This window comes from Panthera pardus, unplaced genomic scaffold, assembly GCF_024362965.1.
Source record: "Panthera pardus isolate Hobbes unplaced genomic scaffold, ASM2436296v1 HiC_scaffold_18, whole genome shotgun sequence".
Classification (NCBI taxonomy): domain Eukaryota; kingdom Metazoa; phylum Chordata; class Mammalia; order Carnivora; family Felidae; genus Panthera; species Panthera pardus.
In genome coordinates, this window is record NW_026526743.1 from 2,534,874 (window position 1) to 2,603,363 (window position 68,490).

The window sequence follows — 68,490 nt, forward strand, 5'->3', positions numbered from 1 at the left end:
AAACACGGGGGTGCATGTGTCCCTTGGAAACGGCACCCCTGTATCCCTTGGATAAATGCCTAGTCGTGCAATGGCTGGGTCGTAGGGTCGTTCTATTTTTAGTTTTTTGAGGAGCCTCCGTACTGTTTTCCAGAGTGGCTGCACCAGCTTGCATTCCCAGAGAAGATTTTTGTATTTTTTTTTTAATTTTGTTTTTAATGTTTACTTATTTTTGAGAGAGAGAGAGAGAAAGCCAGAGCACGAGCAGGGAGGGGCAGAGAGAGAGGGAGGCCCAGAATCCGAAGCAGCTTCCAGGCTCTGAGCTGTCAGCACAGGGCCTGACGCGGGGCTCAAACCCACAAACCGCGCAGGATCATGACCTGAGCCGAAGTCGGACGCTTAACCGACTGAGCCACCCAGGCGCCCCCATATTTTTAACCAATCTTTACACCCAACGTGGGGCTTGAACCCACGACCCCGAGATCAAGAGGTGCAGGCTCCATCAACTGAGCCAGCCAGGCGCCTCCGGTCCCGGGTTTTACACATCACCCTAGCTCTTGGAGCGCCTTCCACATCAGAGCGTAAACTCCTCATTCTTTGGGAGAGTGGCCCAGATGTGTTCTGTGGGCCGGGATGCGCCATCATTAACCCAGCCCCTTCCCTCTTGCTGGACCCTCTGGTGACTTCCCATCTTTGTAGGGGTGCTGCAGGGGCAAAGCTTTTCCCAGCCACTGGTCCTGGCAGGGTCCTGGAAGCCACAGGGTGTTCGAATCAGCACTTTCTTTTTTTTTTTCCCCCTGGCCTTATGAAATCAGCAAAAGGAAAAGGGCCCCCGGTGAGCTCACGTCTGTCATGGCCATCCGGAAGGCACTTTGTCAGCTGAGGAGCAGGGAGTGGGGGCGTGTAGGGACGCTCCCTTTTCGGAGTCTGAGTCACTGTGTAGCCAAGGAGGCCTGGGAGCTGTGGAACCAGAAGCACAAAAGCTACTAGCTTTGAATGCTGCATCCAAAGGGAACACTCACAACGAGTTTAACCACCTGCTAAAGGTGCCCTACAGCCTCCTGCTGGGCCTGGCATTAACCCTTTAGTTAAACTGGAGCTTGGGGATAGGGGTGGGGGAGTGGAGGGAGGAGGGGGCTGGGTGGGTCCCAGAAGGAAATGGGAAGAAGGGGTGTGGGAGGGGGGGATGGTAAGGGGAAGGCTCCCGCAGGGGCTATTTACCAATAGAAATATTGCAACAAGTTGAGCTTTCTATTTTGAAATGTTTTCACCCTTATGGAAAAACGGTAAGAGCGATACAAAGAACTCCCATAATGCTCTTCACCCAGATTCTCCGGATTTGCTTTATCAGTCAATCATCTGTCTATCATCTGTCTATCTGTCATCTTTTCCCCCCTGAACATTTGAGAGTAAGTTGTAGGCATCACACCCTTTGGCTCTTAAATACCTCGGTGTTTATTTCTTCTTCTTCTTTTTATTATTATTATTATTATTTTCTTAATGTTTTTATTTATATTTGAGAGAGAGACAGAGCGCGGCAAGCACGGGAGGGGCAGAGAGAGAGGGAGACACAGAATCCGAAACAGGCTCCAGGCTCCGAGCTGTCAGCACAGAGCCCCACGCGGGGCTCGAGCACACAGACAGTGAGATCATGACCTGAGCCCAAGTCGGATGCTCAACTGACCCAGCCACCCAGGCGCCCCTCCCCCTCGGTTTTTAAAAACATAAACACAATACCACATCAGCCTCAATAAAATTAGCACCGATTCCTTACTATGGTCAAACACTCCATTTTTACATTTCCCACATTATCTCAAAAATGTCTGATTTTCCTCTTGATTATTCCACTCCAAATCCAAACAATGTCTCCATATTACCTTTGCTTGAGATGCCTCTAAATCTCCTTTAATCCATGACATTTCTTCGTCTTCTCTCTCTGTCTTTTTTTTCTTTTTTACAGTGTCATTTATTTGTGGGAGGAAGCAGACCGTACCATTTGTCCTGTAGAGTTTTCTGCGGTCTGCTTGGGCTGATCTTGTCCCTGTGGCGTTATCATGTTCCTCCGTCCCCTGCTTTTCCTGTGGACTGGTTGTTCTTGATCTAGAACCTTGATTGGAGCCCCATTCATTTATTGGGCCAGAATCACTTCACAGGCGGTGCTGTGTCCTTTCTAATGCGTCACATCAGATAGAACAGGGTGTCCAATTGTCTGTCTTCTCTGGATGAGCCACCCAGGCGCCCCTCTTAGATTTTTTTTCCTAAAGGAAGACTTTGCTACATCAACTCTTTATTTCCCTGAAATATATATACCCTGTGCAGAAATGGCAGGATAAGTGCTTGATTTGTTTCTTTTCCAGAATAAAAAGGTGACCAATGGGTTTGCTTGGGTTTTGTTTTTTTTAATGTTTATTTATTTATTTTGAGAGAGAGAGAGAGAGACAGAGAGAGAGTGGGGGAGGGGCAGAGAAAGGGAGAGAGACCATCCCAAGCAGGCTTTGCGTCATCAGCACAGAGCTCAGTGGGAGGGTTGATCCTTCCAACTACAAGATCATGACCTGAACCGAAACCAAGAGTCGGACACTTAACTGACTGAGCCACCCAGGTGCCCCTGGGTTTGCTTGTTTTTACTGTCATTTCGAGCTCACAGATCTTTACATATGAATGTGTTTCATTCCATAGCAATTATTATTAGATACTCAAATTGGCTCATCTTTGTTTTTAATGTTTAGTCATTTTTGAGAGAGAGAGAGAGGGAGAGAGTGCATGAGCAGGGGAGGGACAGAGAGAGAGAGGAGGACAGAGGATTTGCCGTGGGCTCTTCGCCGACAGCAGAGAGGCCGATGTGGGGCTTGAACTCACAAACCTTGAGCTCATGACCTGAGTGGAAGTTGGACGCTTAACTGACTGAGCCCCCCGGGCGCCCCAAGCCTGGGCCCTTTGAATGGCAGAGGGTCATTAGAGACCATAATCTGGGTGCTAAGGCGCTCTTTGTTCTTGGACACCTATATCTTTCTCTATATCCTTCTGTCCTTCCTCTTGCGAGGCAAAAATCTGTATCTTATTCCTATTTTTTATGCTTCATCTTGCCACCCCCCCCCCCAATATTTTCTCTCTGTTCTGACCCTGAGGTTTTGAAACGACTTAAGCTAATGGTGATAGAAGAGTACGGGTCAACCAGGAAAGAAACCGAGGCACGGAGCAGTAAGGGAACTTCCAAGGGCCCAGGCAGGCTTCAAGCAGGACAGTCGGGATCTGGCCCCTAAGTGCCGTGCTGAGCTAGCCGGGAACCCGGAGCGAAAGGACACATGTGTGCCCCTCTACCCTTCGCAAAATACCCTCCGGTAGTTTGAACCGAGTAGGACAAATAAATAAAGCTCTGCTCAAATCCCCCCGCCCCCGCCCCACAACAGAAACAACCTCATAAGCCCCAGCAGCGTGACTGTCCCTAAAACCCCGGAATTGCCCGATACGTTTACACACCAGTGTCCATTTGCAGATACCCACCTGTCTGGGAAAGCAAACTGTGGTCTGATTGGACGGTTCCCAAGGCACAATCGTGCAAGGGCAGGAAACAAACAAAGACGGCAGCCTGTCTTTATTTACAGTTTGGATGTTTTGCCCCCCCCACCCCCCATGGATTTGAGGGGGAGGGGCGGGCATTGATTTTGATTCTTTAAAACATCGCATCAACATATTTACCTGGATGACTGAGCGTTGTTTTTTGTTTTGTTTTGTTTTGGGTTTTTTTTTTTTTTTTTGATTCCCCCTTTCTCCTTGCTTAAATACCAGGCCAAATCCCTGCCTTCTGGGGGGGGGGGGGGAGCCACTCGGAGACAGAGCACGGAGCTGTCTTAGTGGGTGAGAGGCAGCAAAAGGGGGTGATGGGCGGCAGTGGGGTAGCCACCTGGGGATATCATCTCAGTTTGTTGACTGCGTTAAAAAAGAGCTAAGGAGCCGCGGGGCGCCCGCGGGGGGGGCTCGGTGGGTTGAGCTTCCGACTTCGGCTCAGGTCACGATCTCGTGGTCCGTGAGTTCGAGCCCAGCGTGGGCTCTGTGCCGAAGGCTCGGAGCCCGGAGCCCGCTTCGGATTCTGTGCCTCCCTCTCTCTGACCCTCCCCCGTTCATGCTCTGTCTCTCTCTGTCTCAAAAATAAATAAACATTAAAAAAAATCAATAAAAAAAAATTCAAAAAAGAGCGAACCAGCTGTGTGTCATGGGGTACAGTCCCGTCAGAACGGACAGTGAGCACAACGTTGGCAGCAGGACTAGGTTTTGCCTGCTCGGTTGCCGGATCCTGGGGATGTCCAGGGATTTTAGCAGGAGGCGGCAGGGCGGCAGGTGTAACCCTGTCGCTGGGTCTAGGCCCTCCACATCCCCGTTTCCCTGGGGAGAAACCTGGGGCTCCAAGAAGAGGTGTGATGGGCTCCTGGCCGCCTAGCTCTCATGGGCCCTTCTTGCCTCTCTCATCCCACCCAGGACTCCCTGAATTACAGCACCCCTGAGTATCCTGATTATGGCTGGACCGTGGACCCGTACATGCCAGTGGACAAGTCTTCTAGAACCCCCACCCTGTCTGCTCCGAATGTGATTGCCCTGGTAATCTTCGCGGTGGTCTTCCTGGTGGGCGTCCCGGGCAACAGCCTGGTGGTGTGGGTGACAGGCTTCGAGGTCCGGCGAAACATCAACGCCATCTGGTTTCTCAACCTGGCGGTGGCCGACCTCCTCTCCTGCCTGGCGCTGCCCATCTTGTTCACATCCATCGTCCAGCACAGCCACTGGCCCTATGGCGACGTGGCCTGCCGCGTCCTGCCCTCCCTCATCCTGCTCAACATGTACGCTAGCATCTTGCTCCTGGCCACCATCAGCGCCGACCGCTTCCTGCTGGTGTTTAACCCCATCTGGTGCCAGAACTACCGAGGGGCCCACTTGGCCTGGGCGGCCTGCGGCGTGGCCTGGGGCTTGGCCCTGTTGCTGACCATCCCGTCCTTCATGTATCGCGTGGTGCAGGTGGAGGCCTTTCCGTTCAAGATGCAGTGCGGCGTGGATTACGGGAGAGACGGTTTCGTCACCGAGAGGGTCGTGGCCATCCTGCGGCTGGTGGTGGGCTTCCTGTGGCCGCTGGTCACGCTCGGAATCTGTTACACGTTCCTCCTGATTCGGACGTGGAGCCGCAGCGCCACGCGCTCCGCCAAGACGGTCAAGGTGGTGGCGGCGGTGGTGACCAGCTTCTTTGTGTTCTGGCTGCCCTACCAGGTGACGGGGATAATGCTGGCCCTGTTCCACCCGCACTCGAGAACCTTCAAGAACGTGTCGGCTTTGGACGCCCTGTGCATCGCCTTCGCTTACATCAACTGCTGCATAAATCCCGTCATCTACGTGGCGGCGGCTCGGGGCTTCCACGCCCGCTTCCTCAAGTCCCTCCCGGCCAGGCTCCGGAACGTGTTGACCGAGGAGTCCGTGTCCCGGGACAGCAAGTCCTACACCCTCTCCACGGCGGACACCCCAGCCCAGAAGAGCCAGGCGGTGTGAGGGGCGCGCTCCCGGCCGCCCTCTGCTCGGCGCCCCCCCGCCTTCCCACCCGTGCGGTGTCTCTGGGCTCACGGTAACCGTGACCTTGGTGAAACCGTGTTCCCGGGAGCAACCCTGCCCCCTCCCGCCAAACAGCTCTCTGTCTGCGCGTGCGCGTGGAGCTTGTGACTAGGACACATTCGATACACAGAAGACAGATGGGAACGTCTCAGCCTTTGCAGAAGAGTGAAGGGCGCCTGCGCGGCTCAGTCGCTTGAGCGTCCGACTTCGGCTCAGGTTCACGAGCTCCCGGTTCGTGAGTTCGAGCCCCGAGTCGGGCTCTGGGCGGACAGCTCGGAGCCTGGAGCCTGTTTCGGATTCGGTGTCTCCCTCTCTCCCTGCCCCTCCCCTGCTCACGTTCTTTCCCTCTTTCCCCCCCAAATAAAATAAACATAAAAAAAAAGCCCAACTAAGTGTGTCGGTTTAAAGTACAGTAGGTTAAAATGTTACTTAATTGGGTTTTGTTTTTTGTTTTTTTTTTGTAAATGCCTTAAGTAAAAAAGAGGTTAGATGGTCCCGGTCAGAAGCAAGTGTGTGGGAAGCTTGCCGTAAGGGGAGGTTAAGAAACATGGGTTGGGCACCTCCAGGGGGGAAGGAGGTCACGCGGGAATTTGACGTTTTACTTTGTAAACTGCTGTTTGGATTGCATTTCTCAAAATAAATAAAAGAAAAAGAAAAAAGAAAAAAAAAACTCAAGAAACTTTAAATTTTGGTTATCACTGCGGACTCACGTGTAGCTGGCTGTGAGTGATAATATAGAGGGATCTTCTGTGCCCTTGACCTATTTCGCTATGGGAACACCTTGCAAAACATTACAAGATCACGACCAGGATGTCGACACCGATATACTCGAGGTGCAGGATATTTTCATCACCACCGGATCCCCCATGATGCCCTTTTCCAGCCCCCACCCCCCACCGACTGCCCTCCACCCTCCCAGCGGGGTCTCCGGCCCCTGGCCACCACGGTTTTTCACTCTCATCTTCAATTCGGTCCTTTCCAGGAACGTTATATCAATGGACTCATTCAGCGTGTAACCTTTTGACTTTTGAAAAAACTAGTCTGCTGCGCTTGAATGATGAACATAGGGGCGCCTGGGTGGCTCCGTGGGTTAAGCGTCTGACTTCCGCTCAGGTCATGATCTCCTAGTTTGTGAGTTCAAGCCCCGCGTCGGGCTCTGTGCTGACAGCTGGGAGCCTGGAACCTGCTTCGGATTCTGTGCCTCCCTCTCTCTGTGCCCCTCCCCCGCTCACGCTCTGTCTTTCTCTCTCTAAAAAATAAATAAACATTAAAAAAATTTTTCTTTGAATAATGAAAATAAAAAACAATAAATGTTGAAACGCTGTGCTACTTATAATTGACTGCAAAACAGTTCTGTTTAGTGTTTTGTGTGCGTGCGTGCGTGTGTGCAGATGGGCTAGAAATATCGTATAGACCAGCGCCATTCAACAGAAACATGCTGTGAATCTCACAGGTAGTTTCCAGTTTTCTGGTTGCCACACTAAAAAATTGAGAAGAAACGGGGGCACCTGGCTGGCTCAGCTGGGAGGGTGTGTGGCTCTTGATCTCAGAGTCGTGAATTTGCACCCCATGTTGGGGGTAGAACTTACATAAATAAATACATACACTTAAAAAATAAAAAAGAAATGGATGAAATAATAGTAATATATTTAAATTTTTTTTAACGTTTATTTATTTTTGAGACAGAGAGAGACAGAGCATGAACGGGGGAGGGTCAGAGAGAGGGAGACACAGAATCCGAATCAGGCTCCAGGCCCTGAGCTGTCAGTACAGAGCCCGACGCGGGGCTCGAACTCACGGACCGTGAGCCGAAGCCGGCCGCTCAACCGACTGAGCCACCCAGGCGCCCCTATATTTTATAATTATATTAACAACAATGACATGAGTAGCATAGTAATGTTGAATATAATATATTCATGAACATTATACAATTATGTATTATATGAATATCAATATGTTATATAGTAATTGTGTGTATATATATATTTCAAAGATTTTATTTTAGTTATTTATTTTTTAAAATGTTTATTTATTTATTTTTGAGGGGAGGGGCAGAGAGAAGGAGAGAGAAAGAGAGTTTCCCAAGCAGACTCTGTGCTGTCAGCTCGAACTCATGAACCAATGAGATCATGACCGTAGCGGAAATCAAGAGCCCAATGCTAACCAACTGAGCCACCCAGACGCCCCAAAGATTTTATTTATTTTTTATTTAATTTTTATTTAATTTTTTTAACGTTTATTTATTTTTTTGAGACAGAGAGAGACAGAGCATGAACCGGGGAGGAGCAGAGAGAGAGGGAGACACAGAATCTGAAACAGGCTCCAGGCTCTGAGCCGTCAGCACAGAGCCCGACGCGGGGCTCGAACTCACGGACCGTGAGATCACGACCTGAGCCGAAGTCAGACGCTTAACCGACCGAGCCACCCAGGCGCCCCAGCAAAGATTTTATTTTTAAGCAATCTCTACACCCAGCGTGGGGCTTGAGCTCACAACTCTGAGAGCCTGACTGAGACAGCCAGGTGCCCCTATTAATAATTACATTTATAATCAGATAAAATCAAAATGTATAACTATGTTACATAATGTAGAACATATATAACACATATTAACATTATATGAATGTATATAATTGACATCAATGTAGTATAGTGATAGTAATACTATCAATATATTTATTACATTGTAATATACAATGATATTTCATATATAAAATATATTCATGCAGCCAATACTATATTTCGCCTAACAATATATCCAAGATATTTCTTTTATAATTTTTTTTCCCATTTCCCTCCTGTAACTGTGTGTTTAATTTGAGAGACAGAACAAGCAAGAGTAGAGGAGGGGCGGAGAGAGAGAGAGAGAGAGAGAGAGAGAGAGAGAGAGAGAGAGAGAATCTTAAGCAGGTTGCATGCTCAGTGTGGAGCCTCACGTGGGGCTTAATCCCACGACTCTGGGATCACGACCTGAGTCCAAATCAAGAGTCGGACACTCAACTCACCGAGCCACCCAGGCGCTCCCAGCATATTTCTTTTTATTAATTTTTTAAAAATGTTTATTTATCCTTGAGACAATGCGAGAGGCAGAGTGCAAGCCTCGGAGGGGCAGACAGAGGGGAGACACAGAATCTGAAGCAGGTTCCAGGCTCTGAGCTGTCGGCACAGAGCCCGATGTGGGGCTCCAGCCCGTGAACTGTGGCATCATGACCTGAGCCAAAGTCAGATGCTTAACCCGCGGAGCCACCCAGGCGCCCCAACCGGCCTGTTTTTAAAAGATCGTCCCGTTTGGCACCTGGGTGGTTCGGTCGATTAGGCACCGGACTCTGGATTTGGGCTCGGATCATGAGCACGGCCAGCTTTCCCCCCGGGGGTGGGGAGTGGGCTGCAGACGGCGAGGTCTTTCCCTCACTCCGATCTGGGAGGGAGACGTTGTCCCAAGAGCTGGCGCCCCGCAATGGTCTTCTGGAAACACTCGGAGGTCACCGCGTGGGATCCAGGTGGCTTCTCCGAGGTGGTGAGCCGCCCCGCCCGGGGGAGAGGGAAGTGGGCTGAAGAAGGGCCCGGCCGTTGCCACATCTGGGGTTTGGGGGCATCTGCTGGCTCAACAAGTTCTGAGGAGGAAGTGGGGGAGAAAGAAAGTGGATGATTGGGTTTGGCTGAGCCGGCTGTGTCCGTCCCCCGCCCCCTGCCTACCACCGCCACCAAGTGCCCCGACACCCACCCACCTATTCCTCAGACCTGGCTCCCCCAGGCCCCCGGGGCAAAGCCTCGTCCCTGCACCTGTGCCGTGTGACCTCCCCGAACACCACACCTCTAACCCCCGGGTAGGTACCGTTCCGGATCAGCACGGTCTCATAGGAGGCACAATGCAAGCCACGCATGAGTAAGAGGCAAGCAAAGCGAAGCAGAGAGAATCAGACACAATTAATTTGGGTGTTAGTTATACTTTTAAACGTTTGTTTATGTGTTTTGAGAGAGAGAGAGAGACAGAGAGAGAGAGAGCGCGCGCGCTTGTGTGTGAGCGGGGGAGGGGCGGAGAGAGAGAGGGAGAGAGAGAATTCCGAGCAGGCTCTGTGCTGACAGCAAACTCGGGGCTCGATCCGGTGAACCGTGGGGTCGTGACCTGAGCCGAAATCAAGAGTCAGACACTTACCCGACTGAGCCACCCAGGCTCTGTACTTCTGGAGCTCTATGTGTCTAACGCGCCCGGGTTCTAGGGTGACATTCTACAATCCTGTGATTCAAATAGTCTGTGACTAACACTGTAAGATCCCTTGGGTCAAATAGCCATTCACCCTTTCAGGCTTCGAGAGTTTTGTTAGGGTGGGGGCACCTGGCCGGCTCAGTCGGTAGGGCGTGCGACTCTTGACCTCGGGGTTGCGGGTTCGAGCCCCAGGTTGGGGATAGAAATTACTTAAAAAATAGAATCTTTAGGGGCGCCTGGATGGCGCAGTCGGTTAAGCGTCCGACTTCAGCCAGGTCACGATCTCGCGCGGTCCGTGAGTTCGAGCCCCGCGTCAGGCTCTGGGCTGATGGCTCGGAGCCTGGAGCCTGTTTCCGATTCTGTGTCTCCCTCTCTCTCTGCCCCTCCCCCGTTCATGCTCTGTCTCTCTCTGTCCCAAAAATAAATAAAAAACGTTGAAAAAAAAATTTAAAAAATAGAATCTTTAAAGAAAATAAGTGAATCTACAAAATTACGATCGGGTGAACCCTGTGAAATTGCCAAACTTCATCCCATTGTGGGGTGAGGAGGTGTAATGGCTTATTGTTTATTATTTAAAAAAATTGTAAAATACAAGTCACGAAAAAAGTCACCATTAATGGCATTTAGTACATTCCCAGTGGGGTGCAGCTGTCACCACGGTCTGGTTCCGGAACATTCCCGTCACCCCAAAAGACACCCCTCCCTGCCCCCCAGCTCCTGGCAACCACTTACCTGCTTTCTCGTCAGATATTTGTCGGAATACGACCTATTTGCACCCACAACATGGCAATTTCCTATGTCAACTTAACCTTTTTTTTTTTTAAGTTTATTTATTTTGAGAGAGAGAGAGGCAGAAAGAGTGGGAGAGAGAGAGAGAATCCCAAGCAGGATCCATGCTCCAGGATCCACGGCAGAGCTCGACGTGGGGCTCGGACTCACAAACCGTGAGATCATGACCTGAGCTGAAATCAAGAGTCTGACGCTTAACCAACGGAGCCACCCAGGCGCCCCTGTCAACTGAACCTTCTAAAGTGTTCTCCTTCGGGGCGCCTGGGTGGCTCGGTCGGTTGAGCATCCGACTTCGGCTCAGGTCATGATCTCTCGGTCTGTGAGTTCGAGCCCCGCGTCGGGTTCTGTGCTGATGGCTCGGAGCCTGGAGCCCGCTTCGGATTCTGTGTCTCCCTCTCTCTCTCTGCTCCCCCCTCCCCCCCCCCCACTCGTGCTCTGTCTCTCTCTCTGTCAAAAATAAATAAAAACATTAAAAAAACTTTAAAGTGTTCTCCTTCTAGGTTCCCTGTGTTGAGGGGCTGGGACTTGGCATCTCGTGGGATGGCTGTAAAGGAATCCCACCCCCTGATTGGCCCCTCACTTTTTATAAATCTGTGGTCCCCACCCCCTCATCCCTCGCCCCTGGCCTCTGCAGCCCGTAGAGACACCGTCCTCAACCCACAGCATCCCCCAGGCCCCCAGCGCCAGGGACACCGGAAAACCTCGGCCTCCCAGAATCCGAGAAACGTGCACCCCGAGACTCAGGGGCTGAGTTTTATGAAGATTTAACGATTTGAGCAGTTTTAGCCCAATCTGTAAACTCCGGATGAGACTGAGGACGGACAGTCCCCGGGTCTTTTCGGACCAGGACGGGTTCCCATAGGGTGTGGGAGATGAAGGGGTCTCCCGGAGCAAGGCAGGGACGGAGGGGACAATTGTCTCCTCGGGGAGGTCTGGGGCCATGACAAGGTTCAGCCAAGACGCGGTCACCCAGGGAGGGGCCGGGAGACGCCCCAAGTCGCGCAGTGAGTTCCATCCAGTTTGTTGACTCAGAACAACTTCCTCTAACAACATGATTTTACTCTGTACACAACAACAAAAGAAACATTGTAAATACGTCCCCTCAGCCCCTGAAGCACACACAGAGAGAAGTACAAACACAGAAAACTGCTGAATAGGGGCTCTGGGATCGGAGAGTCACTTCCTCTTGCTAAGCCTGCGTTCTTTTTTTTTTTTTTTTTTTTTGGTCATGTTTACTTATTTTCGAGAAAGAGAGAGACAGAGCGTGAGAGGGGGAGGAATAGAGAGAGAAGGAGACACAGAATCCGAAGCAGGCTCCAGGCTCCGAGCTGTCAGCCCAGAGCCCGACGCGGGGCTTGAACCCACGAACCGTGAGATCATGACCTGGGCCCAAGTCAGACGCTTAACTGACGGAGCCCCCCGGGGCGCCCCAAAGCCTGCGTTCTTAAAATGTAAATTTTAAGAGTTTCTGTTAGTCTTTCTGCTGTGGATTTAGCACAGGGGAAGCCACCTCCGACGTGCCGGGCACTGTCGTATTCGTATGTGTGTTTTCAATCTCTTTACCGTTTTTTTTTTTTTTTTTCCTGCTGCTGCAGAAAGTCCACTGCACAGGAGAGGAAACTGAGGCTCAGAGAGGCGGAGACTCTCCCCTCCCCCCCACCCAAACTCCTCAGCGGGGGACCTGAAATATGAGTCCTTCTGGTTCTCACGCCCACGTTCTCAGCCTCTGCGGCTGTGCTGGGAGGGAGGTTAAGGACCTCGAAGGTCAACATCTTCCCATTCTAAAGATGGGAAACTGAGGCTCACAGGAGGGATAGGATTTGTTTGCGTTTTGTCGGCTCTGAGGCCTCAGGCCCTGTGTTTGGTGGCCTTGGGCTTTTTGTGGGGATCGTGACCCTGAGCCGTCTCCCTCAGTGCATGGAAGGCGGGAGGCGTGTTTATCTGCCCTTGGGGCTCTGCGGAGGGAAGAGAGAGAGGGGCTGGGCACGCGGTTGGAGGCTGGGAGGCAGGGAGAGGGCAGCGAGCGCTTGGTGAGGGTGACCTCAGAGGGTCCCATGGGAGAGTGAGTCTAAGCCCAGATTTCCGCCCCCCCAGGTCTTGAAGGTCAAACAGCACGCAGGTGTGGCTTCCAAGAATCGGTGACTGGTGACATTGATCCTGGGGTTGGTGACACAGGGTCAGCCCTCCACCCACCCGAGCCGTCTCTGGCTTCATGTGCTGCCCAGTAATTTTGGGATATGTGAGTCATGGGAAGAGTACAAGACAAACACACCCCGGGGCGTAGGACAAGGCCACTCCTGTTTTTCCTGGCTGTGGAGATCTGCTGGGGCCCGTGAGTCGGCGGTGCCCAGCGGCGTCCCGTGGGAGCCCTCGGCCAAGGGGACGGGCTTCCAGGAATCCCCCCCGGCTGCCAGACGCCCGGAGAGACCTCAGACCTCCTGGGTCCCGGCTGTGAGCCCGGCTCGTGCTTCAGGTGGCATTGGGTCAAGATGAGGATCCTCTTACAAGACACAGTAAGGATGGAGGGAAGGGCGGGAGGGAGGCGTCGCACCAGCTTGGCCTTTCAGACGAATGATTGTCAGAAGCTGGGACTCAGTCCTGGGACTTGAGAGATGGAACCCTCTCACCATTCCGCTGGGATTCCAGACCCGTGGAATTTACTCGGGCAGCCCGGCAGAAAAGCTTGGGGCAAAGGACCCACGTAGCCCTCCCACCCAGGTGGAGAGGAAACGGTCAGTCTTCAACCTCCAGGATCTCGGGCAGTTTCTGGAGACCCCAGCAAATGGCAACGCGTCCCGTGACCTAGCCCTTCGACTCAGTCATCCCGCTCCTTAAGACTTTGACTTTATTTTCATGTGTAACATACACACAGAAAAGTGGGCACGTCAGAACCAGGAAACTCCGCGTATCTCCACGAGCCGAGCTTGCACAGGCAGTGAGCACCCCGGCCAAGAAATAGCACAATCCGGGGGCGCCTGGGTGGCTCAGTCGGTTGAGCGTCAGACTCTCAATCTCGGCTCAGGCGGTGATCTCCCCGTTTGTGAGATCGGGCCCCGCGTTGGGCTCCTCGCCGAGCGTGAAGCCTGCTTAAGATTCTCTCTCTCCCTCTCTCTCTCTCTCTCTGCCTCTCCCCGCTCTCAAAATTAAAAAAAAAAATTTTTTTAAGGTTTATTTATTTATTTGGAGAGAGACAGAGACAACGTGAGCGGGGGAGCGGCAGAGGGAGAAGGAGACAGAGTATCCCAAGCAGGTTCCGCGCGGTCAGCACAGAGCCCGATACGGGGCTCGAACTCATGAAAATACAAGATCGTGACCTGAGCCGACACCAAGAGTCGGACGCTTCACCGACTGAGCTACCCAGATGCCCCTCAACATACATAAATATTAAAAATAAAAAAAGGAATAGCACAACCCTGGTCCCAAAGTGCCTCCCGTTCCCCCAGTTACTAACCCCCCCCCAGATAATTCTTCTCGTTTTTTTTTTCTTTTTAAATTTTTTTAACGTTTATTTACTTTTGAGACAGAGAGAGACAGAGTATGAACGGGGGAGGGTCAGAGAGAGAGAGGGAGAGACAGAATCTGAAACAGGCTCCAGGCTCTGAGCGGTCAGTACAGAGCCCGACGCGGGGCTCGAACTCATGAACTGCGAGACCATGACCTGAGTCGAAGTCGGACGCTTAACTGACTGAGCCACCCAGGCGCCCCTCTTCTGCTCGTTTTTGAACTTGATGAGAATGATACTACTCAGTCAACTCTCCCGCGTGTCTGTCTGGATCTCTCCCCTCAGCAGTGTATATGTGAGATCTATCCACCTTCGCGTGTGTGGTTTGTTTATTCTCATTGTTGTAGAACATTCCACCGCAGGAATATACCCTGCTCTGTTTATTCGTTCCCCTGTGGGTGACTATTTGGGTGGTTTCCCAACATGGGCTGCTGTGAACGTGACTCTTCTGGCAAAGGTCTTTTGATGAGCATATGTATGCTTCTCTGGGAGGTCGCGGTGAGGTATCCCATGTTGGGTTCAAGTCCATTCTGCTCCACGGTTCCCCCGGGCCCCAGGGGCTCCAACACGACAGGCTGATTTACAGACACACGTGTGCCAAGAGCACTCACACGGGTGCTTGGGATCTCAAGGAACCGAAAGAAGCCGAAGTCACCCGTTTGTTTCTCGGTGCCTCAGTTTCCCTCTTCATTCGTTTACTCGCCAAACATCCCCTAAGCACCCGCTGCGGGCCAGGTGCCCTTCTAGATGCCGGGGACACAGTGGAGCCAGAAGTAGCCAACAGTTTGGGAAATGGGGCATAACAATGGCACGTACCTCATAGCGTTGTCATAAGGGTTATGCCTGGTACATAGTAGGTGCTCAATAAATGTCACCTGCTCTCTTCGTTGTTATAAAGTAATAATAATAGTTATTTTGGTAATTATGTTTTACATGTAGATATAGTTATATGAATATAGTTTATTGCATAAAAGGTGATAACATAATTAAGCTGCTCGTGACCATTATTAAAACTGTCCTTTATTGGGGCGCCCGGGTGGCTCCGTCGGTGAAGCGTCCGACTCTTGGTTTCAGCTCAGGTCATGATCTCGCGGCTTTGCTGGTAGCGCAGAGCCCGCTTTTGATTCTCTCTCTTTCTCTCTGCCCCTCCCCTGCTCACGCTGTCTCTCTCTCAAATAAATAACCTTAAAAAAAATTTTTTTTTTCAACGTCCTTTATTTAGTCTAAGGCTGGTTAATGAGCATGACCCGTCCAGCCAGGGGGCCGATTCTGAACCGTAAGAAAAGGGTGGATGTGTGTGCAGATAGGGAAACAGATCGAAAACACATTGCGTGGAAAAGGCTAAGAGATGACCCAGGGGGTGCTGGAATGTTCCATCCCTGTCTGACATCTGAAAAGGGAAATTCCACAGACTGGTTGAGCTGCCAACACGCGGAATGCTTTCCAGACTTTAGCCAGTAAAAGCTGGGCAGGGCGGGGGTCTTAGGGTGGGAGAGAGGGTACGTGTAGCAGCACGTGACACATGTCACGTGCTCACTGTGGACCAGGCACTGGGTTCGGCTTGTCGCCCCGATTCACTTACTGAATGCTCGCGACACCTCTAAGGGAGGAATATCATTATCCTCGTATCACAGACGGGGAAGCTGAGGAACAGAGAGGTTCAGTGACCCGCCCAAGGCCACACGGCTGGTGAGTGTTTGAATTTAAAATTTTTTTTTAATTTTTTTTTTTTTTATTTTTGAGACAGAGAGAGACAGAGCATGAACAGGGGAGGGGCAGAGAGAGAGGGAGACACAGAATCGGAAGCAGGCTCCAGGCTCTGAGCCATCAGCACAGAGCCCGACGCGGGGCTCGAATCCACGGACAGCGTGATCTTAACCTGGGCCGAGGTCGGATGCTTCCCCGACTGAGCCACCCAGGCGCCCCTGAATTTTTAAAGCCTGCACACACACACACACACACACACACACACACACACAGTGGCCGGGCCTCTTAGCAGCTGGTTGGCAGCTAGTTGGCAGGGTGGAGGGGGCAGAAGGTGTCCCAACTTCCCCTCTGCTCTTCCTCTTGTGTCAATGCCAGACAGGGCTCTGGGTAGGGCCAGCCAGCCCATGAAGAGTCAGCAGACAGCCACAGGGTCAGGTCACTCTGACATTGTGGGGGATCGTCTACGGTCTACCTGAGCCCTTGGTCTGTGCCACGTGATTTACACACACCAACTCCTCAAGGCCTCCTTCCCCTCCGCCCCAAACCGATGAGGTAGGTCCACCTCCGTGACTCATTTCTCAGATGAGGAAACCGAGAGAGAGCCAACTGAAACTCAGTTACAGAGCCCGGGTCTGCTCCGGGCCACGGGCTGTCCTGCCTTCTGAATCTAAGATTTCGGGGTGAATATATTCCAGGGCCCGGAGGTCCGGGGCGGGGCCAACCCAGTTCAAAACTCGGCTCTGTTACTTGCTTAGCTGGATGGTCGTAGGGAGGTTATTTCTCTGTGCCTGTTTTCTCGTCTGCAGAATGGGTGCAATAGCAGTGTTAGAATCAGAGGGTTGTTATAGGGATCGAATGATTCACCGTTCCTTGAACGTGACTGGCCATGTTCTCACCTCAGGACCTTTGCACTGGCTGTTCCCTCTGCCTGGAACTCTCTTCTCTCAGATCCCCACACGGCTCATCCCTCTCACCTCCTTTATGGCTTTGTTCAAATGTCACCTTCTCAGAGAGGCCGTCTTTGACCACTTATTTAAAATTCCCTGTGTGATTTTTCTTTTTTTTTTTTTTTTTTTGCCATAGCATTTATCACCTTCTAAGATACTGTATTTTGCTTCTTTATTCCTTGTGTGACTTATTCCTTCCTCATCTGCCTCCATCCACCTAGAATGTCACCCCGTTGTGAATTCAGTGCCTGGAACAGACAGGGTACTCAGGTGCTAACTTGAATGAATGAATGAATGAATGAATCTCCTAATGGAGAATTCGAGATTTTATTTTTCCTGTTTTCCTGACACTATCACGACTTTACAAAATTGCTCTTAGTAGAGGGCGCCTGGGTGGCTCAGTCGGTTGAGCGTCTGACTTCGGCTCAGGTCACAGTCTCGCTGTTCGTGAGTTCGAGCCCCGCGTCGGGCTCACTGCTGTTAGCGCGGAGCCCGCTTCGGATCCTCTGTCCCCCTCTGTCTCTGCCCCTCCCCTGCTTCCTCTCTCCCTCAAAAAATAAATAAGACACATTTTTTTTAAAAATTTTATTTATTTTTGAGACAGAGAGAGACAGAGCATGAGTGGGGGAAGGGCAGAGAGAGAGAGGGTGACACCGAATCCGAAGCAGGCTCCAGGCTCTGAGCCATCAGCACAGAGCCTGATGCGGGGCTCGAACCCACCAACCGTGAGATCATGACCTGAGCTGATGTGGGACACTCAACCGACTGAGCCCCCCCAGGCGCCCCCATAGAGGACATTTCCATGAACACACAGCGCTGCTCTGGAAATTCCAAATAATAGTTGGCTAGGGTCCTAATATAATATTTGGGGATTCCAAAAATTTTTTTATCACGATCATTTTTTTATATAAAAATATTTTTTAAATGTTTATTTATTTTTGAGACACAGAGGCAGAGCACGAGCGGGGGAGGGGCGGAGAGAGAGAGAAAGAGAGGGAGACACAGAATCCGAAGCAGGCTCCAGGCTCCGAGCTGTCGGCACGCAGCCCCACGCTGGGCTCGAACTCACGAACCATGAGATCACGACCTGAGCGGAGACCAAGAGTCTGTCGCTTCACCCCCTAGGCCACCCAGGCGCCCCGATGGTGATCATGTCGTGACGCTGTAGCGTTCCGGAATTCCCAGATGCTAAGAAGCCTGGGTTGTAACACTGGGACATTCTAGAATTCCTGCATGCTCTGGAGCTAGTTCTGGAATTCCAGGATTCCAACGGGGGGGGGGGGGGAGGGTGGGTGGGAGGCGGGTGTGCTGACGTGGCATCGTCCTCGAAGTCCAAGTCGCTCCCCAGCTAGTCGCAAGACCGGAACGCGCTGCGGTTCGGAGCCCGTCACAGCGTCTAGTCTCCAAGCCGCTAATGGGGCTCCCACCCCCTAGGATTCCGGGGACCCGGTGGGGGGGGGTTTCCTCCTCACTTTCCACGCCTTTCTCCCCGGTTCAGGTGTCTGGGGCCTGGATGGAGAACACGTCGGTCAGCTACGAGTATGGGGATTACGACGGGATTCCGGACCTCCCCGTGGACTGCATAGACGGCACCTGTGTCTCCAGCGACCCGCTGGGCGCCGCCCCGTTCCTGCTCTACGGGGCGGTCTTCCTGCTGGGCGTGCCGGGCAATGCCGTGGTGGCCTGGGTGTCCGGGAAAGAGGCCCGCCACCGGGTCGGTGCCAGCTGGTTCCTCCACCTGGCCGTGGCGGATCTGCTCTGCTGTTTGTCGCTCCCCATGCTGGCGGTGCCCCTCGCCCTCGGGGGCCACTGGCCGTACGGGGCGGTGGGCTGTCGGGCCCTGTCCTCGGCCATCCTGCTGTCCATGTACGCCAGCGTGCTTCTCCTGGCCGCTCTCAGCGCGGACCTCTGCCTGCTGGCCCTCAGGCCCGGCTGGGGGGCCGCCGCCGGGCGGGCTCGTAGGGTGCAGGCAGCCCGCGCGGTCGCCTGGACGGTGGCCCTGCTGCTCACCGTGCCTTCGGCCATCTATCGCCGGCTGCACCAGGAGCATTTCCCTCGACGCCTGGAATGCGTAGTGGACTATGGTGGGTCCGCGGCCGCCGAGAACACCGTGACCGCCACCCGCTTCGTCTTCGGCTTCCTGGGCCCCCTGGCGGTCGTGGCCGGCTGCCACGGTGCCCTTCTGTGCCGCGCGGCCCGACGCCGCTGGCCACTGGGCACGGCTGTGGTGGTGGGCTTCTTTGTGTGCTGGGCCCCCTACCACGTGCTGGGGCTGGTGCTCACCGTGGCCGCCCCGCACTCCGCGCTCCTGGCCCGGGCCCTGCGGGCGGAACCCCTGGTCAGCGGCCTGGCTCTGGCTCACAGCTGCCTCAACCCCATGCTCTTCCTGTATTTTGGGAGGACGCAACTGCGCAGGTCACTGCCGGCCGCGTGTCACTGGGCCTTGAAGGAGTCGCAGAGCAAGGATGAAAGTGTGGGCAGCAAGAAATCCACCAGCCACGACCTCGTGTCGGAGATGGAGGTGTAGGCTAGAAGGAGGCTGGTTTGTGTTCTTCTGTCTGATTTCGCAAAGCTGGCTTCAGGCACGGCTGGATCCAGGGGCTCAATGATATCATCACTGATTTCTCTATCCGTTCAACATCCACTCGTTATGCACCTGCTATGTGTAAGGCCCTATTATAGGCACTGAGGAAGTGGCAGTGACCAAAACAGACACAAACCCCTGCCCTCGGGGAGCTGGCATTCTAGTGGACGAAGACAGACAATATTCTCGTGGACGAAGACTGACAGAAAGCAAAGGAAAAGTGAATATGGAATACATCAAGTGGTGATAAGTGTTAAGAAATCTAAACGGGACGAAAAGGGCTGAGTGAGGCAGGGATATCGATCAGTCAGGCAAGGCTCATCGGGTAAGGTGATATTTCAGCCAAGACCCGAGGAAGGGAGGGAGAGGTCATGCTTAAAGTATGTTAAACACGGGGCTCAGCAAGTACAAAGGCCCTGAGGCACAATGAGCTTGGCATATTCCAGGAAGAGTGAAAAGGCCAGTGTGGAGGGAGCAAGAGGGAAAGTGGGGTGAGAAAGGGAGATAGATAGTGGGGGGCCAGATTCGAAAGCCTCTCAGGCCATAGCAAGTGTCTGGAGATCCATGGGAGTGTTCTGAGCTACTCTTATCAGTTAAAATACACAAGACCCAGTAAATTTGAGTTTCAGGTAAATAGCAAGGAAAAGGTTTAAACATTTTTTTTAATTTTAATATTTTATTTATTCTTGAGAGAGAGAGAAAGAGAGAGAGAGAGAGAGAATGAGTGAAGGAGGGGCAGAGCAAGAGAGGGACGCAGAATCCAAAGCAGGCTCCAAGCTCTGAGCTGTCAGCACAGAGCCCGACATGGGGCTCGAACTCACAAGCCATGAGATCATGACCTGAGCCGAAACCAAGAGCCAGATCCTCGACCGACTGGGCCACCCAGGCATCCCTGTAATTTTTTTTTTTCTTTTTCTAATCTACATCAGGCGACCCTTTTCTGAGCAGAAAGAGGTCTTGATCTGACTTAGATTTTAATAGGGTCCTTCTAGTTGCTGGTGGAGACGAGTCTATGGGGGTGGGGGGAAGGGACACGAGGAGCCATTGCAACAGCGAAGGGACTACTGCAATAGTCTGAACAAAAAGTGATGGTGACTCGAGTCAGGGTAAGAGCAGAGGTAGTGAGAAGGTGACAGATTACGAGTGTATTTTGAAGGAAAGCCTACGTCCTAGCTCCTTAGCTTGGTATTTGAGGCTTCTCTCCACTACTGGACACGTTTATATTCTAGTATATTCTTGTGGCAGGCAGAATAATGGCCCCTAATGAGGTCCACATCCTAATCCCCTGAGCCTGTGACTATGTGACCTACCGTGGCAAAGGGAACTTTGCAGATGTGATTAAGGATCTTGGGGGTGGGGAGAGTATCTTAGATGATCTGCATGGGCCCAAGGGAATCACAAGGGTCCTTATCAGTCAGAGTCAGTAGCAGATGTAACAACAGAAGCAGATGTCAGCGACTGGAGACAGAATGCGGCCCCAGAAGGGGCTTACCGACACCTTGCTTTGAGACTTCCGACCCCCAAAACTTACAGAATAAATTTGCATTGTTTTAAGTCACTACATTTGTGGTTACTTCTTAATTGGCAGCCCCAGGAAACTCACACGGACCCTCTGAGCTGGATTAGTTCATGCTTCTGGGCTGTTTCCCCAAGCTGGTGCCGTTGCCCAGAATGCCCTTTGGATCTGTGCTGCCCAATCTTACTCAAATTCAAATGAATTCAAATGCAACATTTAGTTTATCAGTTGCACCAGCTTCGATAGATAGCCACGTGTCGCTGGTGGCTACCATATCGGGTCGTGCAGATATAGAACCTTTCCACCACTGCAGAAAGTTCTATTGGGAAGGGCCCCTGGAGAATCTCACCTGCTCACATCTTTTATTTTTTTATATTTATTTATTTATTTATTTTTTTTAACGTTTTATTTATTTTTGAGACGGAGAGAGACAGAGCATGAACGGGGGAGGGGCAGAGAGAGAGGGAGACACAGAATCGGAAGCAGGCTCCAGGCTCTGAGCCAACAGCCCAGAGCCCGACGCGGGGCTCGAACTCACGGACCGCGAGATCGTGACCTGAGCTGAAGTCGGACGCCTAACCGACTGAGCCACCCAGGCGCCCCGCAGAGTGTACCTTTAAAAAGTAAAACATAAAGAGGGGTGCCTGGATATAGAGTCTTTACAGGGCAGCATCTTACACATAGTTTCTCCTTTAGGGTAATTCCATCAACAACACAGGGAAGGAACGAGAGATGCTTCATTTTATAAGATGAGGCTCAGGGAGCGGAGGTCGTTTGCCCAACGTCACACGGCAAGGAAATTACAGAGCTGAGATTTGACCCCACGTTCCCTTGACTCCAGTGCCCATGCTCAGAAATTTTCCTTCCAATGACACTCTCTCTGGGGAACCCTCTCTGATCCATTCCCCTCCAACGGAGGGCATAGTGTTCTCTTCTCTGACTTGAGTTTCTAGAACCCAAGTTCTCAGGTAAACCGTCAATTCCCCACGGGCAACCAGTGCGCTATTTTTATTCCTGTCTCTCCTCCCCCCACCCCAGGTCTTAGAAACATCAAAACGATCTTTGTCTACACCCTGTTTTCCATCTAGACCCTGAGCTCCTCAATGCGATGAGGTTCTCTTTCTTGCTATCTTTTTTCTCTATCTGCTACAGGGATACATAGTAGGTCCTCAACAATACATATTTTATTCCTGGCGTTTCATTCAGAATTGACATGCATGAGTTATTAAGACCAATATTCCCTCGTAGAATGAATTATGTCCTGAGACAATTTATAGAGCGTCATGAAAAGTCAGGGGAAACCCTGCTGTCAGTCCACTGGGACCAGGTGCCATTTAGGAGAGCTTTTCTTTGGTATGTTTATCAAAAGACTTTTGTGGCTTTTGAAATTTATTGTCTTTTATTACTGCATCAGCCTTACTTTTTTTTGAAAGAAGAATAAACTTCATGTAAGCCTTCTTACATGTTAAGAAGGCGGGTCGTTAAAAGTAATCTCGCTTTTTGTTTGTTGTAACTTCCCCTTTTCTGTTCTTAATTTTGTTTGTTCTTGGAACGTGTTGATTTCCTTGTTTCTGATGAGCCGGATCCTAACAGAACTCGTTTCAAGTTTTCTACTCATTCCTAATGTTGGTAGTTTGTGACTTACATCTTGACTTTGTATTTTTACTCCCTCCCATTTTTCTTTAAAAATAAATTGTTCTCTTTTGCAAATTTCAAGAAGTGCTTAGTCAGTTTCTTCCCCTTCTTTTGATAATGACAGATGAATGGGCCTCTCTGTGTTCACATTGTTTTCGGAAGGTTTGTATTTGTAATGACATCCAACTTCCCTCTTGACGTACCACCTTGGCGTCCAACCCGTAACTGACTAATTCATTCACAGTGAAACTCTGGGGTTTTCTCTCTGAGCCCTCCCCTCCTATTTTCCTGATCTCAGTTGATGGCAACTCCATATTTGCAGGCACTCAAGCCAAAAACGTTGGAGTCATCCTTGACGCCTTGTTCTACTTTAAGATATCCACAGAATGCGATTACTTCTTGCCATCTTCTCTGCCATCATCCTGGTCCACAATCTCTCCCTTGATTGTATCAGTGGCCTGTCCGGTCCTCTTTCCTCATCTGGGTACCCTGTAGTCTGTTTCTCACACACTGAGCCAGAGGATTCAATTAAAACCTAAGTCAGATCATGCCTCAGGTCCCTCCTCTGCTCAAACTCCTCCCATGGCTCCCATCTCACTCAGATGAGAAGCCAAAATCCTCACCGTAGTGTATCTGATCTATCTGCCTTCTTTCCTCACCTCCTTCCCTGCTATTTCCCCCTCCACACAGGCCTGCTTGCTGACCTTGGAACCACCCTTTTCGTTGCCATGGAAGTCTCTGCGGTTTCTATTTCCTTTACCTCCAGGGGGCTCCGTGGCTTGCTGCATCATGTATTTCGACTCTGCTCAAATGCTCCTTCCTTGGAGCTGTCCTCTTTGATCATGCTACTTAAAATGAGAGCACTCCTTGCTCCTTTTCTGCTTTGTTTTTCTCCAAAGAGCGTGACAGTACCTCTTGGCAATTCTTTTTACTTATGTGTCTGTTTCCCCTACTAAAACCAGAGTTCCGGGGGAGGAGGGACTTTATCTGTCTCGTTCGCTGCTGTATGCTCAGTGCCTAGAACTGGGTCTAGAACTGAAGGCCGTAGCTTCTCAATGGCAATATCATCTTAAGGAAAAAGGGGAATGAGGAGAATACAATAAAAATGAAAGCTCTAACATTTATTGAATGCCTACTATGTACAGTAGGAAAAAAAAACCCAATGTATTACCTTATGTATACACTTTCGCTTACTTTCCCCAACGGTCTTGAAAAAGAGATATTATTATCCTCATGTTATAAATAGGGAAACTGAGGCTCAGACCCGCAATTACTGGGGCACCTAGGACTAGTCAACAAACATTTACCGACTCTCTGATCCTTGTGGTGGACGCTGGAGGACATGGGACCTCCACGGCTGGAACGGCCCCTGCCTTCAAGAGGCTGGGGAGTGGAGCTGAATTATTTATTAGTGAATTGCTAGGGTGAATTTTGCGTTAACAGAATCTTGCATTAATAATTATGAATCGTAGTGACTAAATCACGGGAGCGGTTTCATAGCGTCTGGGCTCCTGCTAGCATTCTCCCCGGGCGTCGGAGCGGCCCGGGCGCAAGTGACAGTCAGGGGGAGGGTAGCGTACGCCCGAGAAAAGGCGCTTCCGAGTTTCCGCCGCAGTGCTGCCCCCCCGTCCCTAGAGGGCGCAGCGTCACTCCCGGCTCCGCTTGCAGAGAGGCGGAGCCCGCGCGTGCTGTGCGCAGGCGCAGAGTGGGTTTTCGGACGCCCCCAGTGGCGCGCTGGCTCCTCGGCCCGCGGCGGGGTGGGGCCGGGCCGCGAGGCGTGGCGTGCGCAGGCGCAGAGCCGGCTTTGGGCGCGCGTGGGGCGCTGGCGACCGGAAGTTGGAGCGGCTGCGGCGGTTGTGAGGTGAGGGGGGTGGGGCGGCGGCGGTGGCGCGGGTCCGAACGGGTTGGGGAGCTGGGGAGCGAGCCGAGGGGTCGGGAGGGAAATCCCAAGGTGAGGAAGTGTGTTGGAGGAGCCAGAGAGGCCGGGAGAAGCGGACGGAGATGGAGCCTGCGCGCCCCGGCAGTGCCTGGGCCCCGGAGAGGCGCGAGACTGGAAGAAATGGGAGTCGCGAAAAGAAGCTTGGAGAAGCTGAGGGACCGAGAGACGGGGAGGTTGAGAGAGGACGGAAGCCGGAAACTGGAGAAATGGCGGCGGGGGGGGGGGCGCGAGGAGCTGATGGGGGCCCCCAGAGCGCCTCGCGGAGACTGCAGAGAAAATGTGGCACCGTGAACTTGGGGGTGGGGTGGGGGAAGAGTAGGAAGATGGGCGTGGAAATTGGCGAACAGAGGCTCGGGAGGCGGGCAGTTCCCACGGAGGAGCAAGACACTTGTTGGCCTTCAAAATAAAAGTTATCTTAGCAGCCAAGGTGGGTTTTACTTGGGGATAATGGACAGTTGCAATTTGGGACAGGCCGGCTGTAGCAAAAACCATGGAGAAGAGGGGCGAAGTGGGGAGGGGTGGTTTTGAATGAAAGTCCTTTGCTTTGGAGAAAGCAAGAATTCAGGGCGATGATGATTTCTCGTTGAGTTGCTGTGGTGGTGGATTTCTTTTTAAAAACGTTTTAAAGCATTAAGAAAATTCGAGAGAGCGAGAGCGGAAGCGGGGAGGGGACAGAGGGAGAGAGAGAGACTCATGGGGCTCTATCCCTTGACCCTGCGATCATGACCTGAGTGGAAATCAAGAGTCGGTGACTCAACCCTCTGAGCCACCCGGGTGCCGGTGCGGCGGTGGATTTCTTGAAGGAGACGCCACTGACCCTGAACCTGCTCCCCCGTGGCGGCCGGTATTTGATGATTCTTTGCTATCAACAGTTCTCTCGGAGCCCATACTTGACAATTCTTCCAAGTGATGGAGCCTATACTTGACAATTCTTCCAAGTGATTGACCTCGCGTGGTACCACCGGAGAGCTCCCCCCTTCTTGGGGCCTCCCAGCTCCATCGTAGTGAGATGTCTCTTCATTAATTCACAAGACTGCGTCATGGGGAGAGACTGATACAGAGATGGAGGCAGTGGAAATAGAAACTGGCAAGAGCTGGCAGAGGGACTGAGAGAGGGGAAGAGCCAGCTGACGGAAAGAGCCGGAGGTGGGAAGTGAGTGAGACGGCCGCCCTAATGAGGGCAGACCCTCAAAGGGAGCCATCTGGGGGGGTGGAGAAATGGGACGCGATGGAGAACTGGTTCCGCTGGAAGACTAGAGTGCGAACAGAACTGGAACGACCGCGTCATGTTTGAAAATGGAGACATAAAGCCAGATGATGGAGAATCACACCGAGGAGACGAAGAGGAGTAAATGGGAGCCTGACTCCCTAGATTGGAATTCCTCGTCGCACCACGTACTTAACCATCTTTGGTTCAGCACAACAGGGAGTGGCGATAGCACCTTCTTAACGTTGTGAGGGAAGTGTAGGTGCGCAGATGCTTGTCGTTGCACGTGTACGTATACACAGGTGATTTCGAATGGAACCTGATACGGGAGCGAGTGCTAACTTGTCAAAGCGCCAGACAACTGGGAGGCAAAATATTAGGTGGAGAAATGGAGATGAAGAGGGAGTCGTGATGGAGGGAGAGACAGTGGTGGGAACTGGAGAGAGACAAAAACGGAGCATCAGAGCTGACGACAAGGAGCAAACGAGAAAGGCAGATGGAGGTAAATGGAGAGGCTCAAATGGAGAAAGACGGTTGGGGAGAATGTCAGACCAGAAAATCAGAGAAACGAGAGACGGGACCAGACTTTGAAACAGAGGAAGAGGGTGCCTGGGTGGCTCAGTCGGTTAAGCGTCAGACTTCGGGTCACGTCATGATCTCACAGTTCGCGAGTTCAAGCCCCACATCGGGCTCTGTGCTGACAGCTTGGAGCCTGGAATCTGCTTTGGATTCTATGTCTCCCTCTCTCTGCCCCTCCCCCACTCGCACTCTGTCTCTCTCAAAAATAAAACTTTAAAAAATTTTTTTAATTATTTTTTTTTACGTTTATTTTTGAGACAGAGACAGGGCATGAACGGGGGAGGGTCAGAGAGAGAGAGGGAGACACAGAATCTGAAACAGGCTCCAGGCTCTGAGCCGTCAGCACAGAGCCCGACGTGGGGCTTGAACTCATGAACCGTGAGATCATGACCTGAGCCGAAGTTGGACGCTTAACCGACTGAGCCACCCAGGCGCCCCTAAAAAATTATTTAAAAAAAAAAAGAAACGGAGGAAGAGGGCTGAGCATGGTGAGCTGGAAGAGACAGGCTGAGACATGAGGATGGACAGCCAGAGAGGGGAGAACGAGGGAAGCAGAGAAGGCCCCTGAAAGCCATTGTCAAGAGGCCCAGAGATGGTCAGAGACACAGTTAAGAGCAGCCAGAGGATCCGAGAAATCTACAAGCTAGCCTAAGATTCCTTTGTTTTTTTTAAGATACTATTTTTAAGCAATCTCTCCACCCAATGTGGGGCTTGAACTCACAACCCCGAAATCAAGAGTCACCTGCTCCATCAGCTGAGAAGAGACTGGGGCGGTGGATTTCTTGAGAAGAGACTGCTTGAGAGCCATGGTTTGCGCTCTGTTGGGCCCATGTGCACACAGGCGGTTTGCAGCCTCGGGGGAATGCGCTCCATTTCATTCCCTGTCCTTTTCTGAGGATCATGGGCTCAGTGTCAGCAGCCTTCCAAGGCCTTTTCCTCTGACTACCTCCCCTACAACTTGCATTCCCACTCTAGCACCACCCAGCCCAGGTGTTTACCAGAAAACAGGGTGCACAGGCTCCTGTTCCCGCGGGAAACCACTCTGCCAGCTCACAAGTGCTTCCTCAGTGGAAACCCCTTTCTGGCTCTAATAACTCCCATGGATGACCTAAGTGCCCCACGAGACTGCAGAGGTGGAATCTATTCTATGATGGCCCCAAGAGACTGAAGAGTAGGTGAAGGCATTGCTAATTCCATACGAAGGTGGGATGTGGCCTTGAGTGTAGTTTTCCAGGTTATAGGCCCCTGGTTGTTGCCGTTTTACCCTTGTTAGTCATCACGGGGAGAAAGACTGGACTCGAATTCTAGTTACTGTTTTGCTCCTCCGTGCCTGGCTTGGCAATCAGTGCTACGATGTTGGGAAGACGGCATTATCCTCATTTCATAGACGAAGAAAACAGCCTCACAAGTTAATTTACCAGTGGTCACACATCTAATGATGCAGCAGAGATTCAAACCCGGGTCTGCCTGACTCCAAAGCCTGTACCTAGGAGGCTTCAGAGCCTCTGAATCCATTGAAGGTCATAAACGATAAGAATCTGAGGGATGGACTTCAGAATATTGTACATACGAGGATATGCTGTGTATTATTAGGACTTAGGCAGCTGAGAGTCAGAAAACCAACTTGGAGCGAAGACATTTTCTTGTGTAGCTGGGAACTAGGTCTCCAGCACTAAATGATGCTGCCAACCTTCTCCCCTCTCCCTCTTCCACCTCTGTTTTGGTAGCTGCTCAGTGGCCATCCTGGTGCGTGCTTTGCCCACGTGCAGGCTTTTCTCTAGGATGGATTTCTGGGAAAGCAGATAGATAACATGAGGGCTTTTCTCTCCTGGCAGCCTAGTGTAAATTCCAGAGAAAGGCCGTGATTGGCTCTCCCCGGGCGACATGTCCACACCTCGCACCAATCAACGGGCAAAGGATGAGTAGGGGCCCATGATTGGCCAGACCTTTGTTGCTTGCGCAGTCAGTAGGGGTTCTCAGAGCTCTTGCCTAGGGGCGCCTGGGTGGCTCAGTCAGTTGAGCTTCCGACTTCAGCTCAGGTTATGATCTCATGGTTGGTGAGTTCGAGCCCCACATCAGGCTGGCTGCTGTCAGCACAGAGCCTCCTTCAGATCCTCTCTGTCCCCCTCTTTCTCTGCCCCTCCCCCCTCAGGCTCACACTCTCTCCTTCTCGCCCCCCACAAGATAAATACTAAGAAAAGAAGTCTTGTCATACTGTTTCCATTATACCCCAGCTTTCTTGTGTTACTGCCTCTCGTGACGGTCCCATGGCCTACAGTCCTTCAGATTTCAGGTCAGACGTCTCTGGGGACCCTTCCCTGACTCCCAGGCGTGGTCAGGTAGCTCCTTTGGGCTCCCACAGCCCAGTCACTGGATTGTCTGGTGAAATGCCTGCCGTATGTGACCGTGACCACGTGTGAGGGCTCAGGGTGACCTTACTCCTTACCATCCATCCTCCTCGTCCCGTGCTTACAAAACCGCAGCCTTTCAGGAATTACTTCGAAAGACGAACGAGTCTTCTGTTCTCTCCTCCAGGTGCTCAGTGCCTGGAAGACCCAGGATGGACTTGTGTCTGTCGCACAGATCACCGCAGGAGTCGTGAGGTGCCCTGTGTGTCACCAGTTTGACCCGGGGCCCATCGCCTGTCATCGTCCTGTGCCACAGTGAGGAGCAAAATTGGCTTTTTGGAGAGAAGGTGGTTCCTCCTCGCGGGCACTGGGCTCTCACTGCAGCTTCGAGACCGCGTCGCGACTGCCCGCCACATGCCTCCTCCCAGAACGAAGGAGGGCGGGGATGACCGAGGCCGACACTGGGATCCCAGTGAGGAGGACGCCCCTGAGAAATGGGACTGGAATTGTCCGGAGACCCGTCGCCTCTTCGAGGATGCCTTTTTCCGTGATGAGGATTATATAGCCCAGGGTTCTGAGGAGCGCAAGAAGTTCTGGACCTTCTTTGAACGCTTACAGAGATTCCAGAACCTCAAGAGCACCAGGAAGGGGGACAAGGACCCTGGGCGTCCCAAGCACAGCATCCCGGCGCTGGCCGACCTGCCTCGCGCTTACGACCCCCGTTACCGCATCAACCTCTCGGTCCGGGGCCCCGACGCCCGGGGCTCTCGGGGGCTGGACGGACAGCCCCCGGAGAGGGTGTCCGAGTTCCGCCGAGCCCTTCTGCACTACCTGGACTTTGGCCAGAAGCAGGCGTTTGGACGACTGGCCAGACTGCAGAGGGAACGGGCGGCCCTCCCCATCGCCCAGTACGGGACCCGCATCCTGCAGACACTGAAGGAACACCAGGTGGTGGTGGTGGCGGGTGACACGGGCTGTGGCAAGTCCACCCAGGTGCCCCAGTACCTGCTGGCCGCCGGCTTCAGTCACGTGGCGTGCACCCAGCCCCGGCGTATCGCCTGCATTTCCCTGGCCAAGCGCGTCAGCTTCGAGAGCCTCAGTCAGTATGGCTCACGGGTGAGTGGGACTTAAGCAGCTCTCCGGCCTTTCCAGTGTGACCCTGAGGTGCAGGGTGTTGCCCATAGGGCAGTAGTGATAAAAGTTCCCAGAGCACTTAGCAATGATACCCTCTGACTTAGCGGTGATTCTTCTAGAAATTGATCTACGGATGGACCCGAGCGTGGTTCAAATGAGAAAGTCACCAGCATTCCCCAGTGTCACCCTTTAACAGTAAAAAATTGGAACTATCCTAAAAAAAAGAATGAGGATACTTTTTTTTTTTAAACGTTTGTTCATTTTTGAGAGAGAGAGACAGAGACAGAGCAGGAGTGGGGGAAGGGCAGAGAGAGGGAGACACGGAATCCGAAGCAGGTTCCAGGCTCTGAGCTGTCAGCACAGAGCCCAACTTGGGGCTCGAACCTACGAACCGTGAGATCATGACCTGAGCCGAGATCAGGCGTCGGACGCTTAACCGACTGAGCCACCCAGGCGCCCTGAAGACACTTCTTTACTAATGATTTCTAGGGTTCCAGTCCAGGCCGTACCACTTAAAAATTGTCATTGCAATTATAATACTCTGAACAGAAGAATGTACGTACTCTAAGTATGTAGCTCAGTGAATTTTCACAGACTGAATTCATTTATGTAACCAGCACCCCGATTAAAAAAAAAAAAATCCAGTCCACACTCCGACCGGGGCCATGTTCCACACTGTCATCAACACTCGTTATGGTTAATGTTTCTCCTGTTAGCTTTTCTAGAGTGGGCGGATAGTGATACCACATTTTAATTTGTATTGTTGATTTTATTTTTTTTTAATTAATTATTTATTTTTTTAGTTTATTTATTCACTTCGAGAGAGACAGCGAGAGCAAGCAGGGGCGGGGCAGAGAGCTAGGGGGAGAGAGGGAAGCCCAAGCAGGCTCTGCACTGTCAGCACAGAGCCCGTGTTGTTGATTTTAATTTGCGTTTCCCCGACAACTAAGGATTGAACGCCTTTTCACATATTTATTGGCCGTTTGGAGATCCTCTTTTCTGAAGTGTCTGTTCAAGTCTTTTTCCCTATTTGTCTTTTGTGTTGTCTTTTTGTTCTCGGTTTATCAGGTTTTATAGATTCTGGATACAAGTCCTTTGTAGGATTTATGTATTACAAATCTCGTTGCCTACCCTGCCTGTGAGTTGTCTTTCATTTTCTGAATGTTGTCTTTTGATGACAGTGTCTTTTCATTTAAATATTATCCAGTCTGTAATTTTTTTTTTATGTTTATTTTTTTGAGAGACAGACAGAATACAAGCAGGGAGGGGCAGAGAGAGGGAGACACAGAACCCAAAGCAGGCTCTGTGCGGTCAGTGTAGAGCCCAGTGCGGGGCCTGAACTCATGAACCGCGAGGTCATGACCTGAACGGAAGTCAGATGCTTAACCGACTTAGCCACCCAGGTGCCTTGTCCTATTTTTTTAGAAGTGTTTTTTTTTTAAATGTTTATTTATTTTGAGAGAGAGAGAGCACAGGTGTGAGTGTGTGTGAGCGGGGGAGGGGCAGAGAGAGAGCATCCCCAGCAGGCTCTGTGCCACCAGCACAGAGCCTAATGTGGGGTTTGAACCCATAGGCTGCAAGATCATGACCTGATCCGAAACCAAATCAAATGCTCAACTGACTGAGCCACCTAGGCGTCTCTGTCATTTTTATTTTTATTTTTATTTTATTTTATTTTTTTTTATTAAAAAAATTTTTTTTTAACATTTATTTATTTTTGAGACAAAGAGAGACAGAGCATGAACGGGGGAGGGTCAGAGAGAGAGGGAGACACAGAATCCAAAACAGGCTCCAGGCTCTGAGTGGTCAGCACAGAGCCCGACGCGGGGCTCGAACTCACATACCTCGAGATCGTGACCTGAGCCGAAGTCGGACGCTTAACCGACTGAGCCACCCAGGCGCCCCTTATTTTTATTTTTTAAGTAGGCCCCACACACCCAGCCTGGGGCTTGAACTCACAGCCCCAAGATCAAGAATCACATTCTCTATCAACTGAGCCAGCCAGGCACCCCTGTCCTTTTCTTTTTGTGGTTGGCACTCTTTGGGTTCTGTTTTAGGAATATTACTACTTTAAGGCCAGAAAGACATCCTATATTTGTACTTAAAGATGTTTACACTTAAAACCGTAACTTATCGGAAATTGATTGTGTGTGTGTTATGCGCATGCACGTGCAGGTGTGTGATGTGAGGTAGGGGCTAAGATCATTTCCTCTTAAGGGGCGCCTGGGTGGCTCAGTGGTTAAGTGTCCGACTTTGGCTCAGGTCATGATCTCACGGTTTGTGGGTTCGAGCCCGGAGTCGGGCTCGTTGCTGACAGCTCCGAGCCTGGAGCCCATTTTGGATTCTGTGTCTCCCCGCCTCTCTCTGCCCCTCCCCTGCTCGCACTGTCTCTCAAAAAAAAAAAAAAAATATTAAAACACACACATACACACAAAGGTCATTTCCCCTCAGTACCGCTTTTTAACTGTGTTTTGCCTTGGATGCGTGACCTCAGTTTCCCCATCGGTGAGGTGAGAAGAGTGGGTCTTGCTGCTTGTGGTGGCTGTGTGAAACACGTCCGGCGTTTCAAGTAGTTCCGGGCAGAGTAAGGACTCCTTGAAAGGTGAACTGTCACCATTCCAATCGACCAGTGAGTTGTACACCCGGCTGTGTGCCAAATATGTGCATAGCACATACTGTTCGCGCAGCATCTCGGGGACAAAATGTCTCTGAGCGACGGAACTGCGCTCTCAAGGTCGGTGGCGCTAAGTGGCAGAGGTGGGATCCAAACCCCAGCGTGCTGGGCTCCAGGGTCGGATCGGGGGCGGGTGTAAGCCGGCGAGGGGCTGGTCCCCAGGTCTGGGCTCCTCTCCTGACCACCGCTCCCGCCCCCAGGTCGGCTACCAGATCCGCTTTGAGAGCACACGGACGGCAGCCACCAAGATCGTGTTCCTGACGGTGGGGCTGCTCCTGAGGCAGATCCAGCGGGAGCCCCGCCTGCCCCAGTACCAGGTCCTGATCGTGGACGAAGTCCACGAACGCCACCTGCACAACGACTTCCTGCTGGGCGTTCTCCGGCGCCTGCTGCCCGAGCGGCCTGACCTCAAGGTCATCCTCATGTCGGCCACCATCAACATCTCGCTCTTCTCCAGCTACTTCGGCGGGGCCCCCGTGGTGCAGGTGCCCGGGAGGCTGTTCCCCATCACGGTCAGTGCTGCCCCCACACCCCCCGGGCCTCCCACCTGGTCTCTGGCCAAGCCGGACACGTCCCTTCTCCCCTGGCCTGCGCAGACTCCCATCTCTCAGATAAGGACGGTCTGGCTCGCCCTCTCCCTTAAAGCTCCTACTTTCTGAGCACTTCCAATGTGCTGTGTAGGTGCTCAGGGCTTTGCTGCAGGAGACCCGGAAGTGTAAAGATCAGTGTTCATTCCTCTCCTGTGACAGTCCTGCTGGTCCAGGCCGGCGGGCAGCTCTGTTCCATGCGGTCATGTGGGGACCGGGGCTCCTCTCTCCTCCTGCCCTGCCATCTCACGGCCGGATTTTCTCCATCTCCCGGTAGCAACTTCCGCCCTGAACTTTGACCCCTTGGCTCGGCCTGTTGGCTGGGGCTCGCGGACGGGTGTCATGGGCAGTCATAGGGAAGATGGTCACAGCTGACGTGGGTTGAGTGTGGGTTGTCCCCACGGCCCCAGGGGCCCCTAATCACAGCCCCGGGAGTCCTGCGCCAGGGGCTTCTGCCCGTGAGGGTAGAACCGAGGCTCAGAGACGGGGAGCGTGCTCACAGACGCAGACAGCCTCTGTTAGCTCTTCCAGATCCCTTTTCCCTTCCCGCCTTTCTGCCCAGAAGGGGACCCGTGTGGGTGGCACTCACGGAACGCCTCCCTTCTGGCATCCGGCTTCCCGTCGGCCCTTCAAAATGGTCTGCACCCGCTGTCTGTTTCGTGCTTTGGTAGTCACTCCTTCCTCTTGCACCGCTGGCCAAGAATTAGCGAGAGCTCTAGAGTTCTTAGCACAAGGACACTGTGGTTTCGGGTTCTAAATGCCCATCTGTCTGTCTTCCCAGCAGCCATAAAAATAGAGTGAGGATGCTCTCCACGAAGTGATTTTTCTAGTTTTTTTAAATTTTTTAGTGTTTATTTATTTTTTGAGAGAGAGAGAGAGAGAGAGAGCACAAGGGGGAGGGGGCAGAGAGAGGGAGACGCACAGAATCGGAAGCAGGCTCCAGGCTCTGAGCTGTCGGCACAGAGCCCGACCCGGGGGTCGAGCCCGCAGACCATGACATCATGACCTGAGCTGAAGTTGGACGCTTCACCGACTGAGCCACCCAGGCGCCCCCCCTTTGAAATTCTGATGCTGTCGAAGTTGCTCTCCAGACACAGTACGTAGACACCATGCGTAAAGCTCAGTTGATTTTCCCAAACCAGGTAGCGTGGATGTCATGACCAGCACCCAGAAGCTTTCCGGTTACCTTGGTACTTTGTCCTTTTATGGCATCCTCAAACTGACCCGTTTGAGGGTGCGGCCTGCCCCCCGACCGATCCACGCCTTCCCCGGCGGCCCACGGTCGGCCCCTTACCGTGCGGGTGACCGGGTGCCCCCCTGCCCGGGGGCGTCTCCCTGCAGGTCGTGTACCAGCCACAGGAGGCCGAGCCGCCGGCGTCCAAGTCGGAGAAGCTGGACCCTCGGCCTTTCCTGAGGGTGCTGGAGGCCATCGACACTAAGTACCCGCCGGAGGAGCGGGGCGACCTCCTGGTCTTCCTGAGCGGCATGGCGGAGATCAGCGCGGTGCTCGAGGCGGCCCAGGCCTATGCCAGCCGCACCCAGCGCTGGGTGGTTCTGCCGCTGCACAGCGCCCTCTCTGTGGCCGACCAGGACAAGGTACCCCGTGTGGCCGGGCCGGGTGGGGGTCTGACTCTGGAGGGGGGGCGGGGAGGAGGAGGGTGTCGGGGATGTGATTCCACCATTGCAGGGCTGCGGACCGCAGAGGGCGCTGCTCGCGTCTTTCGTGGGGGCGGGCGGGGAGTATGTGCCAGGGTGAGCTTCCGCGGGAGGCACCGGAGCTGAGCTTTGGAAGACCGGGAAGATTTTGGGTAGAGGAGGGAGGAAGACAGTCTGGGGCGGGGGCGGGGGTGGACCAGGGCGTACAGTTTCATCTCTGGCACAGACACTCAGTTGCACCCCTAGAGTAGGAAAGCAGCCGTAGACTGACAGGCGAGGCTGTGCTGTGTTAACACTTGACTTACAAAAACAGGCAGGAGGCTGGATCTGGCCCCCAGGCCTACCTAGTTGCTGACCTCTCTTGACTACTGTGCTTGACTGTCCCTTGGGCCCAAGAGAAGGGCTTGTGCAAAGGGCCTGTGGTGGGTGAGGGAAAGGCAGGGCTGCTGCGAGACCACCTGCAGGGTGGCCGGGGTCCAGGCTGTGATGGGGAAGGCAGGCTGGTTGGGACTGAGATGCGGGCAGGCCTAGACCCCAGGGCCCGGAAGACCCAGCGTGGTGCCTGGGCTTTGCCCTGAGTGCACCCGGGAGCCATGGGAGGGTTCTGAGCAAGGTGGGGAGCAACGCCAGTTTGCTTTAGCAGATCCCTCTGCTCTATATGATCAGAGACCGGGGAGGAGGCCGGAGCAGGACCTGGGTGGGAAAGAAGGGCCTGGGCCAGGGCAGTGCTGCGGGTTTGGGGAGAGGGGATTGGAATACAGAAATGTTGGAGATGTGCAGGTGTGGCTGGAGGGGGGATAGGAGAAGGGGAGCCAGGACAGCCTCGGTTTCTGACCCACGTGGGCGGTGGGGACTCAGGGAGGAGGGAGGCCTTCCCTGCTTCCGAGGCTACTTTGGATGTTGTAGGTGGGTGTGAAGTGCCCGTGGGCCCAACCAGGAGGTGTCAAGAGGCCCCCGGACACACGGGTCAGGAAGGGCTGAGCCGGTCTGGGATGTCACCTCCTCGCCTTTCCCGCAGGTGTTCGATGTGGCCCCCCCTGGGGTTCGGAAATGCATCCTCTCCACCAACATCGCTGAGACCTCAGTCACCATTGATGGGATCCGCTTCGTAGTAGATTCTGGTAAGGGCTGCTCCCTGCCACCGTCCCTGGGCCCTGGAGAGAAGTGTGGGGTTTGGAGACGTGCAGAGGTGGTGAGGGACCTCCAGACCAAAGCAGGGAGTGGGCTGTGGGGCAGTGGCAACATCGCAATCTTCTCAGACGTTCCAAACTTGTCCCTGCCTCGGGGCCTTTGCACTTACTGTCGTCTCTGCCGAGAGCCATCTTTCTCCACATATCTGCAAGGCTCACTTCCTCCTCATTGCAGGGCCTGCGTGAATGTCTCCCCATCAGAGAGGCTCACCTTGTCCACTTCTGTGATCTCCCTCTCCTCCTGCCGCTGTTGCTTCCCCTACAAGGCCTTGATTTTCTTTACAAGGGCATTTATATTTTATGCCTGTTGATCTATTTATTTTCTGTCTTCCCAACTGCACTGTTCTCTGGGAAGTCAGAGTAGCATAGCAGTGAGGAGACACTGAAGCCAGCCTGGCTGTGTGACCAAGGTCGTGTCACTGACACTAAGTTAGTCAGTTTGCTTGTTTGTAAAATATGCAATAATAGCAGAGCCTCCTTCGGGTTGTAAGGATTAGAATTTAAACATTTAAAAACATTTTTCAACGTTTATTTATTCTTGAGAAAGACTGCTCGAGTGCGAGCAGGGGAGGGGCAGAGAGAGAGGCAGAGAGAGAGAATCCCAAGCGGGCTCTGTGCCGTCAGCACAGAGCCCGGCGCTGGGCTCGAACCCACGAACCGTGAGAACATGACCTGAGCCGAAATCAAGAGTCGGAACGCTCAACTGGCTGAGCCACCCAGGCGCCCCTAAAAACGTTGTCCGTTAAACATTGACGTGCCGTTGCTTTTAAGGTGCGTCCCACTTTCAGAGACAGAGAAAGTGGGAAAAGTCGGTCTTCGAATTGATGAACTATGTCCTGTTCGGCCCCGTGAGCCCAGGGACTTTGCTCACAGCTGCGCCCAGTACAGTGCCCGGCTCGTAGCAGGAGCTTAATAATAACGGTCGGATGGCCGGGCTCCCGAGCACACAGAGGCTGCGAAAGTTAAGAGATGTGTGAACGAGGACACGAAGGAATAGATCAACAACACGTCAGGGTCAAGGCCAGAATGAGCTCCTGGTTGGCGTTAATGGAATAAAGGAGGAAGCCGGGGTGTCCGGGAGCGAGCGGCGAGGCGGCGGGCCCGCGTGGCCGCTGCCCACGGTGTCCCGTCTGTCCCCGCCCAGGGAAGGTGAAGGAGATGGGCTATGACCCACAGGCCAAGTTGCAGCGGCTGCAGGAATTCTGGATCAGCCAGGCCAGTGCCGAGCAGCGGAAGGGCCGGGCGGGCCGCACGGGCCCCGGCGTCTGCTTCCGCCTCTACGCTGAGTCGGACTACGATGCCTTCGCCCCCTACCCCGTCCCGGAGATTCGGAGGGTGGCCCTCGACGCGCTGGTGCTGCAGGTGAGGCGTGGTGCCGGGAGGAGCCCGGGAGGACCTGGGACAGGACCAGTCCCAGGAAGGGCAGAGCAGGGCAGGGCCGGCCTGGCCGGGCCACAGAGGGGAGCTCATCCTTCCCAAGTGTCAGATTCCACGTCGGGGGGACGGTTGTTCCCCAGATCCACAGGCTCGTGGGAGAAGCCTCGTGACTCCATCAGAATGCTTTCAGCTGTAACAGAAAACCCATCAAGAGGTGGCTTTTAAAACTGGGGTTTCTCCGGATATCTTGTCCCGACTCTTACCTCATCAGTTAGCTTTGACTGGATTAGGCTGCTGGGCCCAACAGGCCCACTCACGGAGCGGCCAGTGCCGCAGAGCCGGCGAGGGAGCGCGGGAGGGTTTGAGGGCCAGGTCCCTCCACCCGCCTTGCCCTGGTTAGCGCTCTGTCCTGTGGCCACACCTCCCCCCAGCGGAGCCTGGCCAGTGTGGGCTCTGTGGTCCGGCAGAAGAGGAAAAGCCGAGCGAGCTGGGGAGGGCGGATGGCTTCCCCAGCAGGCCCCCCGGGCGGGAGTGGCCATTGGCACAGACCAGCCCCCCTTCCTATGCATAATGCACTCTGATAGTCTCTTTTTGATTTCATTTTTAAAATTTTATCATTTATTTTTGAGAAAGAGACGGTGTGAGCAGGGGAGGGGCAGAGAGAGAGAGGGAGAATCTCAAACAGGATCCACACTGTCAACACAGAGCCCGACGCGGGGCTCAAACCCATGGAACTGTGAGACCGCGACCTGAGCCGAAGTCGGAAGCTTAACCAACTGAGCCACCTAAGCACACTGTGGGTCTCATTTAAACAAAAAAAAAAAAAAAAAATTTTTTTTTAACATTTATTCATTTTTGAGAGGGAGAGAGACAGGGCACGAGCAGGGGAGGGGCCGAGAGAGAGGGAGACACAGAATCCAAAGCAGGTTCCAAGCTCCGAGCTGTCAGCACAGAGCCCGACGTGGGGCTCGAACCCACGAGCCGTGAGATCATGACCTGAGCTGAAGTCAGACACTTAGCCAACTGAGCCCCCCAGACGCCCCTGATTTAGGGGATTTTTAAATGAGCATTGGGTGTTCTCCCAGGCATGATCAAGGTTTCAAGAGCAGGGAGGGAGGGGGGCTGGCTGGTTGCCGAGTGGAAGAGGCCCAGGAGAGTAGGTCACCTCTCGGCGAGGCTGGCCGAGCCCCCGGGCCCTCTGAGCTTTCCCCGTGCTCTCTCGCGGCCACGTGAGCCCCCCACGCCAGCCTTTCCTTCATCTGCTCCGGGGAGTAGCTGATTGTTTATACCTCGCCAGACCCGGCGACGGGTGGGTGTTGTGCTTCAGTCTCTGGGTCACTGAATTAGTCAGGGTTCTTTGGTCCCAAGTGAGAGAAACCCAGCTCAAACTACCAGAAGCAGGAAAGGGGATTTCACGAGGTGGTGTGTCCATCGTGGGGGGCGGTCTGGCTTAGGAACGATTAAGGACTCCTCTACCCGCTGTCTCGGGCTCGTCTCCAGGGAAAAATGGTCCAGCAGCTCTGGGCTTCCACACCGGCCCCTCACAACCAGAGAGGATGCCCCGACTTCTGTCTCCCAGCGTCGGATGGCAGAATCCCAGGGCGGATCCTGATAGGGCCTGCTCAGATCACGTCCTCCTTCCTTCGTTGGTTGCCATGTCGAGGGGGCTGAGAAACCAAGAGGGGCCTAGCTTAGGTCATGTGGCTTGCTCCGTGGCCGGGGTCTGGGAGAAGAGGTGCTGGGTAGACAGACAGACAGACAGACAGTGGTCCTTCTCCCCTGCTTCTGTGTGATGGGCCTTGACATTAGGAGTTTTAAGGTATTAGGAGCTTGTGATCCGTGAGCCCCCTGCCGGTGCTCCATAGCGGCTCCCGAATTCCCCATTCCTGGTCGACTCGATTGTCATTCCAGATGAAAAGCATGTGCGTGGGGGACCCGCGAACCTTCCCCTTCATCGAGCCTCCGCCACCAGCCAGCCTGGAAACGGCCATCCTCTACCTCCGGGACCAGGGGGCCCTGGACAGCTCAGAGGCCCTCACCCCTATCGGCTCTCTGCTGGCCCAGCTTCCGGTGGACGTGGTGATCGGTGAGGACTTCCTTTAGGGGTGATCACACGGGGCCCCGGGAGTGGCTGCGGGGACCATTCACTCTCTGGGTGACTCATAGGCAAATCCGTTCTTTCACTGGGCCCCGTCCATTCATTCACAAGTCTCCCTGCTGGGGACCGTTCTGGGCGCTGGGGGTACAGCAGTCAAGAGACAGGCACCTCTCCTCCGCACAGCCTGTCCCCAGCTCCACCCTGCCCCCCCCCCCCCCCCCCCCCCCCGGTGTCGTAAGGATGTCAAAATCTTCTGCCTCTTCTTGCTCATTCCTGAGTCATCCCTGCCCTTTCTGAGAAGCTCACTGACCGAGGTGCGTTCTGGTCTGATTCTCCCGACTCAAGACTTTCTAGATGATCTGTGTGGCCCACAGAATATTCCCAGCTGAGCACGACTGTTTGTGGCACCATTTCCAGGCCCGATGCCCAACAGAACTCTCTGCCTGTGTTAATGTCGTTAAAATCCCCACCAGTACCACACCCTGGAGCCGCGGTGGGGATGGCAGGCTGCGTGCCACCGACCCCGAGGACCCCTTGTGGTTGGGAAGGTGGTTCTTTTTATTTGTTGTAGAAGGAGACAGGGCGAGAGCAGGGAGAACCAAATCTGAGAAGAAAAAGAACATTCTGTGAGCATTGGCTGTATGTCAGTGAAAGGCTTTACGGGCCTTCTGTCATTTCATGCTCACCTGGTGAAGGGAGGGCCTCCGGTCACCCCCTCTGTACAGAGGAGGAAGTTGACGCTTGGCCAGGGACAGAGATAGACGCCCCGGGGCCCGGAACAGGCAAACGATAGAGCCTGGATTTGATCACTCGCTCACCCAGGGTCACGCAGTTGGCAGAGCTGGGAGGCGCTCCCCAGCCAAGCTGACACTGTCGGTCCCCAAGCCCTGTGGGGCAGGAGGCGCCGATGACCCGGTGCTGGGCGGTCCCGGCCCCGACGGCTCAGTCACCGTTGTCACTCTGTGCCGGTCGGAGCCCCGCGTGTTTCACAGGAAAAGCACATTACATCCTCCCAGCAGGCAGGGGGGCTAGGCCCATTTCCCAGACAGGGAAACGGAGGCACAGAGAAGTAGAGGGACTCATCTGAGGGACAGAGCTACAGCGTTCTGGGGCAGCCTCGTCCTATTGCCCAACTTCAGTTTACGAGGCTAGACGTACAACAGGAACTTTCCAGAAAGGCAGCCAAGGAGAATGGTGACGATGAGTCAGACGCATGATACGCAGGCCGCTGACTGTGGGGCCAGACCGGGGAAGGGCTCGGTTCCTGCTGAGGAGCGCTGGCCGATAGGAATGGCTTCTCACCTCGTTGGAGTCACGTTCTAGAGAGAGGAGAGGGATACCGTGGCGGGGCACGGGGAGTGCCGGGAAGGAAAATAAAGCCAGGAAGGGGGGTGGGGAGTCCGCTGTAGGGAGGAGAGCCGGGCAGGCGGTGGCACTAACAGCAGCCACCCCTTCGTGCCCGCCTCGTGCCCCGGGAGGCGGGAATTGGGTTACCTCCAACCTACAGATGGGGAAACTGAGGCCTTGCCCAAGCTCATGTGACCGTGGAGTGCAGCGTGTGGACTTGATTCTGTCTGTCTGGCCCCCAAGGCCCTTTGTGGGCAAGGTGGAGGGAAGCTGGGGCAGGGTGTCCTGGGGCCCAGGAGGCTCAGCCTCAGGGTCCCTCCCACCTCCCACCCCCGGCCCCCCAGGGAAGATGCTGATCCTTGGTTCCATGTTCCACCTGGCGGAGCCCGTGCTCACCATCGCGGCTGCCCTCAGTGTCCAGTCGCCCTTCACCCGCAGCGCCCAGAGCAACCCCGAGAGTGCGGCCGCGCGGCGGCCCCTGGACAGTGACCACGGTGACCCCTTCACGCTCTTTAATGTCTTCAACACCTGGGTGCAGGTGCGGCCGGGGGTGGGGTCACCCCTGTCTGTGTCATTCTGCACGGAGTCGGGGGAGGCCCTCCACGCCAGGGAGGGCCACGGAGCCCTCTGCAGACTGGACGGGCCCCCGTGTCCGCCATTCATTCCGTGGGCGTGGGGCCCGGCCTTGAGGGGAGGCTGGGGTTTCTAAAACACTGAACAGACCCACTGCTGACTGGAGAAAGTCCACACCCTTGGGTGGCACCTGTATATCCAGCACGTGCTCCCCAAGCCCCTGTTCTGGGCCTGGCCCTGTGCTGGGCAGTGCTGGGGACCCAGCGGTGGCTAAAACCGCCTGGCCCTGCCCTCCTGGGTCTCACAGGTCAGCGCAGGGAGGCAGACCTGGCCCCAGACAGTGACCACTCAGAATGGGCCGTGATGGGGAGTCCAAAGGGCCGAGAGAGCCCAGAGGGGATGTCTGACCTGGTGTGGTCTGGGAGGGCTTCCTGTAGGAGGGGGCAGGGGGGCTGAGAGTGGAAGAAGGAGAGCAGGTGTCCTTGAGGGAGGCCTGACAGATCTCCACCTGCCTCATACTCTCCCAGGGGGCTGGTGTCTGGGCCCGTGCCGGGGGCGTCTGGGCGGTGGGTCAGCCCCTGCACCCTCCCCCAGCTGGATGGGCCCGGACGCCCTGGTTTCTGATCCGCACCAGGTGAAATCCGAACGGAGCAGGAGCTCACGCAAGTGGTGCCGACACCGGTGCATAGAGGAGCATCGGCTGTACGAGATGGCCAACGTACGGCGCCAGTTCAAGGTGAGGCTCAGGACCGGGGGTGGGTTGGGTGGGGGCCAGCAACACACCTGGCGGGGCCGGGGGAAGGGTGCAGAGTGAGCGCGTGTGAGCATGCTCCGCGGCACGGCCTCTCTTCTCTGACCGAGCGGAGTCCCGCCCTGCACCCCGCCCCCACCTCCCCCGCCATCGGACACTCAGATGTGGGGTGGCCTGGGCGGGTCTAAGGGGTAGAAATCCTGGAGGGCTTCCTGGAGGAGTGGCCAGGGTCGGCGGTCACACGCTCCCTCCTCGTGAGGAACTTGGCCATCTAGAGCGGGGGGGTGGAGGGGGGGGGAGCTGGCCACGCAGGCTGAGCTCTGGGAGTCCGCGTGGGGGGTTGGGCGGGGCACTAGCTCCGGCGTGGACGTCCCGGCGGCAGACCCCGGTGGCACGCGGCTCAGGGCCTCCACTGTCGTGAGGAAAGGGGGACAATGACAGCCGTCCTGTGAGGATTAAGTGGGTTAAGACGCGTAGAGCGTTTAGAACAGGGCCTGGCGCACAGGTGCCATGCGAGCCTTTGCCACGTTTACTCCGTGGTCCCGCGGCCTGCCTGTGTCGCGACTGTTCCACGGGCACCTCGCCGTGCCTTTCGGTGGGCGTGCAGGTGCCGCGGGGGAAAGTCCAGTAAGACTCGCCGGCGTGACGCGCTCCTTGCGGTTGAGCTTGGGCACGTCGAGGCCCGGAGAGAGTAGCAGAGGGCGGGGGTCCTCGTCTCTCTCTGTCACACGTGCACACGACGTCCGCGTCCTCCGAAACAGAGGGGCCGGCGAGTGGCGGGCCCCAGGCCGGAACCCGCGTCTGGGTCCAGCGCCCACCGCCCACCCCGCGTCGCTCACCCGGGCCCCGCCGCCCCCAGGAGCTGCTGGAGGACCACGGGCTGCTGGCCAGGGCCCGGGGCCCCGAAGCCGGGGGACAGCTACAGCCGGCTGCGGCAGCGCCGGGAGCGCCGGGCACTGTACCAGCTGAAGCGCCGGCACGAGGAGGGCGGGGGACACAGGCGCAAGGTGCTGCGGCTGCAGGAGGACCCGGGCGGCTGCTCCAGCGAAGAGGACCCGGGGGCCGGCGACAGCGTGGACATCCAGGTGGGGCCTGTTCTGGAGCCTGGGGCGGCAGGCAGGGCGGACTCGAGCAGAGGGGGGCCCTGCCCTCCCCTCCGGAGCCAGGGTCTTGCGGACGGGAGCGGGCCACCGCCATCCGTGGGACCCTCGGGTCCACGTATCCTTGTACGAGCCGCGTGGGTATCGGGATGGGGCCCCCAGGAACCCGCCTTCCCCCGTGTTCCCTCCAGGATGTGAAGTTTAAGCTGCGGCACAGCCTGGATCAGCTGCAGGCGGCCACCACCTCGGCCCAGGACCTGACGCGGGACCAGGTGGCCCTGCTCAAGCTGGTGCTGGGCCGGGGCCTCTACCCCCAGCTTGCGGTCCCGGACCCGTTCAACAGCAGCCGCAGGGACTCGGACCAGGTAGGCCTCCTCCGCTGGCTCGCCGGCCCCCGCGTGGGTTTTGTCATTCAGCAGGCCCTCCCTGCCCTGCTCCGTGCCGGGGACTCAGAGATACGGAAACGGTCCCGGCCCTGCCCTCGTGGGCTCCAGGCCAGCGTGTGGGGGCAGATCTGTGCCTGGACGCGTGACCCAGGGTGCTTGCGGTCGGGATCGGGGGACACGGGGGGTGGTATCTGGCCAGCCTGGGCTGCAGTCAGGGAAAGCTTCCTGGAGGAGGGGACTTCGAGGGGAGACACGGATGGGGGAATCTGGCAAAGAGCTGGAGGAAGAAGGGTTCTGGGCGGTGGAGAGTAGGTCCGAGGGCCTCTGTCACCTGGCGTCTGCCTTTGTTCCTCCAGATTTTCCACACCCAGTCCAAGCAGGGCACCGTGCCGCACCCCACTTCTGTCTTTGCCAGCAGCCCGGAGGTTCTGCACGCGCAGGAGCAAGAGGCCGGGGGCGGTGAAGGAAGCCGAGGTACCGGGAGTCTGGGCAGGGAGGGGGAAACCCTTTGGGATGTGAGGAGCGGAGACGGTGACGTCAGGGTGCCCCTCACTATTCGGGGTTACCCCCTTCTCCCCCGACATTCTGCCTTCGCTGGGGCTGTTGTCACAGGACCTGCAGGCATGGAGGTCCCAAGAGCCAGACCTCGCTGGGTGACCTTGGCGAGTCCGCTGCCACACTGAGCCCCGCCCTCCCCACGGAGGGGTGGGGTGGGGGGTGGCCGATGGGGGTCTGAGGCCACTCCCCAGGCCAGAGCTTTTAGCGAGTAGGCGGCACCTGTCCTCTGAGCTCTGTGTTCTCCCGGCTCAGTCCTGCCCAGGGGTTTCCCTCGGGCCCTGTGGGCACAGGGGCAGCATTCTGGCATTCAGCCCCAGGAGCCGCCTCAGCGAGGCTTCAGCCAGGCCGGGCGGGGGCCCTCCAGAACGTTCGGCGTGGAACGTGTGCTCTCCCGATGGCCGCGGTATAGCCGCGCACTCTGTGTGATCTCTGGGGCACAACCCATCTCTCTCCTTGTCTGTGAAGAAAGTACCATACGGTATCCCAACATGCTAACCTGGAAAGGTCAGGGTTAGAACGGGACGCATCTAAGGTAGAATTTGCAACTTGTCTCTTAAGCCTTTAACTGCTTGTAAATCCCTGGTCCCTTAGCCCTCTTCCTGCTCCATTGTTGTTCTCCTTTGATTTTTAATTTTGAAAATCCAGATGTCACACAGGTAGAGGAGGACGAGCCCTCGGTACCTTCATCCAGCCTCTGTAGCCGCCGTCTGGCCACCTGTGTCTACATCACCTCACTTTTTCCTTTTTTTTTTTAAAAATTTTAAAAATGTTTATTTATTTTTGAGACAGAGAGAGACAGAGCCTGAGCAGGGGAGGGGCAGAGAGAGAGGGAGACACAGAATCCAAAGCAGGCTCCAGGCTCTGAGCTGTCAGCACAGAGCCCGACGCGGGGCTCGAACCCACGGACCGTGAGATCAGGACCTGAGCTGAAGTCGGACACTTAACCGACTGAGCCACCCAGGTGCCCCTCACTTTTTTCTTTTCGCTGGAGCATTGTACAGCAGATCCCAGACATCATATCATTTAGAAATGATTAAAATAATGACTGATTTTTTGCAGTATTACGATGCCACTCTCACTCCTAATGAAATTAACGGTATTTCTTTAAAAAACAAAAACAAAAAAACCCTAGTATTTCTTAACATCGAATAACGCATAGTGAAAGTCGTATTCATTATGACAAAGTATTTGCCAATAAGTCACAGACACTTTATACACATGAGCGTATATATTTTTTTAAAGAGTTTATTTTTGGGTCTCCTGGGTGGCTCAGTCAGTTAAGCGTCCAACCCTTGGTTTTGGCTCAGGTCATGAGCTCACGGTTCGTGGGTTCAAGTCCCGCACTGGGCTCTGCGCTGACGGCACGGAGCCTGCTTGGGATTCTCTCTCCCCTCTTGTCTCTGCCCCTCCCCGCCCGGGCTCTCTTTCTCTCCTTCTCTAAATAAATAAATAAACTTTTTTTTTTTTTTTAAAGTTTGTTTATTTTTGAGAGACAGAGCAGGAGAGGGGAGAGAAACAGGGAGACAGAGAATCCCAAGCGGGCTCCACACTGTCACCACAGGGCCCGACGCGGGGCTCGATCCCACGAACCGTGCGATCATGACTGAGCCAAGGTCCAGAGTCGGACGCTTAACCGGCTGAGCCCCCAGGCGCCCTGCGTGAATGTGTGTTTTATACGGGTGTGTAAATGCCCCGGTGGGACCGGCAGCCCCTGGGGAACGGGCCAGTGCAGGGGTGGGGGGCTGTGGGTGGGACATCCGGTGGCAGGGGCGCCCTGAGCTGTCGTCCTGACCGTTCCAGACGACAGGGACAAGCTGAGCAGCAGGCACCAGCTCCTCACCTTCGTCTCCCTGCTGGAGACCAACAAGGCCTACCTGGTGAACTGCGTCCGCATCCCCGCGCTCCAGGTGCGTCCCGGCCCCACGCGCCCCAGCTCCCGGGTTCGATGACCGTGTCCCCAGGGCGGGAGGCCGGGATGGGCCTGCAGAGCCGCCTTCCCCCCGCCGGCTCTGCATTCCCGTGCCGGGTAAATACTTGCCGAGCGCCTGCTGTGTGTCGGGAGCCGTCGGAGGCACTGGCATGACGGCGGTGAACAAGACGAGCCCAGTCCTTGCTCTCCCAGAGCGCACACCCGGCAGGGCAGCGTGGCAGTAAGGACTGTACAGCATTGCACGCTGTTAGCGGGTGACAAGTACTTGGGGAAAATGAGAAGAATGGGGTAAGGGGATTGGGGAGGGGCGGGGTGAGGGTGGGGGGCAGGCTGTTGTACGAAAAAAGGTGAGCAGGGTGGGCCTCGCTGAGAAGGTGCTATTGCACCAAGACCTGGAAGAAGGGAGGGAAGGCGCCACGGGATGCTTCGGGAGAAGAGTGTCTTACAGGGAACAGCGTGTGCAAAGGCCCTGAGGCCCACACATACCCGCCAGGCCCAGGGAACAGCTGGACCAGCGTTGGTGAAGGGGAGAATGGCTGGAGATGGGATCAGAGAGAGGAGGTCAGAGAAGTAGGAGAGACTGGAGCCCCCACCCCGGGGGAAGGTTCAGACAGAGCTGGATCAGAGTCTGCCGGGCAGAAGCGGGGAGCCCAGCAGGGGAGTGACTGCAGTCAGCCAGGCGGGAGAGGGTGGCCGCGGAGGACATGCTTAGGTTGCAGATAGGTTCGTGCGTTGTGCGCGTCTGCGGCCAGGAAGCGAGAGTCCTGCCAGCCTTAGCGGCCACGCCTCGTGAGTTCTGCGTGCCACCCTGTGGTTCTAGGCCAGCCGTGCTTCTCACTTTATGGGGGAGATGAGGCTCAGGGGGCGAGGGGGGCACGTCGCTTGCCTGAGCCACGCAGCGAGCAGGTGGCCGAGCCAGAGCTCCAGGGCCGCGCGACGATGCCTCCCGTGCCCCCCAGATGGGCGTCCCCGTTTCCAGGACCCCCTCGCTTCGATCCCGGGGAATGTAGAGGGAAGAGAGAAACCCTTCAGGCTCCCCGAGCCTCAGGGGGTTTTGTGGGCACTGCGATTTCCACCCACCCCGTGAGAGCTGACTCTGACCTGCCCAGTTGTGTATTCGCTCAGACGTTTCTTGAGCGAGTGCCTCGCACCAGGCTCCGATTACTGTTCTAGGTGCTGGGGGTTCACTCGTGATAAGAATCCGCAAAACTGCCTGTGTCCATGGGGCGCCTGTGTGAGTGGGGGAGGCAGACAACAAACAGAAACACAAATAAATAGAAACCATAACACCAGATTCTCCTATCCGCGCCAGAAAGAACGAACAAAGCGGTAAGGGGACAGAGTGGTGGCAGTTAGCGGACTTCTGGGAGGAAGCAAACATTCACTGGCTGCGATGCTGCCTGGCCGTTGTCTCTCCTCTGTACGATTGGTTTCTTTCTTTCTTCCTTTTTTTCTTTCTTTCTTTCTTTCTTTCTTTCTTCTTTCCTTCCTTCCTCTTTCTTTCTTCTTTCCTTCCTTCCTCTTTCTTTCTTCTTTCCTTCCTTCCTCTTTCTTTCTTCTTTCCTTCCTTCCTTCCTTTCTTAATGCTAATTTTTTTTTGAGAGAGCGAGCATGAGTGGGGGAGGGGCAGAGAGATTGGGGTCAGAGGATCCAAAACAGGCTCTGTGCTGACAGCAGAGAGCCCGACTGCGGGGCTCGAACTCACAGACTGCGAGATCATGACCTGAGCCGAAGTCGAGCGCTTAACCGACTGAGCCACCCAGCCGCCCCTGTTTATACGTTTTGAGGATAAAGCTCATGTAGAATGATACGTGCACACGGCAGGTACGCCGATGAGCGTGGACAGAGGCATCCACACGTGTAAGCTCAGCTCAGCGGAGACGCGCTTTCCCTCCGCCGTCTGCCTCCGACGCAGGATGGCAGTCCTGACTCCTTAGAACGAATGGCAGTTTCCTCTTTGGTCTTGGTGCGGCGGTTTTCCCAAGCAGACCGGCTGCTCCGTGGGGGCGGGGACTCTTGTCTCACTCACGGCCGAACCCGGAAGGGGGCCTGGCACAGAGTAGGCGAGCGGTATGTGTTTGCTGCGAGGGTGGACGCCCACTGTCTGTCTTCCGGTCCTGTCGCTTCCAGTCTCTCTTGCTGTTCAGCCGGTCCCTGGACACCAACGGTGACTGCTCGCGCCTGGTGGCTGACGGCTGGCTGGAGCTCCAGCTTGCGGACAGTGAGAGTGCCGTCCGGCTTCTGGCGGCTTCCGTGCGGCTCCGCGCCCGCTGGGAAAGTGCCCTGGACCGGCAGCTGGCGCGTCAGGCCCAGCAGCGGCGGCCGGAAGTGGACCAAGAAGAGGAGGAGGAGGAGGATCCGGTCGCCCGCAAGGAGGTGGCCGACCTGAGCAGGGAGCTGCTGAAGTTCACGGCCTCCAAGGTACCTGCCCCTCCCACCCCCGGGTGGCCACGCCCCACCTTGGCCAGAGGGGTGCCCGCGGCAGGGATCCGGAGTCCAGAAGGCCTGGCTTCTGGCTCGCTAAGGGGTCGCACATTTGCGGGTTTCCAAACCAGACAGGTTGAGGACGAGCCCAAGGTCACACAGCTGGTAAGGGGTGGGGCCCGGATTTGACCCCAGGAGCCTGGCTCCGCTGTTCACCCCTGCAGGTCCCTCCCTCCCAATTCATCAACACAGGTTTACGCTCTGTGTGTTGCCCCTCGTTAGCGGTTAAGGGTGTGCAGGACGTGCCAGGGAAGGTGTCCGTAGCTGTCCGTCCACAGAGGAGCGTGGGAAGAATCGGGCGGAGCGGATTTGAGTTCAGTTCCCCACCCCTTAAGCCGGGAGTTGCGAATCGCTCCTGAGTCTACCCTGAGTGGATGGGGTGGAGACGACGGTGTGAACCAGGGTGACTTCCTGGAGGTGCCGCAGGCCCAGTGAGCCAGGGCGAGGGGAACAGACCGACGTGCCGGCGAGGACGGGCAAGGTGGCCGGATGGAAGGTCTGGCTGTGGTCCCACAAGTGACAGGGAGCACAGGAGGGGCCCGGGGCATCGGGGCATGTTTTAGACAAGCCCCTGGTCCAGAGTGTCTGAGACCCTGTTGTGACTGGGCTAAGCAGTTGGCCCTGTAACTGAACCGTCCAGGGTCAGATTTCAGGTACGGCTGGATCCAGGTGCCCTAACAATGTCTCCCTGGGTCTGTCACCCCTCTGTCCTGTCTTTCCTTCCCCAGGTCCCCTACAGCCTCCGGCGGCTCACGGGGCTGGAAGTCCAGAACCTCTATGTGGGACCCCAGACCATCACAGCCATGCCCAGTCTTCCTGGCCTCTTTGGTAGCTCTGCCTTGTCCCCTCACCCCACCAAAGGGGGCTACGCAGTCACTGACTTCCTCACCTACAACTGCCTCACGGTAAGCGTGGACCCCACCTTGGCCCCTCACTGCCCCACCCCCCAGCCCCCGAAGATGGGATTCAAGGGAGTCCCTGCCTCCCCACCAGCCACGCCCCCACTTGGTGCAAGGATGTGCTTTCAGGACGAGGCCTGCCAACCCCGGGGTAGGGGCGAGGGTTCTGGGACGGGTCCCAGGCTGGTGGCGGCCAGCTGGGCAAGGGGCCGAGTCCCGACGCAGCCTTCCTGCCTCAGAGCGACACGGACCTGTACAGCGACTGTCTCCGCACCTTCTGGACCTGCCCCCACTGCGGCCTGCACGTGCCCCTGACGCCCTTGGAGCGCATTGCGCACGAGAACACTTGCCCCGAGGCCCCACAGGACGGTCCCCCAGGTGAGGATGGGGGGGGGGGGGGCCGGGACACCCATCCACCCGCCCCACGGCCGTTTCCCGTGAGCCCAGGCGTTCGTTCACTGGACATCTGGGGACCGGTGACTGTGGTCCTGGTCGGTGCCACATACAGGCTTTGTCCCAGAGACCCCGAGCCCGGGACGGGGAGGGTCTGGAACGCTCTTCCTCATTTCTTTGTGTCCGTCTCTTTTCAGTCCCTGTGGTGCTGACCCTGGTCTGCCTCTTTCTGTTCCTCTGTCTCTCGCCACTGTGTCCCTTGTCCTTTTCTCTGTCCAGCTGTCTCTGTCTCGGCCACACCCACCCTGTTGTCACCCCAGGGGATGCCACAGCGGGCGGACCCCGACACCGTGTCTGCCGCATGCACCACAACGGGGCTGGTCGGGGAGACGGCGGAGGGGCCCCATGGTCACCACCCCAGGGCTCTGTCTGTCTGTCTGTCTCAGTCACTCACCCCATGGGACACAGAGTTCAGGCTTGCCTGTGTGTGTACTAATTGAGGAAGGCTTCCCGCAGGAGGCAGAGCCAGATTCCCCAGAGGCTGGGATGGTGGGGGGGGGGGGGGGGGGGCAGCCTGAGCCCTGCGGGTGCCTGGGATTTGGGTGGGGAGCGCTCGGCAGAGCACCTCCCCCACAGCCTCCCTCCCCCTCTCTCTCAGGGGCTGAGGAGGCCGCCCCCGAGCCCCTCCAGAAGGCGTCCGTCCTGCAGAAGCCCTACCACTGCGCGGCCTGCCAGAAGGACTTCCTGTTCACACCCACGGAGGTTCTGCGGCACCGGCGGCAGCACGTGTGAGCCTGGGACCCCAGGGACCCTGGGACTCCCGCCCGAACCCGCGGCCTCGGCTCCGAGCCACAGGGTCTGGCCCAGCCCGGCCAGGAGGGGTGCGCATACGTGAATAAAGTCTCCTGTGCTGACTCTGACCTTGGAGCCTGCTCCTGCCCGTCTGGAAAGTGGCAGCTGCCCCCGGTCGTCCCCTGGGTCGCTCTGGCTCTCCTCCCTCCCGCTGCCTCGGGCCCTCTGAGGCATCCTGGGGCAGGTGCAGGCGGGTAAGACCCAGCAGGGCCTCCGGATCCCAGGTGGAGGACCTTGGCCTCCCCACGGCTGCTGCTCTCCCCTGGCCCCACGGCCTGGCTTTTTCTCAGACCAGGGAGGCCTGCGTGTCTGTCCGCACATCCGTCGCTTTGACAGCTGGGCCGGGGGTGGGGGTGTCGGTGTTGACGTGGGCCCGCGCGTCCCGCACGGTCACTGGGGCCATTCCTGCTGCAGGGTCCATGGCCGTTCTCCCTCGTCCCCTGGGGCCCCCAGCCCCACCCCGCCACACACATGAGAAGGATTGGGAAATGCAGTGAACCACTTGATGCTGGTAAATCCCGTGGCTCCGTTGAAAGGGAGAAACGTCTTGAAGGGCGCAGACTGCCGGGGTGCCTGGGGGCTCAGCCGGTTGAGCGTCGGACTTTGGCTCAGGTCATGATCTTGCGGTCCTTGAGTTCGGGCCCTGCATTAGGCTCTGTGCTGACAGCTCAGAGCCTGGAGCCTGCTTCAGATTCTGTGTCTCCTTCTCTGCCCCCAACTCCTCTCTCTCTCTCTCTCTCTCTCTCTCTCTCTCTCTCTCTCTCAAAAATAAATAGTAAAAAAATTTTTTAAAAAGAAAAGCAAACTAGGGTATCCTGTACAAACACAGCCACCAAATCCTCGGTAAAAGTTTAGCGACTCCTACTCAGCGGTTTATAGAAAGCACAGTAAAGCACATCCTGGCCAAATGGGGTTTGTTCTAGGAATGCAGCGTCGATTTAACACTTGAAAAACAATCAGTGTGATTCACCATGGTAGCAAACAAGTGCATGGGACAAATTTCAGCACCCTGTGCCCTCGGCCCACCCCCGAGTGTAAGAGCAATGCACGAGCAATGCACGCTTGTGGGGGGCAGGGGTCAGAGCCTAAACAGAAGCCGCTGCAGGTGTTTTAAGCAGGAAGAGATTTAACACAGTGGTGGGGAGGATCGGGTATTTATAACACCGTGGGAGGCTGGAGCCGCGGATCTGGGCCACGTGCTCCGGAGTGACACCCAGGACGACAGCACAGAACCCTCCGAGGCCGCTGCCAGGACCGCTGGGTTCGAGGACGCCCAGTCCTGGCCGTGACCCCGGGGGTCTCCTCTGCCGCCCACGGGTCTGGAGGGAGTCCACCCGCGGGAGCCTGCCCTCTCCAGAAGGCGGCTGCGGGGGTGGCCGGGAGACCAGTCGCTGCCTCCAGCCTCTGCTGCCAGGGGTGCAGAGGTCGGTCGGGCCCACCCGGTGTCCCCTGCAGCGAGGAGCCCGGGAGGACCCGGAGAAGGTACAGAAAAGCGATGCAGGGAAGGAGGTAAGAATCCACCGTGGTTCACCTTCAGGGGCACAATCTCCACGCGCCTTTCTCTGTGCAGGTGTCTCCAGACGTCTTCAAGCTGGTCAAGGTGCTACTGTGCCCTTGGCCCATTTAGCAGTTCTGAGACAGATCATCAGTATTTCCCCAGCTCATTAAAAATTTGTCCAAAAGCTGCCTCTTTAAAGATGGCGGTGAAACCTCCCAAGCGTAGACACACTACCTGTAAAAACCCGTTTCGTACTGTTCTGTATTTGAATGATTTCTGCGTCTCTTCTTAATCAAGTAGAGCCAACAGCACACAGCTTCCTATATATGGAGGATTCTTTGTCCGCATCTGAATTCCTTTTTTGCTTTTGCTTTTAAGTAGGCTTCACATCCAGGGCGGAGCCCAGGGCAGGGCCTGAGCTCCCAACCCTAGGATCAAAACCGGAGCCAAGATCCAGAGTGGACGCTTAACCAATCGGGGAAACCGCTCTGGGGCCTCACGAATTCCTATTTTTAAAAAGGCTTTCTCCACGATAGAAGATTCGGGGAGGCTGGAAAAAGGTGGTAGCAAGGAGAGAGCACCCCCCGGAGTCCCCGCGCCCGCGGGACCGGGCGCTGGGGCGGGGACGGCGGCAGATCCCGTTTGCGTCTTTGCACAAAGCTGCTGACGTAAACACGTCCCGGTCGTTACTCGTGCGCCCAACCCCTCGGGGAGCGGCCGCGGAGGCTTCCTCCCGGAGCGGAGCGGCCGGGCCTGCCCACGTCCATTACCGCCTTTCCGTCCATTCTGCGCAGCACTCGGGCCAACCTGCCTCGGCGTCGGGCCTCCCCCCAGACTTCCGGCCTTTGCTTAGGGCACGTTCCCAGGAGTGCGATCAGGGGTCAGAAGGGAAAGAGCATCTGCGAGGGGTCCCTGGCACAGACTGCAAGGTTCCACTCCTTTTTAACCATCTACATTTCTGTCCATTTCTGTCATCTTTCCAGAGAAAGTGCATGCATTGTGCCAGAGTAGCAAACGCTCAATGGTCCCTACTGTGTGCCAGGCACTGTTCTAGGAGATGGTTTTGTGTTGATACAGAGCCGGCTGACTTGTTTTGCCTGGCTGTCTACTGGCCCGTTACATGGATGTGCCAAACATTTATCTAACCAGGCCTATATGGAGAGACATTTAAGCTGTTCTCAATCTTTTGCTCCTATAAAAAGCTGTCATGAATATTCTTGTATGTGTGTCATTTCCAGATACATGAGCATCTGTAGGATACATTCTTAGAGGTAGAATCACTGGTCCAAGAGAAGGTACAGTTTTTAAATGATTTATTTTTATTTTAGAGTATAAGCGGGAGGGAGGGGCAGAGGGAGAGACAGAGAGAGAGAATCTTAAGCATACTTAGCACAGAGCCCAATGCGGGACTCGATCCCACGACCCTGGGATCATGACCTGAGCTGAAATCAAGAGTCAGGTGTTCAGTTGACTGAGCCACGCAGGTTCCCCCAGAAAGTACGTTTTTATAGGTCATTTGATAGATTCTCCTACCTGTCCTTCCATACATGCTGTACTGGCTTACATTATTTTTATTCCCCCGATTGCGAGTGAGCCCAAGCATCTGAGCCATTTGTATTTTCTCTTCTGTGCTGGTTCAAATCCTAAACTCTTTGTCATTTTGTTATTGGTTTGTTGTAGCTCTTTATATATGTTGGGTCTTAAGCATTATTGATGTTACAAACATTTCTCTCAGTCTGCTGCTTGTCTTTTGGCTTTATCTATGGTGGCTTTACTCAACTTTTTTTCAGTTTTTGGTGGTCAAAGCTCTCTTGCTGTTATGGCCCCTGAGAATACCTTCCCTGACACAAGGTGTTAAAAATGGGAAGATAAATGGTTATGGGAGAAACTAACGTCAGAGCTTTTCCCACCCACTGGACAGCCAAATGTCCCCAGAACATTACAGCTTGTCAGGATTGTTTCTGCTTTTCCTCCTTGTTTCATATTAAAACATAAAATTAATGTCCTATTGGCAAGAAACAGAGTTCTTTTTATGTGTGTGTGTGTGTGTGTGTGTGTGTGTGTAGTGGGGAGGGGGGTGCATTGCTAAAAATGGAAGCCACCCAATGTCTGCCAAAAAGACTTAAGCATCCCCTGGGCTCTGACCCAATAAAACCGTTCTACGGGGTGAGTCTGAGGGAACCTGCTGGAAGAAGGGAAAAGACTCTTAATGCCCAGATATGGCCACCAGGGCATTTGTCTGAATTGAAGAGCCAGGGGTCACAGCCCCTTAAGGGTGAATTTGATGGCCTTGAACAGAAGTTCTTATCACCCCTTAACCTGGGGAGTTAGGTCTGTTCCAAAATGTGCACAAAAACTCCAGGTGGGGGGCTGTGGCTTGGACATTCTCAAAACCGCAGGAAATAAAGCTCACGGAGACACCGCTTTGCACCCACCAGATTGGCCCAGATTAAAAAGATCGACGATGCTCACTGCTGGCTAGGATGTGCGCGAACAGGAACTTGCAGCCGCCTTGGGGGGAATCCATACAACCTCCATCTCGCAGCATCTTTCAAAATGCAAGGTGGGTGTGCACTCACTCAACGACCTTTTAAAACTTTCCCTTGAAGCATAACATACAGAAAAGCGCTCAAGTCGTAAGTGAACAGCTTGGTGAAATTCCCCAGGAAGCGAAACATGTCTGTGTCACCATCCAGAGAACCAGACCGTGACCAGCCCCCCCGGCAGCTGGCTTGCGCTCCCCGCCCCAGCGCAGGCCCCCGGGGTGACCAGCGCTCTGACCTCTAACATCATCACCTAGTGTTGCCCGTTCTAGAACCTCATAACAATGGACCCTCCTGTGTCTGGCTTCTTTGGCTGCCATTATGTTGTGTGGGGCTGTGGTGTATTCACTCTGTTGTACGAATTCATCACGCTTTGTTTAATTTATTCTTTTGTTGATGGCCAGTTGGCCGGGGTCCAGTTACAGCTAATGCTGCTACGACCACACGGTCCGTGTGGCTTTTGCTGAACACACGTGTGCAGTTCTGTGCAGGACGCGGCCAGGAGTGGAGTCACTGGGTCCCGCGACGCACATGGGTTCAGTTTTAGTAGGTTCTTTGCAGTTGTCTTCCAAAGCTGTCTTGCCAACGTGTGCGCCTCCCGGCCATGTATGAGAGCTTTCATCAGCCGGGCTAATGGTAATTATTGCGATATTTATTGAGATTGTAATTACAGTTCCATGATGGCTGATGATGTTGAGTATCTTTTCGCGGGCTTAGTAGCCGTTTGTTGGTCTACTTTTTGTAATTTATATTCAGTATTTTGACTCTTTTTAAAAAATGTATATTTATTTATTTTGAGAGAGCTCAAGCAGGGGAGGGACATAGAGAGAGGGAGACAGAGAATCCCAAGCAGGCTCTCCACTGCCAGTGCAGAGCCCAGTGCGGGGCTCGAACCCACGAACCGTGAGATCATGACCTGAGCCGAAACCGAGAGTCTGATGCTTAACTGACTGAGCCACCCAGGAGCCTCCGGTATTTTGACTCTTAAAAAGGAATCATCGGGGCGCCTGGGTGGCTCAGTTGGTTAAGCGTCCGACTTCAGCTCAGGCCACGATCTCGTGGTCCGTGAGTTCGAGCCCCGCATCAGGCTCTGGGCTGATGGCTCGGAGCCTGGAGCCTGCTTCCGGTTCTGTGTCTCCCTCTCTCTCTGCCCCTCCCCGTTCATGCTCTGTGTCTCTCTGTCTCAAAAATAAATAAACGTTAAAAAAAAAAAAATTAAAAAAAAAAAAAAAAAGGAATCATCTTCTTGACTTGAAAGAGTTATTTATATTATGTATATAGTTTATAGGGGTGCCTGGCTGCCTCGGTTGGTAGAGCGTGTGGCTTTTGATCTGGGGGTTGTGAGTTCGAGCCCCACATGGGGTGGTTTACTTAATAAAAATTTTTTTTAATATATGGTTGATATATTTATGTAATATACATAGTCCTTTATATAATATATGTCACATATATATATTTGTCTCAATATTTCCCCCAAGTCAAGCCTTTTCATTTTCTCCCACCCTATGACTTCATCTTAACTGGGTCATATCTGCCAAGACCCTGTTTCCAAATAAGGTCACATTCACAGGTCCTGGAATTAAGACTTCACTGTATCTTTTTCGGGGGACTCAACCCAACTCTTATCGCCCCCCCCCCACCCCCAGCCCAGGCAAAGCACAAACCCGATTCTGTCCTTTCTGTGCTCAAAATCCTTCCAAGACAGGGGCGCCTGGGTGGCTCAGTCAGTTAAGCGCCAGGCTCTTGACTTCAGCTCAGGTCATGATCTCACGGTTTGTGGGCTCGAGTCCCACATCGGCCTCCGTGCTGACAGTGTGGAGCCTGCTTGGGATTCTTTCTCCCTCCCTCTCCCCCTCGGCCCACTCATGTGCTCTGTTTCTCTCTGTCTCTCAAAATAAATAAACTTAAAAAATAGGTTAATAACCGCATTTCAATTTAAAAAAAAAAAAATCCTTCCAAGACAATGGAATAATATTCAGCCATAAAAAGGAACAAAGCACTGAGTCATGCTACAACATAGATGAGCCCGAAAACACGATCTCGAGTGACAGAAGCCAGACACCAAAGACCTTATACTGTATGATTTCATTTATCTGAAATGCCCGGAACGGACAAACCCATCAGAGCCAGAGAGTGGATTGGGAGTTAGGGCGGAGGGGTGCGGCTGATAAGGGCTAGAAGGTTTCTTTTGGGGATTAATGCAAATGTTGCCCAGTTGATTACGGTGATGGCTGCACAACTCTGTGAATTTACGAAAGCCATCGAACCCCACGCTTTAAATGGAAGGGTTTTATGGCCCTGAATTTTATTCCAATAAAGCGGTTCCAAACAAACAGCTTTCCGTGGCTCCCCGGCGCCCTCTGGAGGGAGCCCAGCCTCACTGCCTGCCCCACATTCACGGGGACCCGAGCGGGATGACCCAGAGTCCTGCTGTCCTGGACACACAGCTCACAAGAGGCTACAAAGCCACACACACGGAGACACCGCCACGGACTCCTACGAAGCGGCCCCCGGTTATAAAGAAGACCCGCTTTGCCACACAATCCCGCCGAGACTCGGGTAGCGACGCCCCGCGTCTCGTAACCCCGATCGCGCGACGGCCCCCGAGGCCCAGCGTGACAGACACAGCCAGGGACCCAGCCGTTCCTCAGGGACACGCGCGCGCCGCGCGGTGACAGGCTCAGCCGCGGACACGCGCCGTGCCGACCACCCTCCCCCAGCCGCACGCGCCCGAGCCCCGCCACCCGGCGGCACGCGGGGTCCCCACCTCCCGGGCCCGTCCCACTCCCGACGCCCGCCCGGCCCCAACCCCCCCAACCCTGGGCGGGCGGCGGCCGCTGCCTCCTCGCCCCAGGAAACGAGGGAGGTATTTTTAGTTACAATTAACCTCCCGCCCAGTTTCCCTCGTCCCCGGTGGCACATCCAATTGGTTTAATTAGAGAGGATTCAGCGAGAGGCATTTCCAGTCGCCCAGCAGGTGGAGGAGGGGAAGGGGGGCTGCCCCTCCCCCACCCGCCTGCGTCCCCAGTTTCCCCATCGCTCCCCGAAGGCCTCCCCTTGCAGCCGACCTCAGGCCTTGGCCCGGCCCCGCCTCCTCCCCCCACTGCCCTCAAAGGAGGGCCGGGAAGTCCTTCCTGCTGTCTGTCCCTCACCCGTCCCACTTCAGTCCTGGGGAGTTTGGGGAGGATAAACACTAATCTTAATGGCCCAAATAATATCTAACAAAGAGAATAGTTCATATTAGCCCCTTTAAAAATCATAGACTCTTAGAATTATATATGTATGTGTGTGTGTGTGTGTGTATACACACACATATATATTTTAAGTTTATTTATTTTGAGAGAGAGAGAAAGAGCGCAAGCAGGGAAGGAGCAGAGAGAGTGAGGGAGAGAGAGAAAACCCCAAGCGGGCCGTGCGTCGTCAGCGCTTGACGTCATGGGGCTCAAACCCCTGAACCCTGAGACCGTGACCCGAGCGGAAATCAAGAGCGGGACGTTCTACCCACTGAGCCACCCAGGTGCCCCCTGAATTAGATTTTTCAAAATGAGAGGCGGTGGGGGCGTAGGTAGAGCACAGGCTTCAGAGCTTCTAGGCCTCGGGTTGGAACGGAGATTCACAGTCCCCTGCCGTGTGACCGCACCTCTCTGGGCCTCACTTTCCTCATCTGGGAAATGGGGGCAGTGATCGCACTTCCTTCGCGGTGAGGGTCTGCCAGGTTGGCAGGCATGAAGCTTCTAGAACAGAGCCTGGCACCCGGCTCGCAGCAGGTAACTCCCCACCCCCACCCTGCTCTACTGTGTCCAACCTCCTGTCATGTGCTCATTTGCTCAACCCTTTGGGGGTCCCCCACCCCAGGACACCAGCCCCTGAAGACGGCGGTCCCGCTGATGGGCCCGGAGAGCAGGGCCGCGGTGGCCTGAGTCAATGAGGGTGGAGGCAGCTGAGTCTCCAAGGCACTGCTGGTTCTCCCCACCTGTTCCCCGGGCACTCGCTGTGAGGTGGCACCGGGTGAACGGGCGAGTGACGGGGAGAATTCCAGGGAGGGGACAGGAGGAGGAAACAAAATGGGGCAGTGATGGAGCTGCAGTCAGGAGGGGGGTGCTTTGGTTTGGCCTCTCCTGCATCTTTGCCCAGGTGACTCAGCCAGAGAAGGTGGAGAAGGGGATCCGGGGCAAAGGGAGGAGCCAGGACAGAGGCCCGGAAGGGGCACTGAGCTATTTTCCACAAACAAGGGTCTAAACCCAAGCAACTTCCAATTTGCCACTGAGCCCCATGGCGTCTTGGGAACGGATCGGCAGGATCGGCAGATCCTGGAGTTGACGGCAGCTGAGATTCCCATGAGGGATATTTGATCCCTTGAGCACCTGGTCGGGGCTCAAGGCCTCTGTGGGTCAAAGCCTAACACGGCCTGAGACAGAACAGGCATGGGGGCCCTGGGCCTCAGTTTCCCTGCTTGCATCACGAGGGTCCAGAGGCTGCTGCATCGTAGAAGATGAGTATTGATGGGGCGCCTGGGTAGCTCAGTTGGTGAAGCGTCTGACTCTTGGTTTCCGCTCAGGTCATGATCTCCCGGTTGGTGAGTTCGAGCCCTGCATGGGGCTCTGCGCTGACAGCGGGGAGCCTGCCTGGGATTCTCTGTCTCCCTCTGTCTCTCTCTGCCCCTCCCCTGCTCACACACGTGAGCGCGCGCGTGCACACACACACACACGCACACTCTCTCTCAAAATAAATAAATAAGGGGGTGCCTGAGTGGCTTAGTCAGTTAAGTGTCCAACTTCTGCTCAGGCCATGATCTCACGGACCATGAGTTCGAGCCCCGCGTCGGGCTCTGTGCTGACAGCTCGGAGCCTGGAGCCTGCTTCCCATCCTGTGTCTCCCTCTCTCTCTCTCTGCCCCTCCCCTGCTCTCACTCTGTCTCTCTGTCTCTCAAAATTCAATAAAAATATTTTTAAAAATTAAAAAAAATAAACTTAAGAAAAAAAAAAAAGATGAGTATTGAGTGACTGGTGGTTTGAGATGGCCTCTGAGGGCCTCATGTTTCCAAGCTCAGGTCTGCGTGTTCCAAGTGAGTATCATGGGGCTGGTAAGGGGCAGAGCAGGGATTTGAACCCAGGCACGTTGGGCTGGAGTCTGGTCTGTTGGCCACACATACATGTTTCCAAGGACCGCTCTGGGTAACTGCATTTATCTCCCATGGGACAGACGAAGAAAAGTCATCTGTGAGCCACAGTGTGGGAGAGGGATGCAAAAGCGGCCATAATTCTTCATTCCTCCCCATCGCTTGTGCTGTGAGTTCGCAGCCCCCCTTCCCCGCCCTGTAAGGGGTGGAAGCTGCTTCTCCTCCCTTGAATCCGGGCCGGTCTTGAGACCTGTGGCCAAGATAACCAGGTATCAGACACAAGCCAGGGCCTCAGGAGGCCTTGGGCCCTTCTGTTCTCTCTTGGGGTCCAGTTAACCAGACCGCCTTGTCATCAATGTCATCGTGAGGTCCAGTCACTCCTGTGGCCTCGCTGCCAGCCAGCGGAGCCCCCTTGCTGACCTGTCGCCAGCCATGCTACACAGGAGAGCCCTGTTTTGAAATCCCAAGAACCGCCCAGCAGAGTGTAGTATACCGACCTATAGAATAATGAGCTAAAAAAGAAGTTGGTGTTTTAAACCACAAAGCCACGGGTGGGAGCGCCGGAGGAGAGCGCGGAGAGAGCGGGAGGGGGCGGGGAGGGAGAGAGAGTATCAATTATTATTATAGTCACTCAGGTGCTTCAAATTGATGAGTATTTGAATCTCAAAAGAGACACAAGAACTCAGATCGGTGGCTTTTTGTTTTTAAGACTTTATCATTAAAAAAAAAAAAAAAAGTAGAAGACATCAGTGAAGGGAGGTAGGGGAGAGAAGGGGAGGGAGTGGGCTGGAGGGTGAGGGGGCCTCTCCCAAATGTCGGATCCAGCTGACCCTCCTTCCCTGACAGCCCCAGCCCACCTCCAGTCCCTTCTCTAGCCTGGAGGCAGGGGGATCCCCAACCACCACCTTCTGAAGACCCAGGCCCAGGATCTCAGCTTGGGTTCGAGGCAGAGGTGAGGGCAGATGTGGGGCGCGGGGCCTGGAGGCCTTGTCTTTGTCCTTGAGAGCCCCTCGAGTGGGCGCTCAGGCCCCCATGTCCCGGCGGGGCCCCAGGGAGGTAGGCATTGCGTTGGGGGCCTTAGGAGGTGGGGTCCTGAAGTCAGGGGGCCAGGCAGGGACCGGGACCAGGTGTCAGCCTGGCGGTCACAGTCCGGAGGCTGGGGTCTGTGAACAGGGGACAAGAGGCCAAGTCAGGAAGTGGGGAGGGGTCTGGCTCCACATCAGCCCCTCTGTGCAGCCCCCATCAGCCCCATAGCAAGAGAAATGCAGAGGGAGGGAGGGAGGGAGGGAAGCAGAACAGAAATGGAAAAGGGAGACATAGACAGAGACAGAGATGTAAAAAGAGACAAGAAGACAATTAAGACCAAGAAAGAGAAAGGAAGACAGGGACAGAGACGGACCAAGACCCCTCACCTCCCCGAGGTTCTCCTGACATTCAGACCAGGCCACACCTGTCCTCGGTTGGTCAGGGCAGAGCTGAGACCCCCACTGACCTCCCACTGCCAGTCCCTGAACAAACCTGTCCCTCTTTCCTTCCCAGGCTCCAGTCCCCATGCCCCTCCATGCCTAAGTCCTCCTAGGTCTCCACTCCCATCTCCCAGCCTTCCTGTTGGACCTGAGTTCATTACTCATCCACCCAGCTTGCCAGTGCAAGCCTAGCCCAGTCTTCCCTTCCCCTCATGGCTGTGACTGGGTGGGGGGAGCAGGGTGCTATCTCATAGCTGTGAGCCTTCTAAGTGCACTGGGCCTTTGCATATGCTGTTCTCTCCTTTCCTGCCTCGCTCCTTCCATTCTCCTGGTCTCAGCTCCAAGTCCCCTCTTCCAGGAAGTCTTCCCTGAACCCCCCAGCCTGGGTTTGATGCCCCCTCTGGGCTCCTTCAGTTCTTGGGTTCCGTCACTCCAGCCCTGCCCACTCTGGGACATCACTGTCTGAAGACAGGTCTGTCTCCCCCACTGGACAGTGAGCCCTATGGGGGCAGGGTACAGAAATGCTCAGAGAATGTGCATTAAATGAATGAGTGAATGAATGAATGAATGAATGAAGCAGTGCTAAGGTAAAGACTCTGGCTTTCAGAGTCTTAATACAGACAGAGTCAAGATCTGATTTGTGTTTTAGAAATTCCAGGAAGCCTCTCAACCCTGGGGCTTTGCACATGCTGTTCCCTTTGCTTTTCTGAGCCAAGTGAACCTGCCCAAGTGACCTCTTCTTAGCATCACTTTTCTCCTCTGTAACATGGAAATAAGAATAATTTTTTCCCCCCCAAATTTGGGGTTTTTATGAAGACTAAGTGGGAAGATGCTGTAAAGTCTTAAGACCTGGGAGCATAAAAGAATGCACCCTACTACCTTGCCCCCCTTTCCTCCCCATTGGATCCCTATTCATCCTTCAATGCCCTACCCACAAGTCACTTCCTCTATAAAATGTTTCCTAATATCTCAGGGATGAGTGATGTCTCCCTCCTCTGAGCAAGCTGTGTTATATTGTTTTCGCTGTTGTTCTGGACTGTCATTCGTTTCTGATGTCTACTTCCTCACAAGCCCAGAATCTTCTCAAGAGCAGGATTCTACCGGAGGCTGGTCAGGATGTGGAACGAGGGTTTAACATATTTTGGAGGCGTATGAATGGATAGGTGGGCAGATGAATGGGGGAGAAGGTAGGTGGGTGAATGCATTCTAGGTGGATATGCGAGTGGGTGGACCAATGGGGAGGTGGGTGGATGAGTGGGTAGATGTATTTTCTGATGAAGACAGGTAGTAGTTGCCTGCGTAGATGGATCACGGGGAGGTAGGTAGCTGAGCGAATGCATGGATAAGTGGGCGCATGTGTGGTTGGATGGATAGGGAGTGGATATATTTTGGATGGATAGTGTGTAGGTGGGTGATTGATGGATGGATAAATACAGAGACGGGTGAATGAGTTGATGGATGGATGGATGGACAGATGAATCATCTTCCCACTAAGCCTTGGGGAACCCTCAGTTCAGGGACCCCTGCTGACCCTGCTCTGGGTTGGAGGAATATTGGAATCTGGAGTTCTTACCAAGGTTTGAGAGCCACACAACCCCCAACCCAGTGCCCCTAGACATTGGACACTTACACTTGTCCTGAATCTATAGATAATGCCACTCTCCTTCTAAGTTCAGACTCATCCCCATCGGCCCTGGAAGACAAAAGAGGAGGGTTAGTGGTTCTTCACCAGACATCTCCATATGCCCCTAAATCCTTCCTGCCTGCTCCTTCCCCAGGGGATCCATCTATCGAGACCGACTGAGTCATCATTTAAGAAAGGACTGGTCCTTTGAGGAAAAGTAGAGCCTTCCAATGGATGGGCAGAGCCTGGAAGAAGCGAATTCGGCTAAGAAAAGGTGGGCATCTGGAAATCTACAATTGTCTCCCCAGCTCCACTGTTATGCGAATGAAGTACTATTCCTGAAGTTAATCCCAAGAGGTGGGGCATCATCATTTAGAGGAGGGGCCTGGTGTGCTGGGGGCGTGGCCTGGTTAAGGGGCGGAGCCTTACCTGGAGGCCTGACTGTCATGTGTGGCTGAGCTTCCGTATAGCTCCCCATGGGCTGGCCCTCTGGGCTGAAGGCTGCACTCTGCCCTGCGAGGGAGGTTGAGGGGTGCAGGCTGAGCCCCAGGGTGTGCGGGTCCCAGCCTTGACACTCCCCGGGGAACACTAGACCCTCTCTCCCCGCCTTCTCCCTGTACCTGTGCGGTTGGATTGATCTATCATCGGCTGCACGATGCGTCTCCGGGCGTTAATGAACCTGGGAGGGGGTCATGGAAACAGAGGGAGGTGTAAAGAGGGAATAGGAGGGAGGCAGCAATGAACACCCGAAGCAGAGCTGGAAAAGAGGAAGGGGACAGGCGAGGGGAGACGAGAGGCTCCCAGGGGCTTCGCGGCCTCCGTCAGCACCGCGGACAGCGCCCGGCCTCCCACCCCGGGCGGGCCCACGGACCGCGCAGGCCTCCTAGGTCACCCACCAGTTGTTGACTTGCAGGATGGTGAGCCCCGTGTCCTGCGCCAGCTGTTTCTTCTGCTCCTCCGAGGGGTACGGGTGCTGTGGCCACCAGCAAGAGTCACCCTGCCTGCCCAGCTGCCATCTGACCCCCCAAGGCCTGGCCCCATGGGGATGGGGAGCCCAGGCTGGGGCAGGGCCAGGAGAAAGCTCGTCTGAGCTGGTCCACGCTCCCCCCAAGGCCCAGTGGAAGGAAGCGGAGAAGCCAAGCTTCGGGCAATTATGCCCGTGAGCGCCCCCGCCTCTTCCAGCAATTACAGGCTAATTGGCCAGCTCTCATTAGGGAGACCGAAGCTGGGGGTTCCAGCACCGGAAAGGAGGCAGAGCCCAGCACCAGCCCTCTCGGAGTTTCTGTCACGGGTTCCTGTGCGTGTCTTTCCCTGTCCCAATCCCTCTCCCTCTCTCAGTCCCCCTGTGACTCTCTCCCTGTGTCTACCCTGCTCTGATCCAGTCCACCCCACATCTCTCCATTTCTCTCTTTGTTTCAGCCTCTCCCTGACTCTCTTCCTGTCTCTATTCCCTTCCCCCCCAAGCTCTCCCCACGAGACAGTGCGGCGCACCGGTTAAGGCCAAACCACCTGCTTCCGAACCCACTTCTGGCTGGAAGACCTTTGCACAATGGAGCCACCCACAGCCCTATCCTCGCAGGCTTTGTTTTGGCTGGATGGTGATGACCGATGGGGGGAGGGGAGTGGGGGGAACAGACGGGTGGGGGGTTGAGGTCAGGACTGAATGAGTTCGGAGCCCTTAGCAGCAAGCACCTGGCATACAGGGAGCGCTCATGGATGCTTGATCCTGCCAGTCCCCCTCCCCTTGAGGTTCGCCCTCAACATTTCCCCTGGGCCTGGATCTCCCATCTCAGGGTCTCTCTCGGGGCCTCAGTCTCCACACGGCCATCCGCCTTCCCTCTCTACGCCCACGCTGCCCCTGGGCCCGGGGCTCTCACCGAGAGGTGCTGAAACAACCAGGCCCTCATGATGTTGGTGGCCACCTTGGGGAAGATTCCCCTCTTCTTATTGTGCCGCCGCTCCTGGTCCAGCTCCTCGTCCTCTCCCCCAGAACTTGGAGAGGCCATGCTTGTGTCTAGTCCGTCTCCTGGGGGAGGACAGGCATGCCGTGCTTGTGGGCAGTGGGGGAGGGTACCAGAGAGACCCAGAACCCTCACCCATGAGACTGCTCCACACCCCAGTCGTCCTTGTGCCCGTGGAAGTCCTACTTGCTGTCTAACTCCAATCTTCAGACTGACTCCCACACTTGTCCTCCACCTGCCAGGCTTCTTACCTTGGTCACTGGAGTTGTCCCCACTCTGGGAGGCCAGGCCCCCACTGGAGGGACCCGGGGTCCCCAAATGTACGGACCCGCTGTCCTCATGGTCTCTAATCCAAGTATTATTCTGGAAAACAAGAGTTGGAGGTCAGCGCCAATGTAGCACAGTGGCTGAGACCAGGGGCTCTGGAGCTGGGACCCCTGAGTGTAAATAGAGCCTGTTCCTGCCTCTTTCCTGGCTGTGTGACCTTGGGCAAGTCGCTTCACCTCTCTGTGCCTCTGTGTCTTCAAGGGAAGACAATAAACTCTCCCCACCTCGCAGAGCAGGGTGAGGACTCAAGGAGTTAATTTACATAAAGACACATAGCAATCACCCGGTGAAGAGGCGTTTATACAGATCTAGGGCACCTTATCTGAAATCCTTGGGGGCCAGCAGTGTTTCAGAATTCAGAGTGTTTCACATTTTTATTTATTTTTATAATTTTTTTTTAATGTTTATTTTTGAGAGAGACGGAGACAGAGCGTGAGCGGGGGAGGGGCAGAGAGAGAGGGCAGCACAGAATCCGAAGCGGGCTCCAGGCTCTGAGCCATCAGCACAGACCCCGACGCGGGGCTCGAACCCACGGACAGCGAGATCATAACCTGAGCCGAGGTCGGACGCTCAACCAGTTGAGCCACCCAGGTGCCCCTTATTTATTCATTTTTAAAAGTAATCTCCAACTCACCACCCCGAGATCGAGAGTCGCGTATACTGTACCGACTGAACCAGCCAGGCGCCCCAGAACTCTTCACGTTTTTAGACAGTAAATCCGTGCACACACTGCGTATTTCATAACACCCCTAGGGTCTGGGACTTCACCTCGTCATCAAACTCATTAACATTTCTGCAGCAAAACGGATGAATATTTAACGAAGTGGAATAAATAAAGGCTATAAATAGCCCCTCATTAGTTCAGGTCAGATTTTGCTGTGAAATGAGTTTGCGCTAAACTTACGGGGGATAAAAAAAACCAAAAAACCAACTTCCAGTTTTCAGAGATTGAGGGGGGCGGTTCTCTGAGTTGCCCATCAGGGAAATTCTGGGTTGTGCTTCCTCTGTCCTAACTCCGACACATTTGGAGGGACTTGAGAATGCCTTGGATGCACCCTCACCACCCCCACCGCCACTCTGCGTCCCAGGAGGCAGACCCACCCACACAGACCGAATCAAGACCTCTTTGGCATTTGGTTTGAGGGATCAGTTCAATTGTTGGGAGGCAGGTTGGGTGGGTTCAGCTCTTGTTGAACCCCCAGGGTACCCCCACCTGCCCCACCGACTGCCCTTGACCCCGCTCGCTGCTTTGTAAACAGTCCCTCCCCAAACGGCCCAGTGTGGGTGCGTCCTCTGTGTCCTGCGGGGGCTGAGCTGGGGACGCCGCCGCTCAGAGAAGGTTTCTGAGGGTTTGGTATGTCTGCGTTTGGAATTGTGCGTTCAAGCGCACTGCGGGCGGGCATGCAAACTGGAGAATCATCAGTCTGAAGGCTTTTGAGCGCGGCTCCAGGGGTAGCCCCAGATCTGATGGGATGCTGGGGTGAGCACCCACATCGGTGTGCCTGAAGCGGTCCTGAAACTGTGGTGTGGCACGCGTCAGTGTGCTCGCGTCCCTGCCCGAGATGGGACGGTTGACCCCGGAGAGGGGGCGGCTGTGGCGTGGCTGCGAGTTACATGGGCACAGCTGGGACACGCGACAGGATGGGAGCATGGCTGCATCACTCTTTGAGACGGCCAGCTGGCTGTGTGTGACTATCACAGGGCCCCAGTGTTCTAAGTTTGTGGCTGTTGTTCGAGCGTCCGGTTGTCCCGTTTGCGAGACAGCAAACAGTGTGTGGATTACGACACGGGCGGTTTTGCGACTCTGTGGGGCCGGATGATCGGCCTGGGTGTGCATCGGAGGCTGCTCGAAGACGCGGGACACGGCTGGGCCACTGAGTGGGTTGTAACCGGCCCCGCAGCCGTGGGGCTCTTGCTCAGCAGGTGCAGATTAGGAGTTGTGGGGCAGAGGGTCCTCGGGGCCCGTCTGTGTCTGCTGCGTGTGGCACGCCTGGGTCTGTGTCATTGTGCTGTGGCCGGGTGCCTGTATCCGGGTGCAAGTATCATGTGGTATAACCGTCGCGGGTGTCGGTAGGGTGTGTGGGTGTCGCCGAGTCTACGGGTGGTCTGTTGGCGCGAGTGTGTGCCTGTGCGTGTGTGCGCGCGCATGCACCGTCATCCGGCCGGGTCCCGGTCTGTGTAGCCGCCGCGCCGGGGGGCACGAGCCCTGTGGTCCCGCGTGTCTGACTGTGGCTGAGTCTGGGTGGTGTGCACGCCCCCACGCTGTAGCCCAGCTGTGCCTGCTCATGGCTTTGGTCGCGGGGTGACGCCTGGTGCCCCATCCCCGGCCCACCTGATCTGGGAGGCTGGGGCAGGAGGCCGGGTAGTCCTCGAGATCTTCCCTGCAGCCGCCATCCCGATCCTCGATGACCAAGTCGATGGGCATCTTTCCCTTGAGGCAGGTGATGTAGCGGTGACAGAAGTTGTCGCACAGGTCGTGGACCTGGGGGGGCACCGGGGTACTGGGGGGGCCACCCGGGGGCCAGGGCTGGGGTGTACAGGGACGGGGGCAGCATTCGGCTCCAACTCCAGTGGGCAGAGAGCCTGAAGGAGGGGTGGAGGGGGCGAGAAGAGCAGGGATGGGGGGGACAAGCGAGGGTGTGAGGGGAGTGGGAAGCACTCACCTTCTCCAGCTCCAGCAGGTGGAACCGGAGCACCTGAATGGCCTGTATCATCTGTAGAAGGAGACAGGAAGGGACGGGGAGGGGGGAGAGGGAGGGAAGGAGCAGGGGAAGAAAGAGAGAGAAGGAGGGAGAAGGACGAGAGGAGGAGGAGGAGAAAGGAGAGAAAAGGAGATAGAGGAACGGGAAGAATGAGATAGAATGACAGAGACAGAGGACAGGGAGACAGAGAGAGACAGAACCACAGGGGCAGAGAGCAACAGAGACAGAGACCCAGAATTACGGGAAGATGGAATGTTAGAGAGTCAGAGACAAAGGAAGAGAAGCAAGAGGAGCAGAGACAGGAAAGGATCCATCACAAGAGGAGAGAAGGAACGTACGCTATAATGGAAATACCCCATCTTGTCCCCTGCTCCACGTCCCACCCTCTGCCTGCGAACTACATTTCCCAGACTCCTTTGCCAAAGGGTTCGGCCAATAGGAAGCCCCGGCGGGAGCTGGAAACCAAAAGGAAGAGAGAGGCCAGGGTATTTCTCCTTCCCTCTCCCTCTCCTTTCTCTCCTCTCTCCTCTCCCCTTCGCAGCCAAGTCCCTGCCCTCATTTTGGGGTAGGTTCTCATCCTGACTGATAGAACAGCCAATGCCTATTGAGTCTCTGTTCAGTGCCAGGCACTGATCTAAGTGCTTGACTCTTTTTAGCTCATTATATCCTCACAACAGCCCTACAAGATAGAAATTGCTACTAGCTAGGAAACTGAGGCACAAGGAGACGCAGCTAC

General features: G+C 55.1%; 4 protein-coding genes across 8 annotated transcripts in view; 3 read left to right on the forward strand and 1 right to left on the reverse strand.

Annotated features, from left to right (window-relative positions):
• C5AR1 (complement C5a receptor 1) overlaps positions 1-6,916 on the forward strand; it is a 10,346-nt gene extending 3,430 nt beyond the window's left edge. For both annotated transcript variants that reach the window (XM_019425869.2, XM_053905538.1), the window contains exon 2: positions 4,456-6,916. In XM_019425869.2, the coding sequence (XP_019281414.1) occupies positions 4,456-5,508 (1,053 nt within the window). In that variant the 3' untranslated portion in view covers positions 5,509-6,916. The remainder of the gene's footprint in view (positions 1-4,455) is intronic.
• Positions 6,917-9,259: 2,343 nt separating this feature from the next.
• C5AR2 (complement C5a receptor 2) lies at positions 9,260-20,862 on the forward strand. Of its 3 annotated transcripts, none has more exons than XM_019425872.2 (2): positions 9,260-9,392; positions 18,216-20,862. In XM_019425872.2, the coding sequence occupies exon 2, from the start codon at positions 18,231-18,233 to the stop codon at positions 19,242-19,244; it is 1,014 nt and encodes a 337-aa protein (XP_019281417.2). In that variant the 5' UTR covers positions 9,260-9,392; positions 18,216-18,230; the 3' UTR covers positions 19,245-20,862. The 3 variants fall into 3 exon arrangements, with proteins under 3 accessions (XP_019281417.2, XP_019281415.2, XP_019281416.2); XM_019425870.2 differs by lacking the exon at positions 9,260-9,392 and adding an exon at positions 12,941-13,074; XM_019425871.2 differs by lacking the exon at positions 9,260-9,392 and adding an exon at positions 16,057-16,322.
• Positions 20,863-24,213: 3,351 nt separating this feature from the next.
• On the forward strand, positions 24,214-52,949 carry DHX34 (DExH-box helicase 34). Its single transcript, XM_019425873.2, is given in 18 exon segments — positions 24,214-24,313; positions 28,713-29,641; positions 32,534-32,845; positions 34,262-34,516; positions 35,595-35,697; positions 36,911-37,128; positions 39,055-39,229; positions 40,933-41,126; positions 41,796-41,897; positions 42,772-42,801; positions 42,803-42,997; positions 43,204-43,377; positions 43,755-43,872; positions 45,757-45,863; positions 48,017-48,307; positions 49,099-49,275; positions 49,509-49,647; positions 50,321-52,949. Coding segments are annotated over 17 exon segments (3,426 nt in total). The 5' UTR covers positions 24,214-24,313; positions 28,713-28,939; the 3' UTR covers positions 50,455-52,949.
• A 7,358-nt stretch (positions 52,950-60,307) lies between these two features.
• MEIS3 (Meis homeobox 3) overlaps positions 60,308-68,490 on the reverse strand; it is a 10,886-nt gene continuing 2,703 nt past the window's right edge. The window contains exons 5-13 of one of the 2 annotated variants that reach the window (XM_053905540.1): positions 67,716-67,766; positions 67,385-67,483; positions 64,977-65,088; positions 64,642-64,790; positions 63,661-63,737; positions 63,385-63,443; positions 63,194-63,277; positions 62,771-62,833; positions 60,308-60,837 (exon numbers count right to left, since the gene is read on the reverse strand). In XM_053905540.1, the coding sequence (XP_053761515.1) occupies positions 62,784-62,833; positions 63,194-63,277; positions 63,385-63,443; positions 63,661-63,737; positions 64,642-64,790; positions 64,977-65,088; positions 67,385-67,483; positions 67,716-67,766 (681 nt within the window). In that variant the 3' untranslated portion in view covers positions 60,308-60,837; positions 62,771-62,783. Of the gene's footprint in view, positions 60,838-62,770; positions 62,834-63,193; positions 63,278-63,384; positions 63,444-63,660; positions 63,738-64,641; positions 64,791-64,976; positions 65,089-67,384; positions 67,535-67,715; positions 67,767-68,490 lie in introns of both variants that reach the window. The other variant, XM_053905539.1, reaches the window with a different exon arrangement.

Coding starts and splice junctions, on each gene's coding strand:
- C5AR2 (XM_019425870.2), top strand. CDS start 13,051: ATGAGGATCCTCTTACAAGACACA. Junction 13,075..18,215: donor GGATCCTCTTACAAGACACA/GTAAGGATGGAG, acceptor TCCCCGGTTCAG/GTGTCTGGGGCCTGGATGGA.